Raw genomic sequence first — 72,089 nt, 5'->3', positions numbered from 1 at the left:
CTCTCTAAGCGCCTCTCTCAGTCTCTCTCAGTCTCACTCCTAGTATCCCTCAGCCTCGCTCAGTCTCTCTCAGTGTTTCCCTCAGTCTCCCTAAAAGTCTCTCTCTTTCGGTCTCTCAGTTTCACTCTCAGTCTCTCTCTCTCATTCTTTTTCTCTCTCTCGCTCTCATTCTCTCTCTAGCATCATTCTGATACCAGTAGCTGGTGTATGGTAGCCAACACACAGTATCTGATGTCAGTATCTGATGTCAGTGCAAGAGCAAAGTGACGCCATGCCTGGGCATATGACAGCAACACCTGTCACAAGGTCAATGCCTCGCCAATGCACAGGACTTTTATTTTAAATGGAGGGATAACCTCGCTTCCCCACTTCTGGCCATCCTTCCCCTTATCTCCTTTTTGTTGTTGGCGCATGTGGTGACGCAAAGGTCCTTGACATATGACATCACCGATAAGCGTTACCAAAGTCTTCTGTGATTGGTAGATTTGTTGTGTGTAACGGCTGCGTGCAAGGTAATGTACGCACACAGATCCCGCTCTCTCACCTGCTGCTTCCATCCAGTTCATGGGCATTCGATGTACTTATGGTTAGAGTGCCGTGGTTAAAATTCTTTAAAAAAAAAAGGATACGCTGCTAGCTTTTCCTCTAAGATACGGAATTCTGCAGTATTTTTATGGGTGGCTTGTCACCTTGGTAACCTTCCCTCTAACATAGGGGTTCGGCAGCACGTCACAAGTTCAAATCCTGACAGGGCTGACACAGCACTTCACCCTCCCGAGTTCGGAAACTGAACACCATGAATGGCAGTGCTAATTGTTGAAGGAGTAATCTTCATTTTTTATTCTTTGATGATCAACACTTCAGGGAAGTCTTTCACTTTCTCAGCCCCTGTTGTGGCCCGCTCCCGGTTCACTTTATGTCGGGATCACCCGACATGGACCTTGGAGCTGTGTCCACGCAGACGAGATACGGGGCCGATCTGCTCTGCTCTGCCCTTTAGCGAGTTCATTAGGACCCAGGTGGCTGCTTGTGTACCACGTGACGAGGCACGCTGGCAATACGTAAAATGCAGTGACTGGCTCGTGAGGTAAGCACGCGCCCCTGACATGGCCAGAATCTCTGCTTCACAAGTCGGGTCCCAAACAGGGTCGACACAGATCTTCCTGCGTCCAGTTTGAGACACTGTTGACAGTGAAATTTGCAGACCTGACTCTGTGTGTTCTTACAAGGTACGGGGGGCGGGGGCCAAGCTACGGAGGAAGCCCGGGGGCATTATACTATTTTACACTGGCGACGAGGACGCACCTGAGTGGGGAGGGAATTTCGGGTTCGAGCAATCGATTCCGGAGCCTTTTTCTCTGTGCTCACTTGTCGTGTCACCCGCGCGGTACACGTGCGGCCGCCATTTTGTCGACTATTATGGTAGCGTCACCTCACAGGGTGCTATAGCGCCGTACTGACAATTTTCGGAACCCTCACAGCTGTTTTCTACTAATGGCTGTGTCTACATTCATGATCATGGACATTTGTGAACAATTTTGAAGATTTGGTCTACTTGTGCAGCTATCTTCAGGAACATCCTGCTGTGGGGTATACATCTTTGTATGTTTGTGAATTTTATGGAACACTCAAAGCTCTGATCTGATACAGGCTGTGTTTCTATGGACGTTTTGCACCATTTTGGTTGCTTTTGGCACATTGGTTCACTTGGGCACCCAATTTTCAAGGACATCCTGCTGCGGGGTGGCCATTTTGGGTGTTGCTGTCCTCCTGGTGTTTTCCTCTGGGCTTAAACTGTATTCCCATCCTTGCCCAACTATGCTGGAGATCTGCATGAAAGCCTGTGTTGGTTCACTGACTTTCATCTGTGATCAATCTTTCTGGCGCCATAGCCCTGGTACACCCTGTTGAAGGTTACACACGCCTCGCAATGGACCTGTGCAGACAACTACGGTGTTTGTCGGACTTGCGGCCTCTGTCAATGTGAGAAGTGCCTGTGCGGTCTGCAGCTATAGGCAACAACAATGATGTTCAAGGGGTGGTGACACCACCTGCTCCTGGGGCGCTACCCTCTCTCAGACCTGTGCCTCGACAACAAGGCACGCTGGCACCCATGCCAGAATTTGACATGCCTGGGCCTCCATTGAAGCTAGGCCCCAAGTGGCTGCTGTAGGTTAAGAAGCTCGATATGTACTTTAGGGCCATCGTGGGACGGAGGATGATGCAAAGGTAGCTATCCTACTGTATGCTGCCAGTTCCGAGGTCCATCGGATATACGAATCACTAAACCCTCCGGCGGCCACGTACCAAGCTTCCAAGGATACCCTCAAAGAATACTTTCTTTTCTTAGCCAACCAGGACTTTGCCCGCTTTGTGATGTGTGGGGAGAAGCAGCAGGAGGATGAGTCACTGTACAGTTTCTGCAGGAGGCTGAGACACCTGGCAACCACATGCCAGTGGGAGAATGAGGAAGGCATGGTAAGAAATCAGCTCATTCAAGGTTGCAGTTCAAGCAAACTGCGTTGCCAAGTGCTCCGCGAGCCATGACTCACTCTGACGCAGATTCTGGGCATGGGAAGAGCATATGAGCTGGCAGACAGTCGTGGCTCAAGAATGGATGCAGCGGTTAAGACCGGTAGGAGTGAGGAGGCGTACGCCGTCAGGTGGAATGTAAACTCTATGCCGGTGCGGCCAAGATGGACTCAAAGGAAATTCGAGCCACTGCAGAAGGGCAAGGTTCCCCAACAATATCAGAAGTGTGGGTATGATCTTCTGCACTCCGGCGAATGCCCCGCGAAGACAAGGGTGTGGAAGAATGTGCCGGGCTGCCAACCCCGTGGCTGTCTCGAGGGGCCAGAGCAGAACGAACAGTGGGGGCCCACGCAAGTAGAAGGGCATGGCCGCTGTTGAGCAAAACCTCAAAGAGCTGGACATTGCGGAGGAGGGAGAAGAAGAAAAAGAAGAAGTATTCTTCATCTCGAACATTGATGCCGTCGTGAAGAAGAGCCGACAGCCCATGTGTGAGGTCGACATTTGTGAGACCCTGACCCCAGTCCTCATTGACACGGGCGTGTCAGTATGCGTGTATGCGTGATGGCCTTGCAACACTACGAGGCATTGCCAGGACCGCCAGCATTGGCTGAGTCCAAAGCCAAGATATACTAATTTGGGGGAAATCATACACCCCCTCTCCGTCAGTGAAGCATGCCAACTTATCCATCAAGGCCAAGTTCTTTGTGACTGATGTAAGCCAGCAGTCGCTGCTGAGCTGTGCAGCGTCTGAATCTCTGAATATAGTGCATTTCCGCTCTCTGTGTACCAGACGGACATCCATGGCCTCACCGAACTGGACTTTTTGAGGGTGTGGGCAAGCTCAAAGGAGATCTGATACGTCTGCATATCGATGAATCCATGAGGCCAAAGGCGCTCAAACACCGTTGCATTCCTTTTAATCTAAGGGCACAGGTGGAACAAAACCTTCATAATCTCATTGACCTGGACATCATTGAGAGGGTGGAGGGCCCTACCCCATGTGTGTCCCCAATGTGGTGGCAACAAAGCCCAAACAGCCTGGGGGCAAGCGCATCTGCGTGGACATGAGGTTGCCCAACATGGCCATCAAAAGGGAGCGACACCTGACACCAACGTTAGATGATGTGGTGGGGGAGTTGCAGGGTGCTAAGGTGTTCTCAAATCTACACCTAAGTTCAGGGTACCATTAGATTGAACTACATCCAGACTCCTGGTATATTACCACTTTCACCACTCCCAACGGTCTGTATCGATACAAGAGGCTGAATTTTGAAATATCCTCAGCTGCAGAAGTATTTCAAAATGTGATCAGGGGTGCTTTGGCCGGACTGGCCGGTGTGATCAATCTGAGTGATGACATCTTGGTATATGCCTCCACAGAACGAGAACATTTGGCCAGGCTGGAGAAGGCACTGGACAGGATTTGCGACCTCGGCCTAACCTTGCATCGTGAGAAATGAGAATTCTTGAAAAATAGTATTGAATTCTTTGGGTTAATTTTTCACGCTGAAGGGATCTCACCGGACCCCCAAAAGGTTAAGGACATTCAAGAGGCCAGAGCACTAGACAATCCGTCCAAGGTGCGCAGTTTTCTGGGGATGGTTAACTACTGCGGGAGGTACACCAAGAACCTTGCCTCCCTCTAAGAACCACTCCGGGCCCTGACCAAAAAGGACACTGCCTGGACATGGTCAGCAGTTGAGCAGAAGGCATTCAACACCATCAAGGCGGCGCTCACCAGGGAGGAGACAACAGTGTTCTTTGACCCCAAGAAGGAATCAGAACTGGTCGTGGATGCCAGCCTGGTGGTACTGGGGGGCAGTACTTCTTCATCCAGACCCTCAAGGGCAGATGCGGCCAATAGCTTATGCCAGTAAGGCTTTCACCGATACTGAGCAATGGTATTCCGAAATAGAGAGGGAAGCACTGGCCATTGTGTGGGGCTGCAAACACTTTCAGCTATACATACCGGGAAAGCCTGTGTTGGTTGTCACGGACCACAAGCCCCTGATTCCTATCATGACAGGGACATCGTCCAAGCCGCCTCAGACGATTGAGAGGTGGATGCTAACCCTCATGGAATATGGGGTGAAGCTGCAGTACAGACCTGGCACGAACAACCCAGCAGACTATCTGTCCCGCCATCCTACGGCCCGTGATGTACAGACAGGTCAGTCAGGAGGGGACTGTTGCGAGGCGGTTCGCCAGGTGTTCGAGGCAGCCATGCCCATCGCACTGACACTGGAGGAAGTGGCGGGTGCCCCGCAAGCCGATGAGTGTTTCCAGCTGGTTCAGTCCACCATGGGCCATGGGGACTGGAAGATGCTCCTCGCGGACCTGTCCCGAAGAGGGACGGAGGCACAGGGTGACTTATAGGCGCTGTGGCAAGTGCATCATGAACTATCAGCATCCGAAGAAGGGCTACTACTGAGCGGAAGGCGGATCGTGGTTCCGCGGGTGTTGGTGGACCGTGCAGTAGAGCTTGCTTATAGCGGCCACCAGGGTGCAGCCAAGACCAAAGCATGCCTAAAAGCCAAAGTCTAGTTCCGGAACATAGAAAGAAGGGTGGACAAACACATGCAACAGTGTGTCTGGTGTCAAGCAATTGCACCAGTATTTCGGGAGCCCTGCATCGAGTCGATGGACAGGAGCGACCAGCCCTGGGGGACGGTGCACGCAGACTTTCGGTCCACCGGCCAGGGTATGTACTTCTTGGTCATCATAGATCAGTGGTCCTGCCACCCGGAGGGGGAACAGGTCGAGTTCACATCCAGCAATCACACCATCCAGGCTCTGGAGAAAATCTCTGCCATCCACGGGTTTCTTCAAGAACTGTGTTCGGACTATGGTCCCCCGTTCCAAGGCCGCCGGTTTGCAGCATTCATGGAGGAATGCAGCGTCACCCACCAGAAGGTCACCCCTGGGTGGGCGTGAGCTTACGGTGAGGTGGGACGCTTTATGAGAACCCTCAACCAGGTATTTCGGATCACCAATGGTCAAAAGGGGGAACTGCTGAGAAATCTATACCAGTTCCTCCGAGTATATCGAGCCACACCCCACCATTCCACCGGGGTGGCTCCAGCTGAAGCCTTGTTCAGCCGGTGTCCACGGGGCCTACTGCCAGAGCTGGGAGGTCAGACACCTGCGGTCATTGATAACCAGGAAACGCTGGAGGCTAGGAGGGAGCACAATGAGCGTGAGAATGTACAGAGGAATCTCAGGCCGGTGAACATTGAAGTAGGGGACACTGTCCTCATTCGCACCCGTCATCCTGAGGGGAAGCTATCCTTCAACTACGAGCCCAAGCCCATGGCGTTGACCCACATCAAACGCTCCATGGTGATGGCGGCATACCAAAGCGGAACTGTTACAAGGAAATCTTGCTTCTTCAAGAAAGTGGACCTCAGAGCCCCGATGAGCATCCGGGTGGTGGGGAGTCCACTCATGTCTTCAGCGAGGCTCCAGGGTGGAAGATGACCCCGGGCACCCAGAGCCGCTGGAGCCTCCTCAGGAGATATGCAGAGAGGAGGGGTGATATCCCCGCCGGGAAGGACAACGATTCCCGTCCCATTTCAAGGACTATGTTCTGGACCCTGCAACCTAAGGTGCCAGAAAGTATGGCAAGGGCCCAGACCGGGCCTCCACCATGTTGTGTGTAGTGGTTATCACTGTGTGTCCCGTTGAGACTTCTTTGGTTATCTTACTGTTTGAGTTTATTTGTTTTTTATGAAAAAGGAGGGATGTTACATTGTTTATTGATTTGTGGATCTGGAACACATTGCCAGTGACACAGGGGGCCGATTTGCTCTGCTCTGCCCTTTAGTGAGTTCGTTAGGACCCAGGCGGCTGCTTGTGTACCACGTGATGAGGCACGCTGGCAATACGTAAAATGCAGTGACTGGCGCGTGAGGTAAGCAGGCGCCCTGACATGGCCAGAATCTCTGCTTCACAGGTCAGGTCCCAAACATGGTCCACACAGCCCTTCCTGCGTCCAGTTTGAGACACTGTTGACTGTTAAATTAGGAAACAATAACAGCTGCTTTACAGAAGAATCCTGAGGAATGTTGCATTAAACACCACATGAAAGCCAAAATCTGGAAGGCTGAGGTAGAAAGCGTGTTCATTGTGTAAGTTGATTTGAGCAACCAAAATGTTTCAGCAGAGAAAATGCAGTGCACAAACCTGTCATGTTAAGCAAGGATTATCAGGGAGTTTGTTACTTGCCACAATTAGCGACTGTTATGAAGTAACGGGCGCATGTGTGGGCCGCAACGAGGCCGTGCTTGCGCTATAGAATAAAGGGAGCCCATGCCGTGTGGGATGTATTGACCCACTCCGCTATGCTATGCAGCATCACCCTGCTAGTTCTGGGGAAAGAAACAGCAACAATGGTGGCAAAACCCTTGTGCGCTCCAAAAACCTACAAAAACCTACCAAAACCGTGTGCTTCAGCACACAAAAAGAGGGATGCACAACCTGCCACCCATTGTGCATGTGCAGTGGAATAGAGCACACCCTGCAGAAATGTGCCAGTGGGTCCCATGACCAGCAAACAGAGTGCAGAGAGAAAAGCAGCACTTTGCTAATGAAACCCAAAAATGTGCCTAAAATGACACTTGCTTTGTTGCCAAAAACTCCAAAATGCCTATAACACAACACTTTTCACAATCTTGCCTGGTGCTAAAATCCATGTATCAAATGAAACATGGTGAAACATACAAAGTCTGAAAACTGACAGCCTCTATGCCAAAATCTGGGTGCCTGAATGACAGCTGTCAGGGGAGTATTGAGGAAGCTTTAAAATGACCTAAAACTAAAAAGTCTGCTGAACTAGCCAACATAAACAGGATTGTTGCCAAAAAGGAATACAGATTTGATTTGTGTTTTTGATTCCACAGATTTCAAGGCCAAGAAAGAAATGTATTTGTATGTGATGCAACAAATGTGGCTTTTGCTAAGTTTAAAAGTTAATTAGCTTGGCCAAAGCTGCAAAGAACTGGAAAAGCAGGGGTTTCTCCCAGAAGGAGGGCCTTCCTCTCAGCCGAAACTCACAGGGAGGTGTTAATTGCAGTTTAGGACAGAATTCTGTCTACAGAGAGCAAAGGAACAATGACAAGGCTGATGTCCAGGAAACTAGAAGTGTGAAAAGGAGTCGTAAATGGCCTCTGGAAGGAACCAGCAAAGAGGGGGATGCCCTGGACTGCAGGGAGACAAAAAGAAGTGCAGCCAAGCAACCATCTGTTGCTAAACATGAAAAAGAACACATTTTTAAAAGACTAATAACTTGTTATTCAAAGTGGTGAAAAATATAAAAATGACAGAGTTGTTAATTTAATTTCTGGCTGCACATGTAAAGAGGCGGCAGAACTGTGTGGCATGTTCTGGACAAGAATGGCAAGATATGTGGTTTTATGCTAAATGTATCACTGTTAGAATTGTGAAAATGTACACGCATATCCCTATGTTAAACACGCACACCTGTGGAAATTGGCAGATAAATTGGAAATTGTGTTCATATCGAAAAGGGCAAAATTCTGTAGAAAGTGGAGACAAGATCCCACCACTGTGGGGTTTTGAGGAATAGCTGCTATGTAAAATACGGCATCTTTGTGTGTGATTTGTATAAAGGAGACCAATGTAGAAATGTACATTTAATATAAAAACAGATTTGGAAACCAGTGGCTAAAGGGAGGTCTCTGAGGATTGTATAGCAAATCATAAAACCTGACATCACCCAGCCTTGATCCAATCACTCAAATTGCAAGGCGGAGATGAGGTTTTGTCCAATCCCAGTTCACTGGGGCAAGTTTAGCTAAGCCGGCACACACACCCCCTTTGTGATGTAATTCTGTAGCATAAATAGAGACAGCAGACGACACATAGGGACTCACAGATCCAGCCACTTTCCTGATTCTGGCGAAGCACTCTGATCCAGCATCCTACATACAGCTTTACATATTGTTCCAGATCCGGATGCCAAATCTCTTGCCAGCAATACAGACTATTGATTTCCAGCAAGGCCCCAATCCTCAAATGTATTCTCCCCACTCAGTAAAGTGTTGTGTGGTGTGAGAAGGCCTTTTGAACCAGTATCCAGAAATTCTCTTGCTTGCCACCACTAGGCTTGCCTGAGGAACTCGCCATCCAGCTGCTCCAAATACTCACCGACTAGGAGAGCAGATCCTGTGCCGATACGGCGACCGGCCTAGAGGATCCAGTCCCATGCCTGATGTGCTGTCTTTCTTAGACCAGACCCAGTTTTGACCAGAGCTGACGGTCCCATTTAAAAACCTATCCTGTGAGTATAAACAGGAAGGACTTGGTCCCATAGCATATGTAATTTGCATAGTCTTATCCCTATCTCAGACACATTGGGCCTCATTCCGAGTCGGGCGGTAAGGGTTAACGGTCACCGGTAACGAGACCGGTGGCGTTAAACCCTTACCGCCCTCTTCCGAGTTCCCTTTGCGGGTTGGAACTTAACACCTGCTTTTTGCAGGCGTTAAAAAACCAACCCGCAAAGGGACCTTGGCGCTAATTACGGCACCGTAATTTACGGTGCCGTAATTAGCACCTTCCCCATTCCCATTGAGCCCTATAGGGCAAAAATGGGAATGGGGAAGGGCCTATGGTGAATGGGGAATTACCGACCCCGCCAACCTTGGAATGGGGCGGTAATTCCGCCATTCACCATGGCGGAGTCGGAATGATAACGGCGTCAACCAAGGCGCTAATAGCGCCTTGGTTAACGCCAGGGTCGGAATGAGGCCCATTCTATCTCTTATTCAAAACAGTATTGTTAGGAGTATGTTTGCCTTGTCTTATCCCTAGCTCAAACCTATCCTATCTTTCCTTCAGAACCTGTATTATTAGAACTATATTTGCGCTGACCCTTTTCTCATCTGAAGAAGTCGAGTTTCCTTATTGTGTGGGTCACCCTGATCCAGTGACTGTAAGATCCCTGTGTGGTATTCGCTTCTTCATAATCATCTCCTAGTGTAAGAAACCCCATTTGTTATTTTTAAAGTGCACTCCTGTTTTCCATTCTCACACCTACTTTATAAAAACGACCTTTACTAAAACCTCCATAACTCCCTCAGTGTTTGTGATGGAAACGAAAAAGCTATCCATAGAACCCAAAACCGCACTGCAAATAAGTGTGATTCTCCCGTTGTCGCGAATATCGTGCAATGAAAAGTTCGCCGTGATTTTAAAAATCTGAAAGGTTTACATTTGTAAAATAGCTCTAAACTGCTTCCGACTTGGACCTTAAGATTTCAATGGTTTTCTGCTGACCAAATCCTTGCTCGTGCTTGTATGCAACTATTCAAAGCAGCTCCCATTGGAATTTATAACAATTGCAGCATTTTGACCATATTTGGTGTTTTTCCCAGGCAATTCTAAAGACAATCTTGAAAGCCAGTCTGACAGCTGAAAGTCAATTCTGTTTTTCTCTTGTGTTTACTGGGGGAAGTGGGAATGATATTCTGTTTGATTTGTGCTATTCCTGAGTACCTGCTCTCTCCTCCCATCTCTTTACATTGCTTATTTGGGGGTGTTGCAGCAGGGTTGAGGGGTGTTGCAGGGGGAACTGCTAAGCACAGTGCTATCTGATCTGAACCCACACAAAAGTAATATTTTCTGCACTGCATTGGTTTTGCTCATTACTTGCCCCTTGTATATTAAAGATAATAGTCAGTGTTCTGTCACCCCATTGGTGACTGTTGTGTATCTATTGAAATATATTGTGATTAAATCTTAAATACATAAATAAACATTTACCTTTGCAAACCAGCCTGATTCCTGGTTCAGTGTGACTGGGGGGTGTGGTGGTTTCCAGGAGAAGGGTGTGATATGAGTGGTATATTGTTCAGAATATTGAACTTTTAGACAAAAATAAATAAGGATTTCAGTTGTGCACTACATGCTGGGCTTTGACTTGGGTGAGTGCCGGATTGAAATCACTTACAGCCGTCAGTTGCGGCCGGGACTCCGTAGCATGCAGACCTGTCTCTCTGTGTTCTTACAAGGTATGGGTGCGGGGGCCAAGCTACGGAGAAGACCCAAGGGCATTATACTATTTAACAGAGACAAGATAAATTAATGCAAACAGTCTTGGCAGTTACCCTACTGGAGAGGAGCTCCACAAGCAAGGAAATGTGTAGCACTGTACCCAGAACTAGACTCGCTTCCTGGGTTTAAAGGTTGCCAACAGAATTCTTAAGGGCCAAGAGTAGTTGTCAGGAAAAGTCGTGAACATCCTCTACAGAGAGTCAGTGGTTGAAGTGAGCAGGAATGGTTGGGAGCCGAGTTCCACTATTTTTTGTATTTTTTACTGTTAACAGTTCCACTACTTTTTGCAACCATTTTCATCATTCTGGAACTGTCTTTGTGAAGGTAAAGCACACGTCTCCACTTTACCAACCAATAGCAGTTACAGCTAAACTGAAATATGTTTCAACTCAATTGGCTGTCAAGCAGCATGGCTGCAACCCTTGAAAAATGGGTTGCACATTGCTCTCTGCCCGGGTCACATTGCCACTACTTTTTTTTGGGGTACACTTCCACCACTTCAGATAGTTGAGAGTTTGCCTCTACTCCAGTGTGTGCAGCTCACAGACCATAGAGGGGTGCAGGCAGAGTGGGAGGGTGCAGGAGGAGGACTAACTCAGAGGCACACACCTTGTCTTTGCTGTGTGTAACTGAAAGGACAGGTAAGGCCTTCAGGCAGAGGTCTGGTGTGTGTGTGTGTAGCGTGTGTGTGTGAGAGAGCGAAAAGGGCGAGGGTACCTGCCATTCATGTGTTGAATGGAGGATATGCCCTGTGTGTTTTAGTCTAAAACAGGAGGATCTGACCGGGTTGTTTGTCAGAGCGATCTGCCTTGTGTGCATTGGGGAAATCTATCATAAATGTGTCAGCGGGAGATCTGCTCGATTTGAGTGCAGGAAATTTGTGTGAATCCGATTCTGCCCTTTCTGTGTCAGGGCCTGAAAGATCCTGTCCTGACCGTGAGCATGTGCATGTGTGTGTCTGTGTGTGTGTCTGTCTGTCTGTCTGATCTCTGTTTTCTCTCCCTGTTGGCATATAAGGTTGTGCACCAGCAAACGCAGACAGGTCTGCCGTTTGTTTGTGCGTGCACATGTTTGTCTGTTGTGTGCGTGATAAATAAATGTATATTCTTTTACCAAGAAACCTTGAATAGTGTTTGTTTGAACTACTGTGATTGCAAGTGCTTTGTGTAACATCATGTACTGCTCACATCCCTCTTGAGATAAGTCTGGCTGCTCAGCCACTGATACCAAATAACTGTGTGGTACAGGCTTGTAACAAAGGTGAGATTATGCTTACACCTGTAGTCTTAAGTGTGTGTAGTGTTTCCAAAGGGTACTGCATGTAATTCTGCCTAACATCGGTCACCCACACAGCCTCATCCAGCATTGATGTCGAACACCTGGCTTTCCACCGCTAATAGATGCAGGTCAGGGAGAACTGAGAGTCACATCCTAATCTTTGAATCAGTGTTTGAAGAAGAACGGACCATACCATTAAATCGATGAAGAGTATTGGAGCTGCTCTCCACTATCCCAGACCTAACTTCTATATCATCGTTTGGCTTTAAGTTTGTTCATTTATTTGATCAGACCCATTTTGGAAAATGCGCTGTACACTTCCATTGACAAATGATTGAGAGCGTAGTGTTTAGAAATCAAGAGGATTTTTTTTGAAGGGTGTGGAATATTACAAACCGATCCGAGGGAGGGCCTTCTCAAGTGCCTTTCAACGTCCAACTATTACTGTAAGACGCTAATTTGATCAGGACCAAGGAAACAGCAACTCCGAAGAAGTTGGAAGTTCGAGTTGGGGCTGGCTTGCTACAACCCTTCCCACTTTAATGGGCAGGTGCCCTGTGTTAAGTGGCTTCACTTCAACACTACAGCTAAGTCAATGCCTAGTCTGGGATGCTGAGGGAAACCCTTATTAATATATTTTTAGGTCCAGTTCATGTACTCTGGATGACAACCCTTATATAACACGCCTCTCTTAGAATCCCCCTGACCCCACTGAGCCAAGAAATAGGTCTGTTTTTCAAATTTAAAAGGTTTATTTGAGAAATATAACAATATATATCTAACACACTTTTATAATAAATTAATATTGGATATCACACTTAAAATATGACAGTGATCAACAATGGATAATGTTCTACTGGTAAACTGATTTGGTTACTTAGGAGTAGTATAGAGGATGAGGTAGCTGAAATGCTTTATGGTTTCAGGGAAATGCAAGGTGGAATAAATGCAGTACAGAAAATAAACTGATATGGTTTCACAAGAGATAATATGTTCACTTTTCCCCTGGTGACAATTCACCTCCCCCTATATGCAATGCAAGGAGATGGAAGTAACACACACAGTCTTCAGGAATACAATCAAATACAATACAGAATTCAGTTCCCCCCCAGCAAGCTTAGAGGAAACAGGTAGAAGTTTGAAACACAGGCCCAAAATGCTTTTAAATGTGATGGCAATGGATGGGTAAATGTGCTAACTGATTTTAATTCCGTCTAGAGATTCAGGGTGAGTGAGAGATGTTTGTTGGTATTAGTTCAGGCTCACCTTAGCAATGTTCTATGAGTTATTACCAGGTTGCAAACGGATTATAACAAAGGAAAGAATGGAGCTGCTATTTTGACAAGTGGAGAAATTGAGTCAAAATCGCAAATCGCGGTAAATTTTGCGAGTGCGTAAATCGCGATTGCGGAAAAAGTATAGGGAAGTCGGTTCTAGGTTCGTTGGAAAGCCTAGAATCACAGCTTTAAAATGAAAGTTAAACCACGTTCCTAGGACAAACGGACAAACGGTTCCGGAGATACAGACGATTTTGTGAAGGTAGTTTTTCAGAAATGAATCACAGTTTCAGAATGACAGTTGACAGCTTTCAGCTTTAAAATGACAGGTGACAGTTGTGCAGCTTTAGAATGACAGATGACAGCTTTCTAGGAGGCAGTTCTAATTAAGTTAAAATAGTTTAGATTAGATTATTTTAACTAAGAGATTGGGTTCTGCACAGTTCTGGTGGATACTCACTCCTAATTTTGAAATGAATGGGCCTCGTCACGGATCTGGTCAACACGTCTAGCGGCGGTTCTCTGTGCTCGGCGGGTCAATCAGGCACCGGTTCTGCTCACTGCGATCCGGATCTCTGGTTCTGCTCACAGCGGTCTGGGTCTGGTCTGCGGTTCCGGCAAAAGTTCTTGGCAAAGAATTCAAACAGCTCGCCCGGCTGTTGAATAGTTTGGTTAGGTTTGCTGGATTCTGAAGGCCTGCTGAGAATACTTTTGCTTGCAGTGGGCCTACTAGGTTCAAAGTTCTGTAGTCTATGGGTCTCTGGTTATGGTCTCTGTCTGGATAGGATGTCGGCCGTCAAAATGCTCCGCAGGAATGGAAAATGAATATCTCTACCTGTCCCAGCAGTCTCTTTTTATGTGTTTTGGAAGTGGGTGTGTGCGTGGCATAACTGAGCCTGCCCCTCTCTACTTGTCATTGGCCCAATTCTCCCCTCTCCCATGATTGGGGGAAGGAAAGGGGTTGTCATCATGATGAGGTCTGTTTATGGGTCAGAGGATCCTCCCCTGGTCAATTTGCCCACAAATCTATATTTGATTCAAATACATATTTCCCAGATACACAATTTGTTGAAATTACATGTATACATTATATATTCCTTATGGTCCATGCTTGTCTGCCTCTGATCTTCCTGGGGACTTGCATTCAAAAATGACAACATTTTGTGCTTTTTGACTGGTTTACCAATATCGGACATTTACCAAAAATTAGACAAATGTGCACAAGGAGTATGGACATTAATTGATGAAGTGTCAGATTTTTAACATGCAGACATTTGGAGTGAGACCCTATTTTCCGCTAGCAACCCCCCAGAATACACCACAGGGTCCTAACGCCTCTTAAAACGTGCACAGAAAAATCACAAGAATAATGATATTATTTATATAATTTTGACCAGTCCGCACCATGAGTTATCTATCTTTTTAAAATGATGCCCTGGTCAAAAAGGGGTGTGGCTTCCCACATCACAGGGTGAATAACTGGTTTATCCACTTCCCCCAAGCTCAGCTGGCTCTCACAGGCACTGCCCCTCCCAGTTTCCCCCAAGAGGAAGCCACTTTACGACCCCCCCAATATAACATTTGCCTGAGTCCAGGACAAGGCTTTGTTCAACCTCCTGCAGGTGCCCCTCCCCTAATCTAATCAGAGAGGTGTCATCCCCTTTTGGTGGGGAAGCAGGAGGCAGCTAGGCCTGGGAAGAGTAGCTGAGCAGGTTTCTCCTGTCGGGGGTAGTTGTCAGGCAGAATTCAGCTAAATGTCACTATAGTTCCCAGTTTAAATCAAACTTACACGTTTTACATATACATTAAATAACGACTTCCTTCGAGTCATTTCAGAATATAGTTTTACATTGTATCCACCTCTTAGCAAGTCTTTCCTGGGCCTGGTTTGGGTTCCTCTGTTCAGTTTTACAAAAAAGTCTGGTGGTTTTAAAACGCCGGCTTTCTGATAGTGGTGAGTACCGGTATTGCATCCATTTTTGGGATCTGTCTTGAATTACTGCATTTCAATAGAGTGGTCTTTTGCTTGATAGTATAGGACCCTTGCTTAACATTGTTTTGATGGCATCCTTACAGTAGAGTGGTGATGTGGAACCCCCCACAAGAAGGTTGTATCTTTGGAGTGGTCTTGCGCCAACTGCGCAGTTCTCCTGGATTCTGGCGTGAATGTGGGCGGCGATAGCTCATCCCCACATCCACCCAGTCTATTGATTTAGTTTGTTCTGGGATAGAATAATGGGTGGCGACAGCTCATCCCCACATCTACCCAGTCTATTGATTCAACATGGGTCAAAACCCTTGACACCTGGTTTCTAAAGATATTTGTAAACTGGTAAACTGGAACTCCAGTGGCATTTTCTCATTTTTGAACAATGTAAAGAAGGAGTTTCTTGATGACTTTGATATAATACTGCTTCAAGAGACATGTCTGAGGAGTAACCCTACATCGGATGGGTTAACAATATATTGAACACTGTCCAAAAAGGGTTTAAGAGGCAGACCCATGGGTGGGCTCTTAACAGCTTTACCAATTTAAAAAAAATTTCCGTGAACTTCTAGGCTTTTTTGAAAACAATGGTTTGTGACAAGAATGACCCTGTTAAACAGTCTGTGATGCTAATTATCAACGTTTATTTCAACCCTTCAAGTATGGACGTTGATATGGTTATATATGACATTGATAACATTCTAATAACCTGGCTTTCCGATTATCTGACATGCTCTGTAATTCTGGCTGGGGATATAAATTGCAAATGCCTAATAGGTGAAGGTGGCAGGGGCAAACTAGATGATTCTGGTACCGCTCCACTCACCCATCTGCCTAGGATGGCACCTGTGGCAACATATGGTTGTCTAGATGGAACTTTATTCAAACCAACCAACTGTTTGGGGGTCTTTCTCTGGGGTTCCAACATGGGCAAATGCTTACACAAATTCTATTATACATTATATATTCGTAAAGAATTTAGAGGTGGAAGAGGTTGTAGAATTTAAGATAATAAAAACAACGTTGCGTGACCATGCAATGCTACAACTAGCCATCAGCCGGGCACCTCCGAGCAAACCAGTAGAGCGTGGGGGTGGATTGCTGGTGGTATCTGGTCAGGGCACTAAGTTGTCACAATATAGCCCCAACTTAGAAATGGTAAACTTTGACATTTCCGACTGGTGGAATAATCTGTCTACAGAAAGAAAGCTATTGCATTCAGCTCCAGGGAATTCCTCTGACATATTGCTGAGATTGAGAAAACAGGGGCACAAGAGAACACAGGTGCAATGTAAGATGTATATTTCAGGGAAAGACCGTGGATTTGACGGGGAGATTCAACGGTGAAAGAGTCAAATGAGGAATGACGTGAGGCATTTAATTAAATGCCCGTCGTCAAAATCTTGGGAGGACAAAGAAAAGAAGAAAAAAAAGCTAAAACAACAGTTTAGAACCTGGGCACAACAGACCAGGAGGAGTCTCTCCCTCATGGGCAATCTGGAGCTGGCAGGTAAACCTGCACTCGGATTCTATGTGATGGCTCAACTGTCAGATCTAAATCCCTATATAAGGGAATGTAAACGATGATGCGACAGGACGAGGGAAGACCTAGAGCTGACAGGCACAGAGCCGAAGCAGTACTGAAGGAAATGATTAAAATCTGGGATGGGATTATGGACATACAATATTTGGGCAGATTGAAGCATTTCTTCCTTCATATTATGGAACCTAAGGGTTATTTGGCGATATTTCTGTCTTCAAAAATGAGATTCTAGTACCTAAGGTTCAGACTACAATGCCTCCCTGCGTTGGAAAATATTGGCCCAAAGCTGGGTGTTTCAAAGGGTATGAGGACCTGCACAATGTCTAACATGGGGCTCGCAGAAAATATATTCCATCGTGTAATGAGCTGCCCAACTTTCTTAGATCTGAGAATTAAATGTTTTGAAAGAATTGTACATTCAACATGGCAGATTCTAATTCAGGATCTATGGCACGGGCTCATGATCACCCCACAAATGTCACTCATTGTAGCTTTGGTTAGAATGTTAACGGGGATTTGGTTCTGAATTGGCTCAAGTATCAGAAGAACAAGCTATGCGAGATTGGGCTTTGATGGAGGGCATTTAAGTGAGTATGCTGAATGTTTAGCAATGATAATCTTATACTTTGAATTGAAGATACATGTTCTATATGTTTTACGTTGTTCCACTTGAGTTATGGCGCTAACATTGTCTGAGGACAATTTTGTGTGAATTATATCAATTGGAATCTGCTTTCTTTTTTGCTTTCATGCCTTTTATTGTTATATTCGTTAATTTGTGTGTAAATTTACTTTTGTACTGAAAAACACGAACAAAAAATAAATAAATAAAAACAAAATGTTGCATGGGGATTTTTTGGTTGAGGTTGGCTAGTGTGCATTTGTTGCAGTAGTGTGTTTTGTTAGGATGTGCATTCATGGGTGGTTAGGTGCAGGTTTCAGGTGTTGGGGCTAAGTGTAGCCGGCATTAAGTGTCAGAGGGATGTGAGACTATAACAAGAGAAAGAGCCCTTGTATTTTCTGCCCTTAGCTGAGAATGCTCAGGATAGACTCCATGCATGAGGTGCAGGTGAAAGAAGCAAAGGCGGAAGACCTTCGCCACAACATCCACCGAGGCCAAACTCTAATGACAAGATGGTGGCCCGAGGGGAAGGCAGGAACCCCTCAGCCATCTCCAAATCTAATACACCCCACCAATCAGAATATAGTGGCGTTTTCTTTGGCAACATGTCGTTTTTGATCCCCTGGACATATACATGACTGTATCTAGCAGTTAGTGGCTTTGCATGGCCTTATGAAGTGTTGATTAAATGCACCTGGGCATATGTGTCTGCTCCTGAGCACTGGAACCTCCACCTGGGTGTATGTGGCTGCACCTGAGCACTGCAACCTCCACCTGGGTGTATGTGGCAGCACCAGAGCACTGGAACCTCCACCTGGGTGTATGTGGCTGCACCTGAGCACTGGAACCTCCACCTGGGTGTATGTGGCTGCACCTGAGCACCTCCACCTGGGTGTATGTGGCTGCACCTGAGCACTGGAACCTCCACCTGGGTGTATGTGGCTGCTCCTGAGCACTGGAACCTCCACCTGGGTGTATGTGGCTGCACCTGAGCACTGGAACCTCCACCTGGGTGTATGTGGCAGCACCTGAGCACTGGAACCTCCACCTGGGTGTATGTGGCAGCACCTGAGCACTGGAACCTCCACCTGGGTGTATGTCGCTGCACCTGAGCACCTCCACCTGGGTGTATGTGGCTGCACCTGAGCACCTCCACCTGGGTGTATGTGGCTGCTCCTGAGCACTGGAACCTCCACCTGGGTGTATGTGGCTGCACCTGAGCACTGGAACCTCCACCTGGGTGTATGTGGTTGCACCTGAGCACTGGAACCTCCACCTGGGTGTATGTTTGTTTGTTTGTTTGTTTATTTATTTGTATAGCGCTCCAGACCCAGAGGTATATGGGCGCTTAAACATCAGGTTACAGGCATAGGTAAGAACATTTGTACAGTTGTGCAGCATAAGTATAGTTACAAAATCACAAAATCAGTTATGAAAGCAGTTATAGTAGAATTAATGACATACATGCATACAGTGCTAGTTAATTGTTAAGTAACCAGGTGATGATCTTAGTTCTGAAAGGTTGAAATGTAGGGGTAGATTTGATGTCCAATGGAATGGTGTTCCATAATTGTGAGGCTAGAACTGGGAAGCTGGATCCACCGGCTCTTTTGAGGGAGTATTTGGGCACTGTCAGTTGTAGTGTATTAGAGGATCTGGTGGTTCTAATATTCTGTCTTAAGATGAATTTATCGGTTAGATAAGGTGGGGCCAGGTGGTTAAGAGCTTTGTAGGTGAGGCAGATAGTTTTTAGGTCTATTTTTTGTTGGATGGAGAGCCATTTGCACGTGATTCTTGTGGCTGAGATATGTTCTCTTCTGGGAATGTTAAGGGCGGCACGGAGTGCATTGTTTTGTAGAACTTGCAGTTTATTGACGACCGTTTTATTGGCACCTACATACAGGCTGTTGCAATAATCCAATTTGGATTGTATAAGTGCTCTGGCTAGAGTAAGGCAATTGTTGGGGGATATCAAAGGTCTGCAGGCTCTGATTAGTTTCCCAGTGTAGGCAGTGGCTGAGGCGGTCATATTAACTTGTTTGGCGAGGTTGGTGTTAGTGTCGAGATAGAAACCAAGAGTTTTTACACTTTTGGCAGTGGGAATGGTGTTGCCGTCAATGATGAAACTAGAGTAGCTCGGGCTGAGATTACGGATAGTGTTGGGTGAGCCGACAAGGAGCAGTTCAGTCTTGTCATCGTTCAGGCAGAGGCCATGTGTGGCCATCCATGCCTGAACGATGGAGAAGACTTCGCCGATCCTGTTGGCGTCCGCGTTGTAGTTGCCTGATAAAGTGAGGAGTATCTGGGTGTCATCTGCGTAGTTGGTGTAGGTGACACCCAGATGGTCCAGTTTATCGAATAAGGGCTTTGTAAATATATTATACAAAGTGGGTGAAACACACGATCCTTGTGGGACACCGCAGGTAATGGGAATAGGGTCGGCTGCCGCTATGGGTGAGAAGACTCGCATGGTCCTATTGTCCAGGAAGGATTGGATCCAAGTGACCGCCGAGTGGGAGAAGTGTACTGCCGATGATAAGTGGTTGCACAAGATTTTGTGGTCAACCAGGTCAAAGGCAGCGGAGAGGTCGAGGAGAAGCAGGATGGCAGCCCTCCCTTTATCTTTGATTTCGTCTATCTGGCTCTTGAGATCAACAAGGGCCGTTTCCGTCCCATGTTGGGGACGAAAGCCAGATTGGCGAGTACCTAGTAATAGGTTAGTTTCAAGGTAATCCTGAATTTGTAAATAGGCCACTCTGTCAAGAATCTTTAGTAAAAATGGGACAGTGGTAATGGGTCTATAATTAGTTGGTATGTCTGGGTCGAGGGTCTGTTTTTTTAGCAAGGGTAGGACCCAGGATTGTTTCAGATTACTTGGGACCATGTTGTTGGAAAAAGACGAGTTTATTAATTTGGTGATGAAGGGGGAGAGATCCCTGGCAGCATCCTTGATAATCTGTGCGGGGCAACTGTCCCCCTTGCAGTTCGAGGGTTTCAAGGATGCTATGATTTTTTGTACTTCAGGTGTGGTAACCTTTTTGAAGGTGAAGCCTGAGCTAGTGGTGGTGAGTGGGGGATGGGTGGGTCTGGAGGTGGGGTCATGAGTGAGCTGTTGCCGTTTGTTTCCAATTTTAGTTTGGAGCATTGAGATTTTGTTGGCAAGGGCGTTCTGAATCCCTGTGCACCAAGGTTTATCCTTTGTGCAGGTATCTTCGGGAGGGGTGGGGTTTTCTAATTCCTTTAAGATGTTAAAGAGCTCTTTTGTGCTAGAGCCTGCCTGTGAAATCCTGGAATTAAGAGATTCTTTCTTAGCACGTGTGATCTCATTTTTGTAGTGGGTGGAGATGTTGGTGAGGTTAGTTCTGTTGTCTGCTGAAGGCACCGATTTCCATAGTGATTCAAGGTTGCTTTTTTGTAGTCGGAGAAGTTTGAGCTCTGGGGTGTACCATGTATTCAGGTGCGCTTTAGGTTTCCCTTTACGCATTTTTAGTGGGGCAATGGTGTCGATAGCTTTAGCCATAGAGTCATTATAGGCGTTGACCATCGAGTTTAAGTCAGTTGTGGTTGGTAGGGCGTTCAAAATGGGGGTCACCAGAGGCATTAAGGCTTCAGCTGTGATATTGCTCTTTTTCCTGGTTAGGCAGGCCGGAGCAATAATAGGCTTTTTGTGCACTAGGTTGTTGATATTAATGTCAAGGGGGAGGAGGTAGTGATCCGTCCAGATGAGCTGAACAGGGTCCTTTAGGGTAATGTTGCAATTGAGGGCGGTAACCCAGTCAAGGATTCTGCCTTTCGAGTGGGTGGGTTTGGAGCAGAGTTGAAGGAGGCCATGCTCCTCTAATGCCGTGGCCAGGGCAATGGCAGGGGTGTCAAGAGGGTCATTAAACCCGAGATTGAAATCTCCCAGTATAATCACTGTATATATGTGGCTGCACCTGAGCACTGGAACCTCCACCTGGGTGTATGTGGCTGCACTTGAGCACTGGAACCTCCACCTGGGTGTATGTGGCTGCACCTGAGCACTGGAACCTCCACCTGGGTGTATGTGGCTGCACCTGAGCACTGGAACCTCCACCCGGGTGTATGTGGCAGTACCTGAGCACTGGAACCTCCACCTGGGTGTATGTGGCTGCACCTGAGCACTGGAACCTCCACCTGGGTGTATGTGGCTGCACCTGAGCACTGGAACCTCCACCTGGGTGTCCACCTGGGTGTATGTGGCTGCTCCTGAGCACTGGAACCTCCACCTGGGTGTATGTGGCAGCACCTGAGCATTGGAACCTCCACCTGGGTGTATGTGTCTGCACCTGGGCATCTGATGGCAACGTCTGGGGATACGAAGCTGTACCTGGGTGTGCAGCTGTGGTTGAACCTATGGGTGAGTACCTTGCAAATGATGTAGGTGAGGTGCATTCAATGCTTTGTCCCCTCTACCTGGGCATATGGGGGCGCATACCCCCAGCGCAACTTGATCATGTGGGAACAGGGTGACATCCTGCAACATGGGATCAATATCCTAGTCGGGCGACTCAGCCTTTCATCCTCCTGAGGTTGATAAATGGTGTGGGTATTAATAGGGACCCCAATTAGTACAGCCCACCGAAGCTGGGAAGGTCACCTTGAAGCAGTAAATACATCCATTATTATTATATGCAAGTACACGTGGGCTAATGATTGTTACAAATGGGTATATGCGGCTGTGTTCTGCCTATTGGCTTTGTCAGTGCTTATGTGTTTATTGGCCAATTTAGAAATAAATATCCTTTAAATCATTTGTATGTCTTCTTTACCTATTAAATGCTATGGACTGTCTTTTTCTTTGGATGCTTTGTAGAATAATAGCAGAGACAAAAACATGGATAAATAAATAAAGCAGTGAACAAAATAAAGGTAAATTCAATTGCAGATCACTGACCATGAAATAAATAAAGCCCCCCCACCCCGTATTAAATCACCACCCAGCCCCCTTAGGGTGTCTCTTTTAGCTGACTTTTTTAGGTTTTCCCGATCCCATTTGGCTTTGCCCCTACTTGTTTGTCTATGGACTCATTTGAGCATGCGCTGTATGATCTGAAAGTGCTCACCAAACAGGGTTACTGTACCACGGTCGAAGGGACCCGCTTGATGGAATAAACCAACCTCGACTGGTACGAACCAAGGGGCTGCTCACGAGCGGCCGGACGTCGTTCTGTGGCGGAGGTCCAATGCCCTGCAGCAGAAGATCGGAACACCAGAAACGTTACGTGAATCCTAGCCAGAGGTCAGGGATTGGGCGCCTCTATATTTTGATATGTTTATATTTGTTTCTATTTTTTGTAGAAGCTAAGAACTTGTTTCATAGTTCCAGATAGTTCGTTGGTCCTGTTGCCAGAAAAGCCCCCCTTGCACAGTGGGGTGGGAAACTTATCTAGGCATGTTGTCTAGGTTGGGATATCCCAGACGTCTGGAAGGACCTAATGTAAGTGAGTCACCTATGGTTCACATGTATACATAGTTCGTAATTTTGCTTTGGCAGAGCACATAGAATTTTACACAGTAGTTGAATGATTTTTCATAAAAAAGAAGTTTTGTATTATTCAGAGACATAGGATTTCCTAAGATGTCCAATGCGTTTCGTTCCTGAGGACCATCTTCAGGGATCAAGTTCTGCCTATATGGTCTTCACTTTTAACTTCTATGTGGGCTTCATTTCCTTATTGCCAGGCTATGGAGGTCTGCTTCTTGGACCTATAGTCCTAGTCGGGGCTCTTAATGTAATCTGGTCTCTCCCTTTCAGCCTGATTCTTGTCCTTGTGACCTTGTTTTATCTTGGAAACGCCTACTGGGGACACCAGAACTGCTGGGAAATTGATGTGCGAGCCTGGTTTCTCCGGTAACGCCAACACGTTGCCTAACTGCTGCAACACTGCACGCCAGAAGCATGCTAAATTGCAAACTAGGATAGCAGAATGAAAAAACCACTGAGGACCCCAGTCGTCAGAGTGATCCTCGTGCATTGATTGTGATAAGCGGGGCAGTGTCCTAAGGGCGTGCATCCGGAGGGAGTCAAAGATAGTGCTCATTTGCCAATTCTCAGAAAATGGCACGACCAAATGTGAGAATGTGGGTGAATGGGTTGTCTATTGGGAGAACCCATTCACCCACATATAGCAGCCTCTAGACTTCTGAAGAAGAATCCAGCTTTTTTGGTCCCCTTTTATAATGCTTCACCATCCACCCCCTCTGTCAAATATTGTCTATGCAATTTGAAACAATGCATGCTTCTCTGAGGACAGGTTGTGGGTTTCTGCACTAATGCATACCTTAAAATAATATATTTAAAAGCAAAGTTAGCATGTCCTCCTTGAAGTCAGCAAGCAGGTATTCTGCTGTCAAGCCATGTATCAGTAGCACATCCTTCCTTGGGGATCCCCAGTCTCTTCTTCCAAAGCACTGCCAGGGAATTGTGATTGGCATGAAGTGACTTTAGTCGTGACACCTCATGACATGTTCAGTTGTCCCTTCTTTACTAGTGACTGCTTTCCAAAGCTTTTTACTGGTAAAGCATTGGTGAGGGCACTGGTTAAGACATCAGACTGAAAGGTCACCAGCAACCTACAGCTCCCACGCACACCTTCCTTTTCAGGGAACGCGTTAGGGAAGATGGCAGCCATCCGGCTAGACCCGACCCATGAGGATAGCGGTTTTATTGGCATCACCCAGGGTGACGGACCTCTACTTGCTTGACAAAACCGCTCAATTTTTATCTGATTTCATGAGGAACAGTTGAATGGATTTTGCAGGAGGGGTCAGGTCTGACAACCGTGTCAGTTTCCTAGTCTGCTCTGTGCCTAAGAAGTGGTGTTAGTGGTTACCCAATCTCTGCTCGGGATGCCTAGACTAAAAAATCCCTTATCTATGTATAGATGAGTTACCCCCAGCCATGAATGAAGGTGGACTATCATCATGATGTTGGGTTGTCCAACTCCAGGCCTCGAGGGCCAGATCCATGTTGGGTTTTCAAGATACCCCTCATTAATATTCAAATGATACATTTGCTTACAATGATTCTCAATGTATGCACATTTTTCCTCATGAATATTAATGAGGGGTTTCCTGAAAACCCGTCAGGATTCCGGCACTGGAGGCACGGAGTTGGACAACTCTTATTTTGTGGGGTTCTTGTGCACTGGATAGTGGTGTGTTTTATTGTTCACTAGAAGTACATCACAACAGTGCAGCATGGTATGCCATGCTTCGTTTGCGATACCTGCCCCACAATGGCTAACACAGGGTTCTGCATAGTCTCATTCTCTTTTGAATTTGCACGAAAGGCCCAACGTAGATCTCACTGGTGGTGGGTCGTGGAATTACCAGGAGGCTGATGGCATTACCAGGAGGCTGATGGAATTACCAGGAGGCTGATGGCATTACCAGGAGGCTGATGGAATTACCAGGAGGCTGATGGCAACCCAATCTAATGTCATCATTTACACCTTTGCTGGATAATGGCAGGACCCACAGCTTCAGTACTGCGCTGGTTGCGGGTCTGCAGCACTGGAGAGGTTAGCTGGGGGATGGGAGCGGGGTTCTTTGGTGTGACCAACATTTGCTCACCATCTTGCAGGCATAAAGACAGTGATGGTGGGCTCACGTCTTGAGACGACGACGCAAGGAATCAGCTGATCCTATCGTTTAGATCCGGTTAGTTGACTGCTACGTGAAGACATTGTGAGCCTTTTTACATGATTGTAATTGGTTATTTATAACGCGCTTAATACCCAGAGGTTTCTAAGCGCGGACCCGGGGATCGAAACTGCGTTTCTCTGCGTTGTCTTGCTTCCAAGGCGAGCACGTGGCCCCTGAGTTATCCTCCCGAGCCCCTATGTCACGGAACTTCAAAGTGTGGCGGTGAAAGCATGTTCGATTGTTACTGCCATCTTTTACGATCCCCAGAATTTGATTTTATTCGGAGAATGCAGGAGATTGACCAGGTCCGCCTGCTCTTCCCGCTCTAGCTGCCCAATCCGTCTGTTTTCTCCCCTCACTTTGTGTGTTCATGCCGGCGTAAAACCAGTGCATCCTGTTGGATTCCGCCTGACTTTTTCACCTGGTAAAAGCAGTCGGGGTCCATAGAAATCCATTGTAAATGTCTCCTGCAATCGATAGTTGCTGAAGGCATTTGCTGTTTCCAATCACGTAGGGGAAAGGTAACGTCTTTTCCACTCAGTGGTGGAAAGCATTAGAATTGCACTGAGAAGACCCTTCTGCAGAGAAGTGCAAGTGGAGCAAGGCCCCGATATGCGATTTCCACTTTTGAGGAACATGGCCGTCTCATGGCTCCAGAAGCGTCAAACTGGAGGGGTGCGGGGCCCTTGGCACAGAGCTAAAATCTTTGTCAATACTCTGGCGCGCGAAACCAGTGCAAAAGTCCCAGGGCTGCCTTCAGCTGACGAGCGATTAGGCACGTCATCTGGGCGGGGCCCATCAGTATTTGCGCTCGGTCCGAGGTTTGCATTTAAACTGTACGAAGTGTCCCACTCGTGATGAAATTCCTCCAATTCTCCTGCCTTTGGCCTTTCAAGGAAAACTGGAACGCACAAAAACATTCTTTAAATGAAGGCTATAAATAGCTACAGATCAGGTGTTGTGGCAAGGAAGGAACCCACCTGCTATAGAAAGGAGAAGGTTCCAAGGAACAAAAAGAAGAGCCCTGTACCGTACACGAGCTTCATGGGAAAGCAGCCTACAGGATCACCAGAAACCAGGTGCAAGCCCACCCTCGCCTGACCGCCCGCGTCATGGAGGAATTGGCCAATAACAAACAAAGGCAGTAGCTCAGCCTGTTCTTGGAATACTATTCCATTTCTAATATGCCTTGGCCCCCCTCTCCCATACCAGGTCTTTGGGCCAGCGCAATGACGTCGCGCAGCCTGTGTACAGGGGATAAAGCGTGAGCAGCTCACATTTCTGGGGTGGGTCTTGAATGGCATGATCTGGTAATTGAGGGTTTCAGGTGCCGTTGTGCCTCAGCTCAGCCAACCACAGTAATCCTGTGACCATAAATATGGGGGATCGAGGCAATGTTTCTTCAGAGGAACAGTAGGGTTTCATCGTCGCGTCTTTTCCAAAGACCTCCTCTGGCCTGGACCGTTACGTGGCGTAATCGACATAATGAAGCTACTCATCTTGGCTGTGCTGGTGGCCACCGACCTGGTGAAGGAGATGGCTGCACGTAAGTTTCCAATTGGTCCATTGGGTGTCTGGCAGAATTTACAGAAGGAAAAGGCAAGTTAGAAGCTTTGAGGCGAGAGAGGAAAAGGTAGCATGAGGACCCCTTAGAGGTGGAGAGGAAATATAAAATGTAGAAACACAGTAGTAGAACATCGCTGAGGATAGGGGATATGTTGGGCCAAGATGGCAGGACTGTCAGAGTGGGTGGGAATAACAATAATGTGGAAAGTACCTGGGCATTTAGAGCAGGTTGGGGAGGTAGGAGGAGAAAGGAAGGAGGACATAGAAAAGAAAGGAAGGGGAAAAGGAGCAGTGGGAAGGAACTGTGAAGGGGTTTCGGGAAAGGTTGGGGAGAGCACAGAAGTGGGGAACTGGGGAAATGGCAGTTAAGTGTGGTGCAAGGCAATAAGGGCAAAGGAGAAAGATGGGGTATTAGAGAAGAGATGGTTGATGCATGCTGAGAAAAGGGGACAATGGCTGAAGGAGGGCAGAATGGTAGGGCAAGAAGAGTCGAAAGACTAGGGTAGTAGCAGATATCACACGGGGCATTGGTTCTACTCACCTCACTCTCCTTGTGCTGCTTTCCAGAATCTGCCCCACCATCAGGGAGCCCACCATCCTGGATGCCACCTCCACCACTTGGAAGCCCACCATCCAGGATGCCACCCGGCTTCGCAGAACTTCTGTCGGCCAAGAACTGTTCACTCAATGCAGACTGTGCTGCCGGGCAGTGCTGCGCCAGGCTCCACTGTGGACCGAAGTGCCTCCCACTTGTTTCTGGTGAGTACAGCCTCAGAGGGTGACCCTCTGGGGGCCTCATGAATTGTGATTCCCTTAGAAATAATTGGACCCCCTACACAAAATGTCTATGCATGATATGATATGTTAAGGTATTTATAAGGCGCCTATACACAAGTATTTCAAAGCACGAAATGCATGCATGGTTCTTTATGTGGTGAGGTGTCACATCAACACAAGTGCCTTAAGTGGCCTGAGTCCGACCCCCTTATAGGCCCCCAAATGGACCTGAACCCTCTCGGTCTTCATCATAGAGGCATGTGGAGGCAGTGCAATTCAGGACAAACTCGCCAGCAGAGTGGGTACCAGACATTGGTCCCGCACCAGCCTTAACAAATGCCAGTCGGTCCTCTCTCGGCCGATTTGCCGCTATGGCCTTGCGGTTTCCGATGACGGATGAGAATTCAATGCATAAGAGTAGACGGTCAATCTTAAGATAAGTGTGGATGGATTTACCACTTCTAGTCTTAGGGGGTCATTACGAGTTTGGAGGTAGCCATGGCGCTATAAGCTCCAAACCCAGGTCCGGTCTCACTGAATGGGTACTTACCGGGACATTCCGACCTATGCGGACCCAGTAAGTCCCCATTCAGTAAACCATTCCCCATTCCCATTTGAGCGCCCATAGGGCTCAATGGGAATGGGCAAGGCGCTAATAACGGGCCCGCAAACTGCGTGCCCTTTATTAGCTCCGAGGTCCCTTAATGAGTCCCGCAAAAAACAGCTGGTCAGACTAGCCGTTCCTGCTGGGATCCACTATGGGACCTCGGAATAGGGCGGTAGGGGTTTACCGGCACCGGCATCCTTACCAGTGCCGGTAAACCCTTACCGCCCAACTCGTAATGAGCCCCTTAGTGTTTCTGAACTACATAATGCCCGCACTTACTGGAATCTCAATGCTAGCCTTTTCTCAATGATTTATTGAAGCAGTCTGCAACCTTTGGTTCTTCAGATGTTTTGATTTGATTCTGATCGATTCAACACGCTACAGAAAGAGGTAACGGCATCTAAGCGCAGATGTTACCTGTCAAGAATAGACCAATGAATGCACTTAAAGTCAGCGAACAGAACAGATTCCGTTTTGGCCTACAACTCCCATCAGCCCTAGCCAGCCTATCAGTTGTGCGAGATCCTGGGAGTTGTAGTATAACATATCTAAGGAGCCACACACCAAGCCGAGGTCTGCTGTCCTGAACTGTCATGAGAAATCCAGGCCTCTTCTCGCTTTCTTTGCACTTCCCTGTGCGTATCCAGCATGGGGCACTCTTACAGCAGCACAATCAGACCCCACTTCACATTCATACCCCACTTTCCAGGGGACCTGGCACTGCAACTGCAGCACAGCCTTCTGCAGTTTCCCAATATTCTTCTGAACCATAAAGGTAGTGCAGCCAGAGGGCTGGCCCCAGCATGGCCAGTGTAGGGGAATGGCTCAATCCTTTGTAAGAGCAGATAATGTAGGGTGGCACGGGTCAGCATGGAAGCAATGGCAGTACCCTACATTCATGTCATCGGGGAGGAAGGATAGCTCGGGGACAACGTGTTTGTCTTGGAAGCAAGGCAACGCAGCGCAGTCTAATCCCGATCCTGAACCGCTCGTTGGTGTTAAGCGCGTTATAAAAGAACAATTATTATTATAATTCTCATTATCCTTGGGGAGTGAAGGTGGGGGAAGCTTTATGCATAGGGTGCTGGAATTCCAACGTCAACATGAGATGCAAACTACACATTTCTGCATTTTGCACCCAGTACTCTCTAAATGTCTTCTAGATGCGCCCAACATTAATGCCATGGATGTGTAATGGCGCCAGTTCCCCAGGGGAGTTACACGAAGCCCCCCCGGGCAGCTGTTTGTCTTAAGCTCTTCAGGCTCCTCTCGGCTACTTCTGGAGCTGGATAACAACCCACCTCCCAGCAATTTCGAGCATGTAATTTATAAAGCGTATATGCACTATATAACAGCTCTGTCATACATAACCTATGTTCTATGTTGGGACTCATTAACATACCAATTGAATGTGGTGTCACCAGAAATTAGCATATCATGGTGCCCTATCAGAAATGGGGGGACTTCTGAAAAAAGTGGGGGGACTCCGACCACCCGCGTGTACCCTCGACTTCAGCCTCAGTCTACTGGGCTTCCAAGAAAGTGCTCCCCTGTGAGGACTGCATAAACAGCATTACAATCTACTGTAAACGTCCCATCATGGAGGCCAAAACCGCATATTACTCATCAACGCTCTCGCCATGCGAGCTGCCGTAAAGTGCTCTCTGCTGCAGTCAAGCATTGCTCAAACCCCCGCCTAACCTGGTAATCTTGGAGCCGTAAAGTGCTCTCCATAGCTCTCAACTCACACGCTTTTAGCGGGTGTCACCCGCCTTGTAAACAGCCGATTCACCCGACAAGCCTCCAGCACGCCCATTCATTTCAATGGGCCTCTCACCCGCCAAAAATAAAATCGGGTGTTTTCACCCGCCTTTGCGATACAAACGGTTGAGAGCTATGTCTCTCTGCTGCAGTCAAACATTGCTCAAACCCCCGCCTAACCTGGTAATCTTGGAGCCGTAAAGTGCTCTCTGCTGCAGTCAAGCATTGCTCAAACCCCCGCCTAACCTGGTAATCTTGGAGCCGTAAAGTGCTCTCTGCTGCAGTCAAACATTGCTCAAACCCCCGCCTAACCTGGTAATCTTGGAGCCGTAAAGTGCTCTCTGCTGCAGTCAAACATTGCTCGAACCCCTGCCTAACCTGGTAATCTTGGAGTTTCCAGAAAAATGCAATGCTGGTAATAACTTTTCATCCACAAGACAGATAACATACATCAAGTGGTCGATCACATCAAATCGGTCGCCCCCGTCTGCTCTCGATCTCACAGCGCATAACATAAACCGTGACCACCTGCACTCCTCCTCCCCCTGCGGATCTCGCTGGCACCCTCACCATTGATATTGATATTGATATTTTATTTCTATCGCGCTCATACACGAGTGTTTCAGAGCGCGACAACGATCTTACTAGGCCCTGTGACATTGAGGACGTGCAAGTGAATGGGGGAGCAGGAGGGGAAAAGTGCATGGAAGGGGGGAGAAAAGGAGAGTGCGGAGGGGGGAGAAATTTGTTTTAAGAAATAATACATTAAAAAATAAAAAGGCAACAAACAACGGTAGTGCAGCCAGCAAGTGGCACATGCTGGGTTTACCATCTGTTTACAAGGATGATGCCATGTCAAAACTGGCATTGCAGCCTGTTTTTTTAATGTTATTATTACATCACCTTTGATACAATAAAGCCCATACATTAAATCAATTTAACAGACTCAAATGCATAGTACAAAATTAAAAGATATAGGGCCTCATTCCGAGTACGGCGCTAACCAATGGTGCTATTAACGCCTTGGTTGACGCCGTACCCGGACCGGCAGCGCCTTGGTGGATGGCGGAATCACCGCCCCATTCCAAGGTTGGCCGGGCGGTAATTCCCCATTCACCAAGGCTCTTCCCCATTCCCAAATGAGCCCCCATAGGGCTCAATGGGAATGGGGAAGATGCAAATAAGGGTGACCGTTCATTACGGTCACCGTTATTGGCTTGGAGGCCCCTTTGCGCCCTTGACTTTAACACCTGCTCAAAGCAGGCGTTAAGGGCGAGGGCGCAGAGGGAACTCGGAGTATGGCGGTAAGGGATTACCGCCACCGGTCTCGTTACCGGTGGCCGCTATCCCTTACCGCCATACTCGGAATGAGGCCCATAGGGTCTAATTACGAGTCCGGCGGTAGCCGTGCCGGAGAAACCGGCAGGTTGCAGCCAGACCCGGAGTGAATTTCCGCCTCCGGACTTCCCGGATTTACCAGGGCATTACAGCCCCGCTGATCCGGTAATTCCGGAGGCAGAATAACGTTACTCCCCATTCCCATGGAGTCCCATAGGACTCCATGGGGATGGGGACCATGGAATCACTGGCACCCTAACTAGCAGTGCCAGTGTTTCCATTCCCGTCTGCATACCTGGCGGGAGTGACACCACCCACCTGCAGAACTCTTATTCTGCTGGTCCGGAAACAACGGTGGCGGCGGGTATGCTCTCTGGAGGGAATGCAGGGGCTGGCAATATCTTCTTTACTGGGGGACTTGCAAAGAGCACCCACTGCCCTTGGGGGCTAACGGCCAGCTCCTTTCCCATTAAAGTAGCCCTTCTGCGGTTCTGACCGATATTTCTTAGTAAATTTGCTTTAAGATGCCTTCTGTTTTCAAGAATATCCTTGGAGGAGAGGCGCTTTATCGGTTCGTTAAAGGTCCTTCAGATGCCGTCTTTTATGCTTCTTCCATATATGTCTCATATATTTCACACATCTCTGATAAATATGAATTCCCATGTATATTCATTTCTTATAATAAAAATCTTTTAAACATAACAAAGGGCCTTCAGGTTTTGGTCATTGTGAAAGGCCCAGCTTTCTTTAAAATGCACTATTCTGACCATATAGACCAGCACATTGTTGATGGGGGACCCTCTGCCACACAGCAGCCTCTTGTAAAGTGATCTTTACATTCTATATAGTTGTAAACAATGTTCCGCATCCAATGCCTATTCCTAAATCTTCTTTGCCCAGGCGCCACTGGCATAGGGCATTTCGTAGGGTCATGATTATGCCACCAGGTAGTAACGTCATGGGATCCAAGTTAACAGACCACAGCATAACGAGGGCCTTTCAGGAGGATCCTTGGGACGGTACCACCCGGTTCAGCCCCTTTCAGGAGGAACCTTGGGACGGTACCACCCGGTACATCCCCTTTCAGGAGGATCCTTTGGACGTTACCACCCAGTTCAGCCCCTTTCAGAAGGATCCTTGGGACGTTCCCACCCAGTTCATCCCCTTTCAGGAGGATCCTTGGGACGTTACCACCCAGTTCATCCCCTTTTAGGAGGATCCTTGGGACGTTACCACCCAGTTCAGCCCCTTTCAGAAGGATCATTGGGACGTTACCACCCAGTTCATCCCCTTTCAGGAGGATCCTTGGGACGTTACCACCTGGTTCATCCCCTTTCAGGAGGATCCTTGGGACGTTACCACCTGGTTCAGCCCCGGGGAGCCCAGGAGTATTGCTCTGAGCATCCCAGGCTAAATGTCCCAGGCTGCTAATAGAATATTTTTTGTTTGAATATGGTCATCATGGAAACGGAAGCAAGGCTGCGAGCGGAGCTCCTCTTCCATTTCCATGACACCCTGGGGGGGCATGAGAGAAGCAGTGGTTGCCTGGTAAGTACAAATGGGGCGGGGTAACTGGGGAGAGGGAGAGTAAGATGGAGGACGGACACGAGCAGCTTTGAGCTTGTTCAGACCGCACGTATACCATAAGATTCAGACCTGATTGGCTGGCAGACCCCCCAAAGGTGCTAATATATCATATCCGGTTTTTAAATAGAGCTGAATGGCAATGTTCCCCCTCTTTTAAAGCTCTTATTATTATCATCCAATTAGTGGTACTGAAGGGGGAGTCAACCCTGCCACTGGCTTCGAACATGTGAGCTATCCACCCGTGCTACCACTAGGAAAGGAAAGTTCCGTTGCTGTATGGGTGGGAATGCTGATCTATGCCCTGCCATGTTCTAAGAAAAATTCTAGCCACGTGGGTTTTTTTATATGAGAAATGTTGTCCATTTGTAAATAAATCCATCCAAGCCTCCTACAGAGGGTATTCTTGCAAACTGCCTTCTGTCATGGATGTACGTGCTTCCCGCTCCTATCCCCACCTGCGAGGCCAAGAACCTTGGTGTCACCTTTGATTCCACACTCTCCTTCTCCGCCCACATCGCTGATGTATCAAAAAAGACAAACTTCCTACTGCACCTCTTCAGAGGTATTCTTCCTTACCTCTCATTCCCCTAGAAGCTTACTGTCTCCCAAGCTCTGGTTTTCTCTAAGTTGGACTATTGCAACAGCCTCTTTCTTAATCCACCTGCCTCTACTCTCCGCACTTTACAATGTATCCAGAACAGGACTGCGAGACTTGTCCTTGCCTCAAGCCCTGGGATCGTAACTCTCCAGCTCTGAAATCTCTCCATTGGCTCCCAGTGGATGCAAGGATTAAATTCAACACCCTCTGCATTGTCCACAAGGCTTTCTGTGGCCTGGATCCAACATACCTTCAGCAATCCCTCTGCAAATACCTCCCATCTCAAGCACTCCGCTCCTCCACCACTAACTCCCTCAGGGTCAGTCGTTTCTCAAAGAAACGAGCTGGGGGTAGATCTCTGTCTTCGGCTCGGGCCTCCCTCTGGCACAGCCTCCCTGCCACTCTAAAACTTGAGGAGAACCATCTCCGGTTCCAGAAACACCTCAAAACCTTCCTCTTTGCTTCTGCCTTCTCCCCTCCTCTCCCCTGCTGATTCTACTCTCCCTCGGCACTATGCACCTGGCCACCTTCTGCCCTCCGGGCCCAGGCACCTGCTCATCTTGCCACCCTCACGCACTGCCTCCAGGCCACCACTTTCACTGGGGTCTGTATCTGTACCCATACAGCCCTCCCCTTTTCTTCATGCACTTTCAGACCTACCCGGCCTGCTGCCATTAAGCCAGTACTTGCCACTTGCTGGCTGCATTCCCATTGTTGTTACCTTTTTATTTATTACTGTACCATTATTTTTCTTTTTTTCCTCCTCTCTCCGCACTCTCCTTTTGTTCCCCCTTCCATGCTCTTCTCCCCCTCCCCCTCTACCCTGCACGTGCGCGTTCTCAATGTCACTGGGCCTAGTAAGATCGTTATTTTTGTTCTCGCCTGTTCCCCTTCCCTTGCCTTGTCACGCTCTGAAACACTTCTGTATGAGCACGATAGAAATAAAATATCAATATCAAACCCCAAAGTGAGTAAGAGATCCCTGGAGATGAGTGCCAACTTCAAAGATCTTTGTGCAATTTGCAGTCACAAATATGAACCCCAAGAAGAAAACAAGGGCCAACCGTGACAATGGTCCTAGCTCATGGGAATAAAGAGGCAAGGGTGGCTGAGCAGCGAGACCCCACCCTTGAAGACAGGTCGGAGCTGCCGCGTGGTGGATGGCCTTCATGCGAGCTATGGGTAAGTCTGGATTTCCTGCTAGTTGGGTGTTCGTACCGTAAAGGTGCGCGATATCAGAGTCAGGTGTTGGTTCTGAGTTCAGAGCCAGGTGGGAAGGGCTGAATCTAGAGAAGGAGAAATAATTGGTGCATCCTATCTGGGTTTTCTTAGAAATGTGGGACTTGATGGAGAGATTGCAAGCAAGGGCGAGCAAGATCGACTTTGCCTAAGGTAGAGCTATGCAAATTTCCTTGAGCCCGCTGTGTACTTGGCTGAGTGTTGCATCCTGTCTGATGTGTTGTGTGAGAGCTGCAGAGTGCTGCCGGTGTATGACATGGTGTGTGATGTCCCGCTGAATACCGCAAGAGCATGACCTCTGTGAATGCACTGCCTGCTTCATTTACAGCCAAGCTTCTGAGGGGGATGTGTTGATGGACATCATCCTTTGTGCACTTACTTACTTGCAATATTCTTCATCGCGTCAACAGAAAGAGCATGCATAAAGCACCCCTTTGCCTTCGACCGGTGTGGCTACTGGGAGCTCAAGTACTGTGGCCTTTGAGTGGTGGAGTTCCAGAGGAGCATGAGTTCACTCTTGATGGGATGCAGTGTTGAGGAAGCATTGGCCATCCAGGCGTGGGGTGGTGGGAGTCCATGTTTCAATCACTGGATATCATTTGTAGATTTGAGGATATGGTACAGCTGTGTGTCATCTGCGCATTGGCAGATGCTGACGTTGGGGTTGGAGAGGAGAGCTCATAGTGACTCCATGTAAAGCCCAAGGATGATAGCGAAGACTGTAGAGCCAGTGGATGGGCCAACCGTGGGCTCTTAAGGTTCCTATCTAAACCAAAGGGTATCAGTCTGAATGAACCCTTCTAGGGTTAAGACTGAACCCTTGCAGGCTCACTGTTGTGATCTGTGGTGCTGAAGGTGGTCGAGAGGTCAAGAAGGAACAATAGGCAGCCATCTTTCTTATCTATGATGGGAAATTCTGGAGGGTGTTTATGTATCTACTGAATTTTGGATGGAAGCCACTCTGGTTGCCTAGTTTGATGTTATGTCTGGAAATATATTTTCAATCAGTAGGCAGGGCCTCCGCTTCGCCGGTTCGTTTGCAGTCGTTGTGAAATATTGAATGATATGTATTCAACTGGATTATGGTTTGTTGCCAAAGTACACTCTTGTGCAATTCAATAGGATTTTCAGAAAGCAGAATAGAGTTCTGGAGCTTTTGAAGAGTGGTTTAAGAACTTCCCACTGTAAGTCATGCAACGCTTGCTTGCACAGGTAGACCTGATTGCTGGCCAAATGAGGAAGGCATATCACATAGGCAGAAAGCAATATTTTCCCAGAAAGGAAGCCCTATATTGGCCCTATCAAGAAAGCCATACTGCCCCAAGAAAGGGCATTGCACTTCCTAACAATGGACCTATCCTGCACCAATGAGAACACACTACTGCTCCAGAAAGCAACATGGCAGCTGCAGAACCAACCCTGGAAGCGCTCTTGAAGCAGTTATTAACAAAATCAGCCAAAGAATATGGTAGAGCCAACAACAGCAGTAGACTAGATGGTCTCCTTAGAATAATAGAGAATTATCTTCTGTAGACCATGGAAAGGACTCAGGGAAGCTGGAGACCAAGGCGCCACCATAGAATGTAAAAGCAAAGTCAGCCAAAGAGCGTGGGAAAAACTAATGGGACAAGGAGACCAAACAGTCACCAAAGACTGAGAGTAGGCGATCAACAGTACAGCATCCTGTGGTTGTAGGGAAGCTGGAGACCAGGATGCCACCATAGAATGACTCCGGCCACCAGGAGACGAGGCAGCCGCCATAGAATGAGAATAGAAGGTCAGCAGTAGCGCATGCTGAGGGAAGCTGAAGACCAAGGCCCAGCATAGAATGACTCAGGACACCAAGATACCCAGCGGTCGCCGTAGAGTGAGAGTAGAAGATCAGCAGTAGAGCATGATGAGGGCTGGGGGAAGCTGCAGACCAAGACGCCACTGTAGAAAGGAAACGCAACGTCAGCCACAGAGCATGGCAATAACTCAGGCACCATGGGAACAGGTGGTCACCATAGAGTGAGTGAGAAGATTAGCAGTAGAGCATGGTGAGGGCTGGGGGAAGCTGGAGACCAAGACACCACCATAGAAAGGAAACGCAACACCAGCCACAGAGCATGGCAATAACTCAGGCACCATGGGAACAGGTGGTCACCATAGAGTGAGTGAGGAGATTAGCAGTAGAGCATGATGAGGGCTGGGGGAATCTGGAGACCCATATGCAACCATAGAAAGGAAACGCAACTCCAGCCACAGAGCATGGCAAGAACTCGGGCACCATGGGAACAGGTGGTCACCATAGAATGAGTGAGAGGATCAGCAGTAGAGCATGATGAGGGCTGGGGGAAGCTGCAGACCAAGACGCCACTGTAGAAAGGAAACGCAACGTCAGCCACAGAGCATGGCAATAACTCAGGCACCATGGGAACAGGTGGTCACCATAGAGTGAGTGAGAAGATTAGCAGTAGAGCATGGTGAGGGCTGGGGGAAGCTGGAGACCAAGACACCACCATAGAAAGGAAACGCAACTCCAGCCACAGAGCATGGCAAGAACTCGGGCACCATGGGAACAGGCAGTCACCATAGAATGAGTGAGGAGATTAACTGTAGAGCATGGTGAGTGCTGAGGGAAGCTGGAGACCAATATGCCACCATTGAAAGGAAACGCAATGTCAGCTACAGAGCATGGAAATAACTCGGACACCATGGAAACAGGTGGTCACCATAGAGTGAGTGAGAAGATTAGCAGTACAGAAGTGAACAATGAAAGACCATCAGAAGATCTGTGGCTCACTGTGGGACAAGAGAGAGGAATCTAGACAATTACCAGAACAAGGTGGCATCAGGAAGCCAGAGACCACTTCCGAATGAGAGAAAAAGGTGAGTCGCAGATTACCAGAGAGCAGGAGGGCACTTTTTGTTAGAACGATACGGAATGATGGGGCCAAGGGACACCACCTTTTTTATTTTTTTTATTTCTTTATTGGTTTAATAATATGAAATAACAGAACCAATATCATTGGCAACAGGTCAAGCATATCAGAAATATAAATCCCAACTCCCCCCCGCCCTCCCCTCCCCCATCCCCCCAAGACCACGGTTAGTTCACTGTTCCTCTCGAGTCCGTGCCCCAGTCCGGGCCACCTTCTCCGTCTAGCACACTATCATCCAACTCAGGGTGGAGCAGGGGTACTGTCAGGGCCACCCAACGGTGCAGCTCCTCGCTGGAGTCTAGTCTCTGAACTTGGATCGCTGTCTTCCAAGCCGCGGTTTCAGCTGTTATCCACTTCATAAGATCTCCCCAGCATAGGGGCATAAGCAGCCCTCTATAGCTTTTCCACCCCATGGCTATGCGCCTTTTAGCAGTTATGTATATAAGGTCTCTGAGCTTATTTAGAAGCTTATTCTTCCTGTTACACCTATATCTGCCCAGGATACAGGCCGTGGGCTCATCCACCTCAACTTTGATGTCTGCGCCAGCCACTCTTTCCTTTACTTGCGACCAGAACTCCCTAATCACTGGGCAACACCAGAACATGTGAGTCATTCCAGCCCTGGGCTCACTGCATTTGGGGCATAATTGGGTTTCAGCACCTGTGAATCTTGATATGACTTCTGGCGTGAGGTACGCTCTATTGGTGATATACAGCTGGATGAGCTGCAAGCAGGCGTTTCTGGAGAGTTTCTTATGGTAGTGGGTTATATCACCCCAGTCTTTGTCTTCAAAAACAAGGCCCAGTTCTGTTTCCCATTTGTTCCTGTAATTGAGGTTGTCCCTGGTCGTGCCCCACAGTAGGGCCTCGTAGATACGTGAGGTTTCATGGCCCCCCTCAGCGGAGTTCAGTATCGTTTCGATGCATTCATTTTCCTCAGTCTGGTCGGCAGTGACCGGCCATCTATTGTTCAAGGCCTGTACAACTACCCTGTGCAAGAGGAACTGCCCTGCCGGGAGGCCTGTGGCCTTGCAGAGTTCCGGGAAAGTTAAGATTTCCTTTTCTTGGATCAGTTCCCCTAGTTTGGCCACCCCGAAGGGCTCCTACTGTGTGCGTGTTTCAAGTTGCCCCCAGGAGTGATTAGTCATAAGTGCTGCAATGGGGATCTGTAGGGAATACAGATCTTCTGACCCAACCAGTTTACAGGTCCTTTTCCAAAGCCGGATCCCGAGCTTGATGACGTACCGGCAGTGGCTCAGGGCACCCTCTCTGGCCCACAGTATGTCTCTTAATAACAGTCGGGGGAGGGCCGGTTGGAGGAGGCGAGTGTCCGTCGTGCTCTCATCGGCCATCCATTGCGTGACATGTCTCAGCTGGCTAGCAAGAAAGTAGAGTTCGAAATTGGGGATCTTCAATCCGCCCCTCTCGTATGGTCTCTGGAGAGTCTCCAATGCCACCCTGTGCCTACCTCCCTGCCAGAGGAAGCCCCTACAGAGTTTGTTGAGGTCTTTAAAGAACGAGGGGGGGTGTTGAAGGGGACGTTGGTGAAGTTATGTAATAGGCGGGGAAGGGCGACCATCTTAAGGAGACCAGCCCTCCCGGCCATTGAAAGCGGGAGCCGCCCCCAGAATTCCATGGATTTAGTGAGAGAGTCTTTGGCTTTTACAGTATTATGGATGTGTTCTGTGCAGGGGTTACGATGTATGGTTATCCCCAAATATTTGAAAGATGTCACCTGCCATTCGAGATCTAGAGGGGCGAGAGATCCGCATTCATCACTGTGTAGTGCTGCTAGGGGGTAAAGGCAAGATTTGCTTCTATTAATCTGGATCCCGGTGTGCTTGTGGAAGCAGTCCAGGGTTTCTAAGATGTAGGGCAGGAGGTGCTCAGGGTCTTGGAGGTACAAAAGGGTGTCATCAGCGTACATAGAGACGAGGTGGGTCACCCCGTCTATCTTAATGCCCCCCTCCCCGTATTCTTGTCTCAGGTAAGCTGCCACCGGTTCCGCTGCAATAATGTATAACATGGGGGACAGTGGGCAACCTTGGCGGGTGCCTCTGTGTAGGGACCATTATGCGGAATAGGTTTTGTTGGTGCGTACTGTCGCAGTGGGGTTAGCATAAACTAACTGGGTCCATTTTAGAAATACAGGGCCTATCCGCATTTTGGCCATGGTAGCATATAACCATTCCCACCTCACGGAGTCAAAAGCTTTGATGGCATCTAGTGAAGCCACTGCAAGTTTCTGTGGCCTTCCATCGGTGCTGTAAATGACATGATGTAACCGGCGCAGGTTCTCCGTAATGGAACGCCCTGGGACATAACCAGTTTGATCTTGATGGATCAACAGTGGGATTACTGTATGAACCACAATCTGCCCCGTCCTTCCCAGGTTTCAGCAAGGGTATTATCACGGCCTCACTGAGGGAGTCCGGGAGGATGCCACGCTCGAAGGCTTCGTTAAAGACTTGGGCTAATATAGGGGCGAGCATCTCCTCATAGGTCTTGTAAAACTCCCCCGGGAGGCCATCCAAGCCCGGGGCTTTCCCAGCTGGTAGCGATCTAATTACCACCCTGACCTCGTCGGGAGTGACGGGCTCGTCTAGGGTCTCAGCCATATGTGAGTCTAATTTAGGCAGGTCGATGACGTCAAGGGCGTCTACGATCCCGGTGTCAGAGGGGGGCGGGGCCTCGGAGTACAGGTTACGGTAGAAGTCAGAAAAAAACAAATTAATTTCTTGTTGGGTATGCACGGCGGTGCCGTCTGGTGTGAGTATGTGGCAAATGGGTGGCCTGGGGGTCTCCCTTTTATAGAGCCAGGCCAAGAGTTTCCCTGGCTTGTCCCCCAGGGCATGGATTCTCTCTGTGTGCTTGGCGTAGCTCAGTTTACCGAGGGATTCCCAATGAGTTAGGCATGTTTGTCTGAGTTCGGTAATTTTTTGTGATTAATCAGGGGTTGGGTCAGCCCTGCCTTCAAGCTTACTCAGGTCCCTCTCTGCATGCTCTAGCAAGGTTGTAATGGATCTCTGGGCACCCCCAACAGCTGTGATCATCTCGCCCCTCATGACCACCTTGTATGCTTCCCAGGTTGTGCTCATATATTTAACGCTATGCAAGTTATTTTGCCAATATTCCTCAGTACTATCCCTTATGCGTTCTCGGAATGCAGTATCAAGTAAGGCCTCAGCCCTCAGCCTCCATGTGGGTACAGAGGGTTTAGGCGGGAACACCTCCCAGGTGACCATCAGGGGAGTGTGGTCAGACAGCACCCTGGGCAAGTAGCGCGCATCAACAAATATAGACTGTTGTTTTAGGCTGAGAAAAATGTAGTCCAGCCTGGTGTGTACGACGTGTGGTGGGGAATAGAAGGAATACTCGCGTTGCTCCGGGTGTTGGTCCCTCCAAAGATCACTTAGTTGCAACTGTTGGACTAGTTTGGAAAGAATTTTGGCCGGAGGGGAGGGACGATCGTGTTTGTTGTCGGATCTATCCAGTAAAGGGTCAAGGGTACAGTTATGGTCGCCCCCCATATCATGATTCTATCCATATATGTGCTAAGGCGCGTATAAAGGGAGTGGAAGAAGGTATTCGCGTCATGGTTGGGTGCGTAAGTGCTGACTAGGCATAACTCTTTGCCCTCGATGGAGCCACACACTACCACCATCCTCCCCTCGTTGTCTGTTTTAGTGCTAGTAAGACTGAAAGGGACAGTCGGGGCAATCCAGATCAGAACCCCTCTGGCAAGGAGGAGTAAGCAGAACCCACTAAGGTACCATGCGAAGTTTTGGCCAGGGCTTCCAGTTTCTTTGCAGTTAAGTGAGTCTCTTGTAGCATGGCGATTCCGACCTTGCATCTCTTCAAGTAGGTTTGGACACCCCGTTGTTTAACAAAGCTGTTCAGGCCTCTGACGTTCCAAGTGACGACCTTTATTGTGTCAGCCATAGGTGTTATGTGGATTGTTGTATGTGGTAGGTGGAGCTCGAGGTCTTGTTAGTGCTGCATTGCGTATGGATGGATCCCGTGGTCTTGGCATTTCCCAGTGTATGTTCCCAACATTGGAACTAACGCCCCTTTCCCCTCCCCCCTTTAACTGTAAACTCCCCCAACATAAAACTGGCCCAGCGAGGTTGCCCTCGTTATGACAGTCCCGTTTCTGCTCCGTTGGACCAAACATGGTCTCCTGGTGCCATACGGGCAGGTAAACATACCCTAAAGGGAAACTAACAATAAACTTGAAGTTCACAACTAACAAAACTAGTCTAGCGGGGCTGCCCCCGTTCTGATTATCCCGTTTCCGCTCCATTCGACCTAAGGTCTCCTGGTGCCCTACAGGCGGGTTAACTACCCAAAGAGATTCAGGGGTGCCGGGCAACCGCTTCGCTAGTATCTGTTACCGGGCAGCACTTATTCGATCAGCTTCGAGTCACTCAATGATGCCGCAATCGGCAAGTTCTGGTTGCTTCCTTTTTCTTATCATAGAGTGGTGTTAGTTGTTTTTTTTTGGGAGGTGCCATTTCCTTTTGTTTTGCGTTGCCTTCCCTCTATGTCTGGGATCTGCTCAATATCCATCCATTCGTTTGCCTCTGCAGGTATATCGAATATGTGTGTTTTATTATTTAGGATGACCTTCAATCTCGCCGGGTACAGTAGCATGTATCGCAAGCCCGCTTCTTTGAGTCTCGTCTTGATGTGGGAGTATTGGGATCTGCTTCTTTGTACCAGGAGGGTATAGTCCGAGTAAATGGCGATTTTTGCAGAGTCTCTTTCTATGCGGCCACCCGATCTTGAATGGGCTAGAATCGTCTCCCTATCTTTATAATTGAGGACTTTGGAAATTATTGGCCTTGGTGGATTTCCTGGTGGTGGGCGTTTGGTGAGGGATCGATGCGCCCTTTCAATGGTGAACCCCTGTGATAACTTCCCAGCTCCGACTAATTGCAGTAGCAAATTCTCCACGTAGTTAGTGGGGTAGTTTCCTTCGATTCCCTCCGGCAGTCCAATAATTCTAATGTTGTTACGGCGTGCACGCCCCTCCGCCTCATCTGCTCTATCGTCGAGGTTCTTTACTTTTTGGGTCAAGGCGTCTACCTCTCTCAAGAGGTGGGTTTTGGCCTCTGTGTTTTCCAGTGCCTCCGTTCTGCCAGCGATAGCGCGCACGTCTTGTCTAAGCAGATTTAAGTCAATAGCCACGGCATCTATTTTGCTCTCCATAGTTTTTTGAAGTGCCATGATGGCTTCTAGGAACTGCGAGTTTGCAGGTTCAGCAGGCACTTCCCCGGCCGTGGTGGAGGTCGTGTTTGTGTCGTCTGGTTTGGAGGCACCTGTGGCTGCGAAGGTCTCCATAGTTGTCTGCATGTGTTTGCCTCTGGCAGTTTTTACGGACATCCCCTTACTCACTGGCAAGCTTGCCGTGCCCAACTTCAGCTGTGCGAATAGCGCCAGTGGCTGCTTCGGGCTGTATAGCTATTATACGATTATGAGCTCTGTTTCTTAGCTTACGTAGCCGTACTGTTGTGGTGTTCGCTAGCTCCGCCCCGCAGGGTTCCGTGATGTGGCCCCATTCTATCCCTGGTGGGGTGCCGGTCTAATGGTGCCCAGGGGGGATCCCCTAGGTGTGTCGGGCAAACTGGTCGTGTGTTGGCCACTATCTTGATCTGTCACTCCGTGTGCCAGTCCACTCAGTGCCCCAGGCCCCGGGCGTGTTTCATGCGTTTGTGCCCTCCGCCTCAGCCAGCTTCGCCGGGAGCTGTCTCGCGTGGATTGTTAAGGTAGGTCCCTCATTGCCTGTGGGCTAGGCTCGCGTTGTTCTGCGGGTGCCGCAGCAAGGTCGGCAAGGGGCGCCGCACACCGCAATGGATGCTAGGTATCAATGCTTCCCTATATGTGGGATATGAATGTTATATTCACTTAATTTGTACTTAGCCACAGTACACATTGGGTCTGTATAATGTATCTGCATACCTTGTTAATGATATTTGATGAGAGATGAAGCCCTCTGACAAGGTGGGGGGTGCTCCTATGTCTGTATGATGGCCCAATCCTTACATGCGTTCCTTCAATCGGCTCACTTTAAATGTTGGATTTCATCCCCGAGTGCTACAGTTGAATCGCGGGTGGTGTGGGCTTTTGATGTCTCCCCCCTACTGACGTGATATTGTTAAGTGTTTGGCTTGGTGCTGACAAATGTTGGGGCTTTTCACCCCCTCCTGGTCTCCTTTTGGGCCAGTTGCAGCCTGCTTAGCGAGGTGCTGTGGACACCGCCCGCCGCACTGGGCTTTGTTTGCGTGGGGCCCCCTCGATGCACAGTCTCCCAAGCAGAGGCTGTGTGGAGGATCAGGTGGGGGCTGCGCCGCCCGGTACTGTGTTGGGCTAGCCTTCCAGCCCCCACCTCCCACTCCTTACCTCTCGTTTGATGTCGCACGACGGCTCCGGGCCTCGGCTCTCCTTGGTGTGCAGCCGCCGTCCTCGCTCCCCGCTCGTGCTGCAGGTCCCGCACCGTAGGGCCCCCGGATGCAGGTCCCGATTCTCCTCCGCAGGACGCGGCGCAGTGTGCTCGTCAGCCAGGCAGGGCTAGCAGCACAGCTCCCGTTGTCCTCGCCAGGATCTGTTACAGCTGGGGCAAGCCTCTTCGCTAGTGCTGCGTTTCGGTGCTGGGCGCGGGGCTCAGTCCTCAGGCGAACAACAGGCGGCCGCCATTTTCCGGCTCGCTCCTTCTCCGTGCGCAACGGTGTTTCTCCTCATGGGGGCACGGAGGGGTCCGAAACTGCAGTCGGTAGGTCACTCGGTAGCTCCGGGTTCGTGGGTTGTTTATGCTGTTTCACCATGGCTAGGTTGCAGATATACGGCAGAACGATGGTCACATCAGCGGAGCTGTATCAAAGTCCGGCTTTCTTACATGGAGGTTGGCCACGCCCCCCCCAAGGGACACCACCTTAATACTACTGTTAACCCTGAACTCTCAGAGGCCCTGGTCCTCCTGAGGTTATATGAGTAAGACATTAAGAGGTACTCTGGTGGATTGGGTGTTTAGTGGTAAATGCTTTGCCAAGAAAACCTCTTGGCATTAGTAGATTCATCATCCAAGGTTTTAATGTCATGTGCTTCTGTTCCCCTCCCACTCTAGATCCCACTGCTCCGAAAGGCAGTGCCCCGGTATGTGTAGAAGATGTTTTGCGGAAACTGAATGCTTCAGGCAACTTACCTGGATTCCCAGGAACACCAGAAGGCTTCCCCAACCTCAACTCCTTCCGGAACTGCTCTACGGATGTGACCTGTGATAGGCAACAGAAGTGCTGCGAGACCCCCTATGGTGTCAAATGCATCCCATCCATCTCCTGTGAGTACATATCAATCTCCTTTGAGTAGAGACCTGTCTCCAGAAGATTCACACCCATCTCACGAACGCCCCCATCTCCTCTGAGCACACATCAGGTTTCTTTGTGTACTCATGTATAACCTCCAAGGACTCACCCATCTCCTGTGAAAACGAACCCAACTCGTACCTAGCTATAGCCATAGCTTGTAAGTACACAGGCATTACTGGTGAGTACACACCCATCCCCTGGGAGTGCACACACTAACTCCCACCAACGACCCTCCGCGCATGCATTCAGGATTGCCACCAATCAATTGCCATCGACAGAACTCTCCATCATCCATTTGATCTCATCCACCTCCATTCCTCTATTTCCTGACCATATCTCAAGTTATTCCAGCCTCTACCACTCAATTTGTCCTTCTTCTCACTCAACTGTCCTTTGCGTCCTTCCTCCCTGGCCACTCCATATCTCATCTGATAGTTTGCCGTCCATCCCTGCATTCCTACCATACCTATTCCAGCAGACCCTCCCATACAGCAACCTTTTCTACCTATCCTTACTGCCTTTGTCTTACTTATAACATACTCAAGCTCATGCCCTCACCCTTACTATACTTAACTCATGCCCCAATTAGTTACCATATGTTCCTCATGCACCAATTATTTACCATGCTTTCCTCATGCCCCAATCCTTTACCAGCGTTTACTCATGCCCCAACTCTTTACCATACTTAACTCTTGCCCCAACTTTTTACCATCCCTTACTCATGGCCCATTGCTCTACCATACTTCACTCATGCCCCAATGATTTACCATACTTTATTCATGGCTCGATACTTTACCATACTTTACTCATGCCTCAATTCTCTACCATAATTCACTTGTGGCTCAACTCTCTACCATACTTTACTCATGCCCCAACTTTTGACCCATACTTTAAACATGCCCCAATGTGTTACTATACTTAACTCATGGCTCAATTATTTAACATACAACACTCATGGCCCAATTCTTTACCATACTTTACACGTATCCCAACTCTTTACCATCCGTTACTCATGCCCCAATTCTTTACCATGCTTTACTCACGTCCCAATTATCTACCATAATTTACTTATGGCCCAATTCTTCACCATACTTTAACCATGCCCAAATGTTTTACCATACTTTACTCATGCCCCAATTCTTTACCATAATTCACTTGTGGCTCAACTCTTTACCATACTTTACTCATGCCCCAACTCTTGACCCTACTTTACCCATGCACCAATTATCTAACATAATTATTCATGCTCAATTCTTTACCATACTTGACTGATGCCCCAATTATTTACCATACTTTACTCATGCCCCAATTTGTGACTACACTTTACTCATGCCCTAATTCTTTACCATACTTTACTCATGCCCCAATTATTTACCATACTTTACTCATGCCCCAATTTGTGACTACACTTTACTCATGCCCTAATTCTTTACCATACTTTACTCCTGCCCTAATTCTTTACCATACTTTACTCATGCCCCAAGTATTTACCATACTTAACTCATACCACAATTTGTGACTATACTTTACTCATGCCCTGATTCTTTACCATACTTTACTCATGCCCCAAATATTTACCATACTTTACTCATACCACAATTTGTGGCTATACTTTACTCATGCCCTAATTCTTTACCATACTTTACTCATGCCCCAATTATTTACCATACTTTACTCATACCACAATTTGTGACTATACTTTACTCATGCCCTGATTCTTTACCATACTTTACTCATGCCCCAATTATTTACCATACTTTACTCATACCACAATTTGTGGCTATACTTTACTCATGCCCCAATTATTTACCATACTTTACTCATGCCCCAATTATTTACCATACTTTACTCATGCCCCAATTATTTACCATACTTTACTCATACCACAATTTGTGGCTATACTTTACTCATGCCCCAATTATTTACCATACTTTACTCATGCCCCAATTATTTACCATACTTTACTCATGCCCCAATTATTTACCATACTTTACTCATGCCCCAATTATTTACCATACTTTACTCATGCCCCAAATATTTACCATACTTTACTCATACCACAATTTGTGGCTATACTTTACTCATGCCCTAATTCTTTACCATACTTTACTCATGCCCCAATTATTTACCATACTTTACTCATACCACAATTTGTGACTATACTTTACTCATGCCCTGATTCTTTACCATACTTTACTCATGCCCCAATTATTTACCATACTTTACTCATACCACAATTTGTGGCTATACTTTACTCATGCCCCAATTATTTACCATACTTTACTCATACCACAATTTGTGACTATACTTTACTCATGCTTATAGTGTGTGCGATACTTGGAAACAGCAAGCATACCCACTGTGACGCACTCCCCTTCTTTACAGATATCTCACCTTCAGAAGGCAACGTGTCACTGTGTCCCATGGAATTCGTCATGAAGCTATTCGCCCCCAAGAACCAGACTGGGAACCCAATGATGCCGGGGAATGGAGAGCACCCGGCACCCCATGGTAAGAGCAATCAGTCAGTAGCCAACGCAGGCCAGTGGCCAGGAGCCAAATCAGCTGTGTGGAGGAGGGCCCTCCGCGGGGGCTGATTTGCGACAAAGTGCCACGTGCACAAGATCATATAGGATAGGTGGGGAGTGGTGATGAAGCAGGCAGGACCTCATGTGGGCGATGTCTGGGAGTTCTTGGATGCGACAATGGAGCACATTACTTTTTTTAGTTCCTCTTTTTTACTGGTAAGTGTATTCGACACAGCTCTTGTCTACCCTGACCATGCGTGAGAAGGCCATCCAGTTCTGCTTTTTTTCTTTGAATTCTGGGTCTTGTCGTTTTTTCTTTCAAAGTTGAAATTTAGGAAAACTACAAACCCCAGAATCCCAAGCAAGGGCTGGGGTGGCCTTCTCATACATGGCAACGGGAAACCCGAGAACTCTGAATTGAATGTTTTGAGACGTGACACTTTGGCTAGAAACTGCCCTGTCACCTCATCAAGTGTTACTGAAAATCGTATCATTTAGGGATTGTCCAAGCTGCTCATTACACCTGCAAATGATAATGACAGGATAGGATTCAAGGGTTATGGTTTATGGCCAGGAAAAAATACAATTAACTTTGAATGACCCCTGAAGAGTAATTAAAACATGACTGGCTGTTCTGGTGGTTTAAAAATGTGTTTTTTTTCTTCCCTTTTACCCCATCACATTTGCACTAGGAGTTAACAGAAAATACCCTTCCTCTTCAAAACTAAACGGTTTATGTAAGATTCTGGCCCTCATACGAGGTTGGCAGAATGGGTTTACCAGTAAACCCATTCTGCCCTATTACGAGGTCTCCTTGCGGGACCCGCAATGGGCGCCTGGTAAAACCAGGCGTCCTTACCTGGTCCCACGAGGAGACCAGGGAGCTAACAACGGGCCCGTTATAAACGGGCCCGTTGTTAGCTCCTTCCCCATTCCCATTGAGCCCTATGGGGGCTCGAATGGGGATGGACCGGGTCCGGATTCCTCGGATGAGGAATTGCCGGGTCCGCCAAGGTTGGGATGGCCCAGTAAGTCCTCATCTGAGGAACCTGGGCCCGGTATGCGGTAAGGAGGCAGCCATGCCGCTAAATGCGCGATGGTTACCTCCAACCTCGTAATGAGGGCCTGGGCCTCATTACGAGGTGGGCGCAAAGGGATACTGGGCACCGTTAAGGACATTGGTGCCGGTAATCCCTTTGCACCTTATTCCGAGGTCCCTTAGTGGGTCCCTTCAACGGGGCCCGTTAAGGGACTTCAGAGCTAATAATGGTACCACAATTGCAGTACCGTTATTAGCGCCTTCCCATTGAGCCCTATGGGGGCTGAAATGGGAATGGGGAATGGCTTTTTTAATAGGGACTTACCGGTCTCGCAAAGGTTGGAATAGACCGGTAAGTCCCCATTGAACGAGGGCGGACTCGGTACTGGTATTGGAGGTAGTCATAGCGCTAATAGCACCATGACTACCTCCAACCTCCTAATGAGGCCCTTTGGCCACTGACATTGATGAAAACTCCCAGCTTTCGCAGTGCTCTAAGGCATCACACTGGCTCATACTGTCCCAACAAACTAGCCCACTACTAGCCTGCTGGGGCAGCCATGATGGCATTGCCCTATTGCCATTTAGGCCAGTCCGAGTCTAGCCACCAAGCACAAACATCTTTTGCCAAAGGTTAGAGCAGCAATGTACAACCTGTGGCTCTCCAGCTGTTATAGACTACGACTCCCATGCTGCCTCACCATTGACTATGAGGAATAGGGCTGATGGGATTTGAAGTCCAAACTATCAGGCGAGCCAAAGGTTGTAGACCGCTGGGTTAGAGAATGTTTCTATTGGTCAGTTCACACATATTGGGAAGAAAGGGTCCTTTAAAGGTATTCTTAAAGCATGTATTTCACTTTTCTCTGAGGCAAGAACTATTGCTCAAAAGGGGCACTGCCACGAATGAGCCAAGGGACAGTCCAGCCTGTGATGTGAACATACAGTTTGAGGGGTCACTTCACACTTGGTGCTAGCCAGGAATTGGCAAGTCCAAATCCCGATACGGCCGACTCACCCCTTCAGCCTTCTGAGGTTGATAAATTGAGTACCATTAAAATAGAATAGGATGCAATCTTTCAGTACAGCGCTTAGAAACTGGTGGAATCCTGCGTGAAGCGCTTAAAAAACATGAATGTGATACAAGAAGTCAAATCTACCATCACAAATCAATGGTCTTTCAAACAGTGTGTGAAGGAGGCTGTTTAAAGTGGACACTCAACTGACAGTGTGTTATGTGCTGATTTGCCCAGGATCACACAGTTTGGTCGGGTGTGAAGCTGGGATCTGAGCCCAGGTTTCTTGGTGACACAGTTAACCATTTAAACTGTCGGTTGCATGCCCCCCATCCAGCGTTTAGTTTTACACCAAGTGCAAACTTTTCTGAATCAATTAAGAGACAACTTTCTAGACACATACACTTAGATTCCACGCCCCTCAAGTGTGTCAAGAGCCCAGCAGAGAATGAAGGAAGAGCTGCAGAAATACTAGGCCACAGATATGATTTATTTGTATTCTTACATAGCGCTACTCGCCCTTGGGTCGCATCTGTGCTCTAATCCATTGTTAGCCGGTTCGGATTTAACGGTGCCGGTAAAACCGTACCGCCACTGTGTCCAGACCGGCTAACTACGAGTTCTGCGGCCGGTGGTGTTACACCCGGCGGGTCTGTCCTGGTGGCTGTAACGCCACCGGCCGCAGAGAGACGTGGAAACCTGGGTGCCATTACCGCATGGTGCCGGTGTTTCCACGGCCCCCATTCCCATGGAGTAAGTCCATGGGAATGGGGAGTTACGGAAAGCTGGCTCTGGCTGTTGTGCCCCGGTAATTCAGGCAATCCCAGAGCCGGTAATTAATTCCAAGTCTGGCAGCAACCTGCTGGTTTTTCCGGCTCAGTTACCGCCAGACTTGGAATGAGACCCAATGTATATGCATAATCTGTGAGCTCCACTGAGTTACCGTTAATTAGTATTAAGCAAGTTTATTTATTTATTTATTGTGCATTTGTAAGGCGCTTATATATCAAGTAAATTGTGTTTCAAAGCGCCCACAGGGCAGCAGGGAGTGGACATAGGAATGAAAGGCAATCATAATAACAATGAAGAAAGAGAGAGGCGGTCCTACTAGGCCTTTTGAGTATTCAGAGCGTGCAAGTGCAGAGAGAGGGAGAGGGAATGAGATAGGGGAGGGTAAGTGCTAGGAGTGCCACGAAGGAAAGTGCTAGGGAATAAGTTGCAAGCAGCTGTAAGTGCCTGGCAGATTTCACTTGGTACGAGTGGTCAACTGGCACGAACAATAAGTGCAAGCCTGTCAGAAAGCACAGGCCAGTTCGAGCCAAATGGCAAGTGCTAGGGGTGGTCGTAGGCTGGAGGCTATTGGGGTGGGAGGCCAGGATCCTGAGGGCCACTTAAGATCTGGATGGAGTGTATTTGGTGAGAACCAGTTGTAGACAGCGTGGTACCTGGCCCTAGACAGCCTTATGAATGATGCAATTTGATCTTTGCAGCAACCAGGAGCCAATGGAGAGATTTTATGGCTGGAGAGATGTGGTTCTTGGGCTTGAGGCCAAGGATAAGTCTTTCAGCCCTATTCTGGATAAGCTGGAGGGGAAGTTGAGAGGAAGAGGGTAGATTGAGGACGAGGTTGTTGCAGTAGTGCAGCCTAGAGAGAACCAGAGCTCTGGAGACATTGAGCTTCGTGGCGGAAAGTGTGGAAAAGAAGGATGCATCTGAGAAGGTAGAGTTGGAAATGGGCCTTCGTGACAAGGTCCAGGACGTGAGGAATGAAGGAAAGAGGGGAGTCGAAGATGACTCCAAGGTTTCTCGCTTCAGATGAAGGATAAGGGGGAGAGCCCAAAGAGGATGGCCAGAGTGAGGGGAAGAAAGAGGGAGCAGGAGTCCCAATGGGTTGGATCTCAATTTTGCTGGCATTGAGGCAGAGATCATTGGAGGTACACCAGGACTGGATGGCAGATAGGCAGTCAGGAAGGATGGAGGAAGTAAGGAGAGGATCAGAGGGCAGTTTGAAGAAGAGTTCTGTGTCATCTGCATGACACTAGAAGTAAGAGGAAGAAGTGGAAATCAGGTGTGCCAGTGCAGCAAGATAGATGTTGAAGAGCCACAGAGAAATGTTGGGGCCCTGGGGAATGCCATAGGTGGAGACAGAGGTGCGAGAGGAGAAAGAGCCCAGGATAACCTGAGAGGGACTGTCATTGAGGAAGCAGGTCAGCCAATTCAGTGCCCGCTACGAGATACCCAGGGTATCATGGAGCTATTTTATGACGGCGAGTGGCTGACCGTGTCGAATACAGAGGAGAGATCAAGTAGAATAAGAACAGCTGGAGAGTTAGAATCGAGGGATGCAAGCAGTTCTTTGCGGGTGTTCAATAGAGCTGTTTCCGTGCCTCTGGATGCTCGGAATCTAGATTGATGGTCATGTAGGCAATTGGCAAACTCAGTGTGCTGGGTCAGTTTGGGGGAGACTAGCTTCTCCAGAGTTTCCCAAGGAAGATAGTGATCGAGATGGGGCGGTAGTTAGCTGGACATGAAAGGTTGGTGGAAGGTTTTTTCAGTAGGGGCGCACAAGAGAGCGCTTGAGGGAAGAGAGTAAAGAACCAGTAGCAAAGGAGTGATTGCAAAAATTTGCAACTGCAGGCACAAGAGATAAGATTTTGTCCTTATTGGTTCAGGAAGAACAGAGGGGCACCTGTTTGGATGAGACCTTCATAGAGCAGACAACTCCAGTTACCTCATTGGATGTGATACGAGAGGAGGAACAGAGAAAGGCAGAGGGGGGATGGGAGGCCATAGGTGGTGGGAGGATGGGGGAAGGGGAGGTAAAGGGAAGAGAGAGTGATCAGGATGTCCTGAATTTTAGCAGTGAAATGTGTCGTCAATGCATTGCAGAGGGCTTGGGTGGAAAAAGGGGAGGTGGAGACTTCGGAAGGGTTAGCTCGTTCCTTGCAGATTTTAAAGAGTTCAGCCGTGTTGTTGGATGTCCCAGCGATGTGAGTCTGGTTGTGGGCCCTTTTCTTGCATCGAATGGAGAGTCGGTAATGCCTTTGGAGCAGGCAACAGGCTAGTTTGTCAGAGGGCGAGCCTGTGGTCTTCCACTTCCATCACATAGCTCTGCACTTAAGTTTCCTGGCTCCAAGTTCAGAATCATACCCGTTGTTACACTTAGAGGCATGTTTTCAGCAGATCCTCATGACTGGGGCAAGAATGGGGCAAGAATGCCGAGAGTGTTATTGATGGAGGTTACTGAGAGCGGAGTCGGAGGTAGAGTGGAGCTGAAGGTGGATGCGAAGGCAGCAGCTGACACTCATTTTATCACGCACATATCTGTGAACAAGGTTCGCAGAGTTGGAGGAGTTGGGGGAGGTGTGATCAGCCGACAGAGGACCAAGGTGAGAGGAGAGGCAGGAGTGGTCTGACCAGGAGAGTGGGGTGGTGAGTGGAGAATAGAGCAAAAGATCAGTGTGGATCAAGGCATCGAGAGTGTGCCCAGCCAAGTGGGTAGGACCAGAGGAGGGAATGGAGAGGGAGAGAGAAATGCAGAGAAATGCAGAGAAATGCAGGGGGAAGGAAGTTGATGAGGGACAGCAAGCGCAGGTCGAAGAAGAGAAGGTTGGGTTTAGGACCCTGAGCCATGATAGTGCCACTGGATAGACATTAATGATACACCTGGATGATGAGAAACCCACCAAGAGCACTTCCCATCTAGTGCCACCATTAATGGGTGAAGATGTGAGAGTAGTGAGAGTAGAGATAAGATGAGGAGTCCAATGATCTGGAGAGGGGACAGAAAAGAGGATGTCAGTGAGAATCTGTCTGGAAGTTGCACTGACGTAGGTGTCTGCATTGGGTAGGCCAGGATTAGTGGTCAGGATGTCTGTTTTAAATGTTTTCCTTCCAGACCTCATGAGAGGGGGGTGAGAGGCGATAGTATAGCAGTTAGAATAGATAGGGGAGAGGGTGAGTGCCATAGGGGTGGCAGAGAGGTAAGGATGGAAGATATTGGAGAGACTGCACAGCAGGAACACAAACTCACCGGGCGGCCTAGTAGCCATGAAAGCGAGAAAAACAGATGCAATAGAAACACTGGCGTACCAGAGATGGGGGTGAATTGAATTACCAAATAAGCACAGACATGCATTGCCAAATGCCACCTTGACCGCAGGGCCTGTTTTAAAAGGATGTTTTCAGAAGGTAGTTCTGATCCGTTGCAGCTTTAGAATACTGATCTCCAGGCAATGGTACCAGAGTTAGCAAAGAAAGGGGACAGAAGGGCCCGGCTGCAGGGCTCATCCGGGAAAGGATGACCAGATTTTGAAGACAAAAAGGCAAGAAAGCCATCAACATAAAAGAGGGACTCCCTCCTCGCCTTCGTCAGTACCCACCTTTAACCCGATCCACCTCACCTCCCATACCAAAGTATCTGCCTATAAATTGTGAGGGTTTGTCTGTGGATGTAAGAATGTTAGTTACAAAAGGAGCTGGTGCTCTGCTTGGCATTCCATGCCTTTCTATATGCACTCTTTTTTAGAGAAGGAATTGGGCCAGAACAAGATGGAGCTGTGCTCCGGCAAAAACAGCTTTGACGGAGCGGCGTTCCATGTAAACACGAGGCCCAAACCCTTCCCCCAAGTTGAGGAAGTTCTCTGCCCCTGATGTTTTTCACGTAATATTTCGATGGAAGGTATGTCTTCATTTCTGAGTATTTTTATATATAGGTCCCGGTATTTCCAGTTCCTCAATGATTCCAAGGATTGCAAGGCTAGTTCATTGCGAATTTACGGCATTGGGTATGTCGAGGGTAGAGCAAGAATCTTGCGCCATACAATTCCTTCCAATTGTTCCCAGATATTGCGTGGAATGTTCAGCATGGCTTCACTACCATATATTAGAATGGCCGAAATGTTCTGTCTGTAGTAGGTGATAATGGGTTGTGGTGAACATTTTCCGTATTTTATGTGCAATAATAAACCTGGACGCGCCAGGGATAGGGCTTTGGATTTTAAGAGAAGTTGCCATTCTTTTTCAGTTTCTGATTGATACATTTTTATCCCTAGATAGTTTATTGATTTAACATTCTCCAATTCTTTTCCTTCCAGGAATATCGTCAGGGGTTTGGATTGTGCTCGTCCATTTCGATGATAGTTTAGAGACAATACTTGCGATTTCTTTATGTTTATTTTTAGATTATTCATTTTTATATACGCTTCCAGCGATTGGAGTCTTCTCTGGAGGCCAACTTGGCTTTTATCCAAAATAACCAAGCTGTCAGCATAAATCCTGTATGGCAACTGTACTCCGTTTATTTTTGGCGGGTTTGTTATAATATTTTGTTGATTCTCTGCAATGTCCGATGTATAAAGGTTAAAAATCGTTGCTGCCAAGGTGCATCCCACTTTAGGCCGTTCCAACTTTGAATTTCCTTTGACAGGATTCCTTGTTGAGTTAGTCTAATTTCAATCAAAGTGTTGGAATAAAGTGCCTTAATCGGTTCCAGTATATCAGATGGGCAATTCCAAGCTGTCAATTTTGCCCATAGTTTTGTTCTATTTACAGCATCGAATGCTAACTGTAAATTGATAAAGGCTGCATGTGTGTTAGATTTATCTTTTATCGCTTCAGATTTCAAGATGTTTAAAAGAGATTAATATTTGTTCCAACATTTTTAACAAAACCTGTTTGTCTTGGGTTTTGTCTTCTATTTCCTTTGGCCCAGATTGTTAACCTTCTCAACAGTAATGTCACAAAGACTTTCCCCAAAGTCGGTACTGGGTGGTAGTTGTTTGGGAGTTTTCTATCACTGTGCTTGTAAGTCGGAATTAATATTGCAGTATTCCATGTAGCAGGGGTAGCTTTGTTGTTCCCAATAATCGTGAAGAATTGCATGCAAAAGGTGGCCCGTATTCCGGGATTTTATCTCAGTATGGCATTGCTTAGACCGTCAGGACCTGAGGCACGTGAGTTGTTTAGCTTTTTAATGAGCGTGAACATTTCTTGATGGCTCCAATCGACTTTCCAGATGTCGTTTTTATCAGGTGAATTTTGTTTTTTTTTTGATGATCTTGTTAATTTTTCTTGTACAATATTGAAAAATAATTTATCCAATGAGATTCCACAACATCGATTATAAGACGTTATGCTTGATTCTGATTTTGATTCAGCAGCTTCCAAAGATCACTACTATTTTTGTTCTTCATTGCTGCCAATATTTCTTCCGCATCAGCCTGTATCAAGTTGATCTTTATCATTTTTATCCAGTTCTTATATCATCGGATTAGGAGTTTCATGGTTTTATATTATCTCCAGACTCTATTTTTTCAATCTATTTATATTAGCTTTTAATTCCTTTTTGTTCTTTAGAATTTGATGATTGAACACATGTGTGTGTTTATTTTTAGCAGTGGGTTTCTTACAATTTGTTGGTTTGAATGGGATTAGAAGCCATTCATACTGGAGTTTTTCCATTTCACGCTGAGGGTTATCTCAGAATATTTGTGGTAGGTCTTTAAGAAGGTCGTCCGAGATTCGCAGTCTATTACATCCCATGTTGATTTCTAACCTGGGGGTAGGCGCTTTCTTTGGGTGTTCCAACTCAAAGGTCCATTCGATTGTAATTTTATGATGGTCGCTATGTATTGAGGTTCTTATTATTTGTTGTCTTCAACATATCTGTGATACCATCCGATGTGTTGTGCAATGGCAAGTGTCCACACTGGGAGGGAATTTAAGGGGGCGCAGTGAGCAAGTCATGGACGCCAGTTGAAAGGGATATATAGGGAAGCAAACATCTCTGGGATGCAGGTCCAGACAGCCTTGTCTTAGTCTCACCTGTTATTACAATACACAGTGTGAAAAACAGAGGAGTTGCTCCCCCATTTTACAGCTGCTGCAGACTCCAGCTGGCTAGGCAGCTACTAGGCAGCTACTGGTGCCAGGTCTAGCAAAGATATGGGCTTGCACTAATGTCGGGACCGTTGGGACTCGGGCTAGCTGGCCTTCTGGTTGTAGCCCCTGAGATTCTATCTGGGGCCAAAACCAAAAGACCCGGGGCTATAGCTCCCTCAGCCCCCCCCCCCAGCAACGCCACTGGGTGCCACCCAGTTAACCACGCTTTGCTTACCTCACTGTTCAGCCCCCCCCTAGCAACGCCACTGGGTGCCGTCCTAGTTAACCATGCTTTGGTTACCTCACTGTTCTGCTCTGTGACTATATCCCACTTTCCAAGCCTGGAGAGAGTGGCTGGGGTGGGGGAGTGCCTGGGGGCCAGGGAGAGCAGGGAGAGAATTTTTAGGGACAATGCTAGCAGGACACAAACTCGCAACGTCTTCTGTGTGGCGTGTTGTGAGGTGTGTGTGTGTGGGGAGGAGTGTGTGTGAGGTGTGGCGTGTTGTGAGGTGTGTGTGTGTGGGGAGGAGTGTGTGTGTGGTGTGTGGTGTGTGGGTGTGGGTGTGGGTGTGTGTGTGTGTGTGTGTGTGTGTGTGTGTGTGTGTGTGTGTGTGTGTGTGTGTGTGTGTGTGTGTGTGTGTGTGTGTGTGTGTGTGTGTGTGTGTGTGTGTGTGTGTGTGTGTGTGTGTGTGTGTGTGTGTGTGTGTGTGTGTGTGTGTGTACTCTACTTAGCATATGCAGGCACTTGCATTAAATCAATATCTTCCATGCAAGGAATAAGGTCAGATGACTGAGACCTGAGTCAACAAAATGGGTACCCGCCCTAGACAGTGGGAGAGCCTGGGCATATAACACTTGCCACTAGCATTAGAAGGGAGATGATGAAGTCACCTGGCAGACAGAACGCGCAGCTGTGCATGGATGCAATAGATTTGATTCGATTAGGGATTTATAGTGCACACATCCTTTCGGAATCAAGCAGTAAATTGCATCTGGGCGCAGATGTTAAGATCCTTTGCTCACACTGAGGCACAGAACCCAAATGATCACTGCAACAGGTATGGTTTGTATTTTGCCTGACCTATGGTTGCAGTACATTGCATATAGGATCGCCAAAGCAGTGCACAGGCTTAGTAGCTGCCGGTTTGATGGCACATTATAGCATATATTACTAATACCTGGGCATGCTATACCCCTGCCTGATCATAAGACCAATAACTTGCATATCAGGGCAATTCTTGCACATTGGAGGGTCCCACCTGTTTACTATGGCGTTTGTTTGCTTGCACTTAGGTGCCTGGGTATATGTTGTCTATGAGTGCGTGAATAACAAACCATGCCAAAAGCTACTTGTAAACACCTTTAGATCTGTGTGGCACCTAAAATCACAGTGCTGCACCATGGCAGGACTACCTCCGCCTTTTATCCTGCGAGCTTGATAAAATGAGGACTATTAAATTGGACTAGTATAGTGCTAAGGTGCTGGAGGAATCTAAGATGAGACAGCATATAAACTAACTGATATTGTGGCTCGTTCTCTGCCAGACAGCACCTCCCCCTGGTTCTCGCCACATCCCGCTACTGCATCTCAAATTCATGTCATTGCGCTGCTGCCACACACCACTATGCACAACACAGATACGCTTTCATGTATTAAAACAAAGCCCAAACTATGCTCTTTATTGTTCCTCCCCATCTCCCCCTGTATTCTTTGCAATCTCTACCTGCATTCCCTTTGTAATTTATTGTGTTGGGCTTTTCCCCAGGTCTGTTCCCACACCATCATTTTCTGACATTGTATATCACCAAAACTAACTCTTTCCATTGCAGTGGCTTTTTCAAGCTCATTCCTGTCCTCCCAAGCTTTCCTTCGTCCATCCTTTTCCCCAGTCAGTCCCTAACCTCCTTAGTCTGCCGCTCTCACTTCTCTCTCCAGGCCTCTGGCATTCCTGCTATCTTCAACTTTCTCCTTCTTGATCCTCACTCACTATCTCTGCATTACTTGCCTTTTTTCCTCTCTTTTGTGTCTCTCCCATCCATAGCGTCTTTCTTTATTTGCCACCTTCCCCTTTCTCTTGTTTTAGTTCAAGGGCCAATCCAAAGACCTCAGCTTCTAATTCACTTACAGTTTCCTTCAAATGTAGGTTAGGTTAGTTGAGTTTTTTATAAATGCAAAGAGTGGAAGAGTTCTGATCTACTTCCATGTCACATTGCCTTAGAGGGACTTGAAACAGAGTCATTTCTAACACCGAGATGTATCTTTACAGATATGATTTCATATGTTCTAACCTGCCGGGCTTTCAGTGTGTCTAGACACATTCTTCACTCTAATTTGTGGGTGGCAAATGAAATAACTTACAGCTTTTTCTATGATACTGACTTGATGCTCAATAATTAAGGGCAGCATCAATATGATTCCCTAAAGCTGTGAACATAATGCAGAGCCTATTTCCTCCTCTCTGGAGTCTCCCCTCCCCTGCTCCCTCTACCAATCCCAGCTGCTCTCCTAATCCACTAGCCTCCTTGTCAGCCTCTGGGTCCGCCCTCTTTGTACAGTGCTCTTTTGCTCCCAGCTAGGTTTTCACTTTATGCATCCCATTCATACATACTTTCATACACATACATAGAGCATTTTTGAATCCGCTGCATTGTAGCATGTTTTCAATGCTGTGATCACTGTGTAGTATAAGAACACATTGTGCAGGGAAAAGAGGACCCAGTCCATACGGCCACTCAGCCTTGCCTCTCCCTGATGTTCTATGGCATTACTTCTATGGCAATGTTGAGCCACGCTCAGAAGATGTGGGTGTTGGTGGAGACATGTTCACTGAGAAGCAGCCCCTGAAGATGTCATAACCCCCTCCCCCAGCCATAAAACAGTAGGGCTTGTTCTCACCTGAAAAAGCCAGGCAGAATCAGTGGGCAGCTAACGCCATGTTTTCTGTGTTCCCTAAACACCCCCTATCATTGGATCCCCACCAGGTGCCCACCCCCCACCCCACATGGATGACGCTGAGGAGATAAATACACTGATCAAAGACATAGCAATCCAGATCAAGAGGCTCCTCCCCGACAGGAAGAACTCAGTGGACGCCATCTCTGCCAAGATCCAAGATAAGGTCAAAGAAGCCTTCATGCACCTTGCGGAGAAGGTAGAAGCTGGGAAGGGCATCCTGAAGGCTGTCCAGAAGCTCCTCAAAGGTAACCAAATCCCTAAACCAAAGGTGATTGAGATCCTGTCCGCTGCACAGAAAGCCAGCCCAGGGGGCAAGGGTGACATCCCCTGGAATATCGTACAGAAGAGTGACAGCATCGCCGACGGACTGAAAAAGGTTCAGCCGAAGCCACCCCAGAAACCCAAGGCTCCTTAATGACTCTTATCAATGCTGGTAAGAATATTGTATGTGCTTAATCCTTCTTTATTTGTATTTATTGGTTATATGTAATGCAGACTACACAACAAACATTGTGTTTCATGGCGCATCAAGAGAAGAGGGGGAGGGATGAGGAAGAAGGTATACATCAAAAACAAAAACCTTCTTAAAAGGTCTTGAAACTTTCGGAACGTGCAAGTGCTTTAGCTTGAGAGTAGTGGGGGGAGGGGAAGTGCAGGAAGGGGAGAAGGGAAGAAAGCAAGCGAAAGAGTTCAGACTAGGCCGTGAGATGATTTGGGACAAGCAAGTGCTGAAATATGAAGAACAGGGGACCGGGGGGGGGGGGGGGGGGGGGGGAGAGGGAGTGCAGGAGGGGAAGAATGTGATAGGTACAATAAAACGAGCAAAAAAGTGCAGGATCAAGTAGGTAAACTGCATTGAGGAAAAACCAGACATGCCATTATGACAAGCGGGTATGAGTGAATGCAGACTGGAAAAGCCTTGCCTCATGGAATGAGGGGCTACATCAGGTATGCAGACAGGCACGCCTCATGCACAGGCAGGCCAGCTCCCACACCTACCGACACGACGAGCCAAGTCTAGGCCGGGTAGGCCGGGTTGGACTTATCGCTCAAGCTCTCGTGGGCCCGTGGCTTCTGTCCCCTACCACTCGAATACTCAGCCATTCACAAACTGCGCCAACTCCCTCCCATTCCAACTGTATCCTTTTACCCGTCTGTTTTCCCCTGTCAGGAAGCAGAGGTGACTGTGATGGCACACTGACCTTGAGTGCATGATGCCCAGGGGCTATTGGGAAACTAGGCCTAATTTAGAAATCCAGATGTATCAAGTGCTTCACTGCAATGAGGAGAGGCTGTCAGCTAAGCACATGCTATCTTTGACGGTGCTTGAAGGAACCGTGCATGATTTGGACGCCTCATATACTCTTTGGCCAGTTGTCCCAGAGGTGCCCCTAGCCATCAACCCATAACCAATATATTTGCAGGTGACAAGCAAGGCTTGCCATCCCCATGCTACCCTAATTGAGTGCTACTACCATTAGGCAAATTCAATGAGGTGGACGCTGTGGCGTTAGCATTGCACAGGGCGCCAGCTAGCCGTGCGGTATTAGCCACCTCCAGCCGGGGTCCACAATGAGACAGGGTGCACCTTAGACAAATGCATGTGAGCTTTCTGAGGGCATGCAATGGCCCAGGCCTGCCAGACACATATCATTAATGGAAAACAAAGAGATTATCGCTCCTCGCCTAAGATGGAGGCGGTGCCTCCACACCCTACTCTTGCAGTTTCCTTATTATAAGGAATATAGAAGTCCATCATGGATGCACCCAAAGGTGAATGATACGCTGAACATCTAATGCCTCTTCAAATAGAGAGTGTTACTTCTTACCAGTATCACCATCAAGACCTAAAATGGTGGTCCAACAGTTGCACGTAGAATTGATAAATAGACACTTCATCACTTCATCTCTGCCAGGGAATGGAAGGCCCGACCTTTGACCCTTAGAGCTGATCCTTCACACCTTGCATTTCGCAAAAGCCCTCAAAACATGCAGGTTTGTTTAAACCAAGAACTCTAGGGTAAATCTGCGATCCTTACAAAGTACGTAACTGTGTAACTAAGCCGCAATCTCCTGTAACAGGGCTGCAATGCCCCCGGGCTGCCTGTGCGCTTTATACATGTAAAAATAAATAAATAAATAACATCTCAAGCGGGCCTGGCCCGAGGCTCATTTTCCCATACCCAAGTTGGGGCCCCTTGCCAGCCTTGACATTGTCACCTTTGCATTGTAACAGTGCTGTAGTGACCCGGCCTTCGCTTGTTACTGCAGTATACCTAAAAGGGGGAGCTCCAAGCATGAAGGGTTCCCCACTGGCATCACAAAGGCGCCAAGAGAATGTCGCATCACCCAACATGAAGCGATAATGAATAATCGCAAATTAGTTAGAAGTGTCACAGTACATCAGACTCCGCAGAATGCAGTCCATAAGCACTGGTATAGGCCTTTCACATTTCTCTGAGACGACAGCTCAGTCAAAGCAATGACAATATGGAGAGGCCAGTCGGAATCGCAAGTTATCGCCCTTTACTTATCCACTCTCACCCGCGGATCTGGCACGTGAATGTGTTGAGGACCAATAACGAGCAATAACGACTGGAATCATGGCCAATAATGCTAGAGTGGAATAACCATCCAATGCCCTTGTGATGACAGTCTTAATTGCCCTGCGTGTTCAGTCAGGTGATGACCTACTCTCCCTTTCATGGGCCGACGAATCACGCCTATTGCCAGTCACTTTAGAGTTCCTTCGACCATTGTTGGCATGGACCTAGTGGTGGCATGCCATTGGCCCAGCCATAGACCTCCCAACCTTGCGGGCCAGCCCTCGTGGTTATGGAATGGCAGATCTCCAAAAACAGAAACCTTTCGTCTCATGACCACTTCTGGAAAGTCTGGCCCTTCCAGGCTATGACTGACTTCTACACAATCTGGAAACTTGCTTGCTCGACAAGATGCAAGGAGCTGCCTGTTCTCAAACCAGAGATCAGGGGTGGCTACCAGCCCCCCTTCCCCCCAGAGGTTTGGGGTGGAGGGGGCGACCGATATCTACTCTGAAATAAAGCAGGCAAAAGCAGAGTCCAGCGAAACATAAGGGGTGTCATGTTCTATGTGGGGTACAGTGAAAAGCATGCGTAAAAGATGCATACATGACCTTTACTTTACTCACATTTTCATTCATTTGTGGGGGCACGGAACTGAATGACCATTTCCACCACTACCACCTGCTCCACCACACAGATGTACAATATTTGCGCCACCATCGCATTTTCAGGTCGGCGCAAAAGTGGCAAGTTCTTCTGGAGTCCACCAGGGTTTTACACCATCAAAGAACAAACAGGCAGATTCCATAGCCATGAAGTGCAACTAAATTTATGCGTAAATGGCAGGCGGCCTTCACTCCATTCGCTTTATGGAGAGCAAAAACAAAGACGCACTGGGAATTACGTCTGCATTTACACCTCTCCTTTGCATTTCGCGGTGCAAATGACTAAAATTGCACGGAAGCGACCTGTTTGCACTTTTTCTTTTGTAATTGGAATAGGTTATTTATAACGCGCTTGATACCCAGAGGTTTCAAAGCGCAGAGCCGGGGATCGAACCCGTGTTGTTCTGTGTCGTCTTGCTTCCAAGGCGAGCGTGCTGCCCCTGACTTAACAATAAACGCGAGAGCTGCCTGCAGGGAAGTTTTAGCATGTTTGTAACTGGAGCGCCAGAGTATTTGCTTGGGTGGCTTGTAACTGGAGCGCCAGAGTGTTAGCTTGGGTGGCGTGGGCGGCATGAGATTGGGTGGTAAGAGGCAGGAACAGGAACACAAGGGCGCATCCGGTAAATGCAGCAGCAACTGAGCTGTCATACTGTATCCTCTCGTTGAACAGCGCCTTGTTGTTTCCCAGCTAGTTTTGCGCTATATAAAACTCAATGCATGCATACACATTTGTGAGCAAACAAACAAGAAAAGGTACAATTGAGTATTTTATATTTTTTTTATTTAAAAAAAAATTATGTATTTTATGTAGCTCTACACCCCCAAACAATTAGTATGTTCAATGTTTTTCCAGTAGCTGCAATCTAATTCATAGAAATTCAGTATTTCGACTTTAGGTAGAATGGGCTAACCTTTAGTTTGCTGCACAACATGATGACATGGTACCACCGGGGAGGTTGGGAGGGGCTGGATGCGTACCATATCGAAGCTCCCTACGCATGCTCTGCGGCTACAGAACGAGGGTACATGTCGCCCATGAGATGTGAATTCATAGACAATATGCAGACGAACACAAAATATGTGGGTTCAGAATTTGGCGGTAAGGGGGCAACGGCGCTTAGGCTCGCGCAGTGCTGCTCGTTGATGGAACACAGCGGGATAACGGAATCTTCTCCCTCGTTTTTCCACAGGAAGTTAACTCAGGATGTGCGGATGGGACATGGCAGCACGGCAGCGGAGTCGGAAGACCCTGAACCTTGACCGTTGCTAAATCCCTTTGTCTACTCAATTGGATCCAGACAGCAATGTCATTTCCACCGCTATTTATAATAAAATCCTCTGTATTCAATTCTCTTGGTGGGTTTGACATGATTTTGAAATTTCATACTCTAATGATTAGGCATGAATTGAATGATTTGCAAGTGGGTGGAACGGTTCCATGTGACTTCATCGTGTAGATTTGCTCGCCGCCAAATCCATTGAATCCTTGTTTTTCTTTCTAACCATTTTGCTTCAAATATATGCAGGAGTGACTGCCCCGCAGTACCCCCTTGAACGCCCTCCTTATTTATTACCATTACACCCCCCCACACATATATTTGAGGCAAAATTCGACCCAGAAAACGCAAACGATTTGGCTGCAACCAAATCTTTAGCGATGGAACCTCCCGTTACCGGGTGGAACGTATGAAATTACGAGAAGCCTACCCTGCCTTACATCAACAGACTTTCTGCCAATAACGAGGAATTCCAGCACCATGGAGCCACCCATCTGTCCCAACCTTTCCACTCCTTTCTCCAAAATGTTAGATTTTTTTGTCTGGAAACTTCATCATTTAAAAATGTCTGCCAAATTTTAGCCAATGATCTAACATTTCTGATTAAAAATCCAGATGTGGGATCTGAAAAAGTGGATCATCCATGGGGTAGAAAAATGGACAATGGTGTTTCCATCCTACTGGGCCATCTGTGTAATTGAGCAATTCTGCCCCAATCTATCCCGGGATGTCGCGTGACATCTAAGTCATTGCAGAAAGAGACACGACTGTGTCATTAACTGAGAAGCCAGGGATTCGTGTGCTGGTTAGGCAGCTCGACATCTCAACAGGTGCAACTGAACCGTGGAGGAAAAAACTATGTTGACCGTGGTAACACAGAGCCGTCCAAGTGCCCATTGCTTCAGTTGAGCCATTCTTGATGATTTAATGCCAGAAAAGTCAAAAGTCACAAAGAATCAGGAGCCAGGGGGAGAGTTATTTCAGAAGATTCCTTAAACTTGCTGATTTCCTTCAGATTCCTCACAAGATCTCTCTGAATGAACTCTCCCCTCCCTCAACCTACACTCCCAAATTGGATCCTTATAGATCGGATTGGCTGGTTTGTCCTCCCTTTGATCTCAGAAATGTTCATTCCACCTTAATTAACTCTTAGCTATCATTTAGAAGAAGTCAATTTACTCCCAAAGGGTTTAGCATGGAGACCATTCAGACGTCCCAAGACATGGATTGCTGGCCCATCGTTTTATTCACATAATCTATAAACTCCTCACACTCGAAAATATAACTGAATATCGGAATATCTGGCTCCTTGGGGCCAATTCTCATCATAGGTTGCCGCCCGCTCACGGCTTCAATTTTCTCACATGTTACGTTGTATGCCGCAAGGGGAGTTAAGCTAGCGGATTTCCCTGTGCGGTCTGTCGGAACATTATAAAATCTGTTTAGTTGTGATAATTAGTTATGCCTAGGGATTTATTACAAGAATAGGACATATCAATATAACGGTATCAGGTAATAATGTCCCTATATATATATATATATATGGTCGCCATACATAATGTCGCTGGGAAACGTTATTGGCAACATTATATAGGTGACCATATATATAGGGACAGGGGGTGTAGGGGTTGCGAGGTGTGTTACCTGCTCCCGTTGGAAAAAAAAGGTTTTAGCGGTTGCGGGGGCGTCACCCGCATGTCCCCTGTAATAATGTCTGCAGAAAATGACCTGTTTTTCTGCGAATTTTTTGTATGGTGACATTTTTGCGGGGACATTATCACATGGAACCAATATAACACAAGCATTGCTGCTGCACGGCATCTGTGTCATGGTGACAGAATATGTGAAATGAAAACAAGCGCTTGAAATTGACATGCAACACTGTTTATCAAGATGCGAGCAGAAGAGGCATCAAGAAGCAGGCAGCAATAGCGATTGAACAGGAAGGCACCTGATGTCTAACTAGCCCAAGAGGGTGGGGACTGGGCTGCAGGTCTCAAATGGCAACACAGCAACTATTATTCAAAGCGCAGGAGACCTGAAGATTTGATTTTTATTGGAAGGTGGAGTTCGAATGTTCCGAAGTCAAGTCATGTCAGTGGCCGAACTCTGTCCCTAGTCAAGTACTTTCATGAGACTTTCCCCCGCCTCCAAGGACCTGGAGAAGATTGCTATTGTTAGCCTAGACCCTTTGAATCTGTTTTTCAAAGACATGATCCTTGCAGGAAAAGGGGGAGTGGGTTAGGTTTGGCTTCTAGAGCGATGGTGAGGGGATTGCATTTTTTCTTTGTTCAAAAGCACAAAACACATATAATACATTTCAGACTTGGCAGTGTTAAATTGGGTGCTGTCCAATTGTTTTATTAACCTGCTGCACGGTATGCGAGCTGAAATGAAACTTTGGGCAACCATATGGATTTGGTGATATGGGCAAAAGAGGCAGTAGAATAGAGGTCACTACGTTACAGCTACTTTGCCATCACTTTCCTTTACCACCAAATCTCCAGCATATAGCTTGAAGTATCTCCTTCATTTTACCATCATAAAGGGGCAGATTTACCGCAGGTGGAATTACTGCCACGGTAAATCGGCCAAATCCTCGTTGCACTCTGACACGCTCCAAAAATGGAGATGAACACAGCTGTACCGTCACTCTTCCTGCGGTAAATCTGCTCAGCTGAGTGATGGTAGCGGTAACTGTGTTTGGCGGTATTTCTGGAGGAATACCACAGGAATGCCAGCAAACTCGTAATGAGGCCCTTGGCACCCGTAGGGCAATGCTCAATAGTTCCACTTGGTGAGGGAATCGGCACGCATGTACCACAGGGGGCTTTAGCTGGCTCTTGAAGACAGCAAGCCTAAGTTGCAGCAAGGGGTGTAAGGCTTTTTGAAACGAGGAAGATGTTACTCGCACTGCAGACACAAAGACTATGCCGACCACTACACACATTATAGTATAGAGAAGCACAGAAGAACACGTTCCATGTAATAATGACACCTGGAAAAAGTCGCCAAGTATTGTGATTAACGGGCCCGTTGTTAGCATCCTCCCTATTCCCATTGAACCCTATGGGGGCTCAAATGCGAATGGGGATGTACCGGGTCCGGGTTCCAGGTATAGGGTATTACCGAGCGCTCCAAGGTCGGAATGCCCCGGTATTTCCCCATTCCAGGAACCCAGACCCGGTACCCGGTATGTGGGTAGCCATGCCGCTAAAAGTGGCATGGCTACCGCCATTCTCGTAATGAGGCTCAATGATTTTAGGTTTGCCAGAATTAGCTTTGAGATTGTTCTTTAGACAGAATTGCAAGAATAAATCCATTTTAATTTGCAAGCCCGACGGAGTCTTGTCAAAGAAAATTAGATCATCTGTGAATGCGAGCCAGTGGAGCCTTAATCTACCAAATCCAACGGATGGGATTTTCTTGTTTTTCCAGATTTCGTCCAGATCACTTAAATATAGATTGAAGAGAGTAGAGGCCAAGCATCCCTGTTTGATGCCCGCAACAGATGTAATAGCTCTAGTTAGTGCCCCCTCTTGAGTTAACCGAATTTGGTATGTAGTTTCGTGATGTAAAGAGGCCATCAGCTGTACCAATCTAGTCCGAATGCCAAGTCTCAATAATTTGTTCCATAGAACTTGGGAAATGACACTATCGAATGCCGAGGTCATATCGAGAGATGCTAGATAGATGAGCCCCATGTGTTGTGTTTTACAGTTTCCAAAAGATGTGCCAACATTTTAGCATTCAATGGAGTTCCCATCCTATTACAAAAACCAACTTGGAAGCGAGAGAAGATGTTGGATTGCAGCATGAATTCCTCGAGCTCCTTCAAGATTAAGTGTGCGAATCCCACTCACTCCGACCACTGTCTGCCACAAACCAGTAATCCGCATCCAAGGCCTGCTAGTGAAAAAACACCCCCCCCCGCTCCTGTTTCTAATCAAATATGCTGAAACATAGCACTCAAATGGTGTCTTGTAAGACCCTTTGCATTCCAAACACATTGTACATGCAGGACTACCTCTTGTATTTTTTTATGAACAAAAAGTACAACCAATTCTAACATATGGAGCAGAAACTCTCCTCAACCTTCGAGGGGGACATTACAAGGCCTATTCTGGAGACGTGCCCTAAAATAACCAAGTAGGGTTCCTATCCCTTCAATTAGATATGAGTTGGGCCTACAATCTCTGGAGTCCATAACGCTGTGGAAAACGCTGTCATTGTACAGAAAATGCATAATGACACCTCATCCATACCCCGTTAACATCATTAGCTCTCCTCACAATGCAACCAAGGAGCTTCTGCTGAGAAATTGCAATATGAAATGCATAGGGTGGCTAGACCATATAGGAACCACAGCTGTCCCACCGACACAGAATCCAAACATGATTAAAAAGTAAATCGAAGAACAAGATTGGATAAACACGCAACTAGCGAGAGCTAAATACTTCTTAACCAACCGACTCAGCCTTGAAAGACGTTCCATCAATTCCTTACCAAAGTATCTGACCAAGTTCCCCTCAAAACACTACCGTAAGCTATTTCTAAGATTTAAATTGAACAAACTACCGACGCGTGAAGTTCTTGATAAACTTGAGCGGAAGGACAAATAACAACCCAGGGTCCAAATTCTGTGAGGGAAAAGAAGTGATCGAACCACTCTACCATCTAATGGTGCAGTGCCCTAAACTTACTAACTTAAGGCCGCTCCACCTGGGAAATCACATGAACCAGACTAGGACATTGACCTCACAGGAATGGTGGTACCTACTCGTAATAGGAGAGAACACGAGCATGATCCTCGCAGCAATGAAATCCATAGAATGGGTGCTACCCAATCCTCGCCCCAACACAAACGACACCCAAACACAGAAATAAGGCAACACGGACGCGTAGACTCTGTTCTGGCTTTTTTTAAAGGTTTATGATAAACCAATAATAAAAAATAAAAACAAAAAAAAAGATATGGCATATGAGGAGGGGCACACACCTTGTCGGTGTTGTTGGGTTATTTGCCCACCCATTGACTGCCCATGGTCATGCTAAACCCTATGGCCATTCCCACCGAGTTCCTGGCCTTCCCCGCATAAAACACTGCCTCGTGGTCATTCTTTGAGCTAGCTTTAATCAAGCCATACCACAAAACATTGCACTGGAAAGGCCTAACAGTATTTTTCAAAGCAGTCTTCTGAGGGTTAATTACTTAATTGGAGTTGTAAAGGTGCTACTGGTGTAATACAAATGTTTCAACCGGGTCTGCCTTCAGCCACTCGATTTATAAGCACTATGCCTCTCCTTCACTGAAGTCATATTAAAAAACAAGCATTTGCAAAGCCAACAATTTTGGCTTGTGTATACATATTGTGCACTTGCCAGACACTGCTCTAAAATGCCTAGGTACTTGCACTATTTTGCACCTGCTACCATCAATGGCCACTTAATACCACTATGACTGTGCCTGGCAAGGGCCTTTCCCGTGCCGACACAAAATCCCAAAATATTGGCTTGTTTTCGTGTAAAGTTCATTTCCAGGGAACATAACCAGAGCTTCTTATACCCATTAACTTGAGTCCATAAAATAATGTTAGATGTGAAGGGTTAACATGCTGCAGGAACAAGGTCAGTGCAGTCATTACCCCCACATCATAGTAGTAGTGGAGGTGACCGTGCCTGCCCTGTGGCCCCCAATAGCATCACAGAGAGGGACACCACATCACCAGCAGGTCCAGCACCCAGGTGACAGGTCATTGCATGGCTTTTTAAAACACGCCAAATCCTAGGGGTTGCCAATGCTGCCCCCGGGTGTCGCGAGTAGCATCAGAGAGATGGCGACTGCAACGTCAGGCTCGCCCGCCAGGAAGTGCTGGAACGGGGACCTCGTGACCGTCTCGTGGAACCGGTTTGCCCTGCAGCTGGGGCCTGGCTCTCTCAATATCACTCGTCTGGTAAATGCCTTTGGTGTTGGGCGCGCGTGTGGGTATCAATGGCAAGAATGCGGCCCCCTCGCGCGCGACTCCTTCCTATTGTACTTTTTGATGCTCATTTTCTGCTAGCAGGCAGGAGTTCTTTGAGAACTCGAAGAGTAAGAACCAAAGCCTACCCAGAGCTCGGATATCAGCGTCCATGGCCTGCAGACTGCAGTCAAATGGTAAAAGCTGCCTGTTGCGTCCTCACAAAGAGTGAAGCTCGCCCCTCCGGGCCTGACCTACCTCAGTGAGTGACCTCAGGCATCTCTGCGATCATGAAGCTACTTCTTGGCACTAGGCTTGGTGAATGTCTATAGCCTGAGTGGCAGATGAGAAGAGGGGGGTCGCTGGGCCTCGGGACAGCATATCTGCATTGCTCAATATATGTATAGTAGGGACTTTTGCCTCTCAGAGGATGAATGCTGAGGAAATAAGGTGAGAAGGAAGCAAAGAGGGGAAGCCAGAGAGCAAGGAAAGTGGGGTGTTATAGGGAGTGTTATGGGTTAACTCAGGGCCTAGAGCGGCCGACCCCCCACCCATCCCTCGCTAGGCCCATTCTCTCCTCAGAAGTACCTGCTCTTGGCTGGACATTTCAGATTTTGGTGAAACTTGGTTTTGGCACATAATCTGTCGCAAAGCGCCTCCCTTGGGCAAAAGCCAATGGTACAGAGAGGTGAGCAAAGAGCTGGGCTAATCCACAGGCTAAACCTACTTGGCTCTGGGTTTCGGTTGGTGGATGGGTTTAGGCGCCCATTTGTTTATAGAAGGTGTAAGACTCGCCTTTTAAAAGGATTCTATCTCCTCCTGGCTCCTAGTCATACTGAGCTCAATCAAGGCTATCCTGTGGGTGAGTTTACATGTTGGCCACTTTTATTTCGGATAACCTTAGGGAGCAACTGGGGATCTGGCCTGAGAAGGCAAATATTAGCGAGTGCATCCCCTAGAGCTTGAGAATTCCTGTATCCCCCCAAGTCAACGCAGCCCTTAGTCCCAAGGACATTACACTGCATTTTATGTAGACGGTAGTGGATAAACGGGGGCTGGGGGTGGCTTAGGGGTATGGAGAGCCGCGCCCGATAAAAGGGCCACAATGTTGCTGGCAATGGAATGTCACAGCACTACCAGGGAAGTACTGGCAACAGTCCAGCCATCCTGGGGGGCATTTCCCCCTTGCCCCTTCTCATCCCGCCCAAGCACTACTTCCCTCCAGTAACTCTATCATACATGCCAACTCTCCCGATTTAGGCGGGAGACTCTCGATTTTTTGTTTAAAAAGATTGCTATTATTATCTTACTCCCGCCTGAAATATGAAAACCCCAATGTGATCCTATGGGGAAATTCTTTTCTCCCGCTTTAGGGAGCAGAATCTCCCTCCTAAGTGGTCGAGAATGTTGGCATGTATGCTCCATAGCTGGGAACTTTGCTCCTAAAGGTATGCCAAAATACATGGGAATATTGCACAAAAGCTTCCAGGGTGTGTACATGTCAGGAGAAATAAAATTAGAAAAGAAGAGTAACAGTCGTATGGATGAAGGATTTCAGAGTCCTGATCTAAATGACAGTTTACTCGTTTTAGATGTAACCTATTGATGCTACAACACCCCTTCGCTCTAGGGACACACTTGTGCTTACATCCTTTCCTGTATCAGGACCCTGTCTGTGGTGCACTGTAATCTTTTTTTCTTTTATCAAAATCCCATCGTAGTTTCTGTAAAAACAATTGTGTCAATTCTTACGTCTTATGGGTTTACTCAAAGCTACCCTGAACTCTTCTACCATCATTTGTTACCTTATAGAGATGCGGCAGGAGCCTTGCACAGTTTGTTGTTGGCAGCTCTGAGAATTAGAATGCAATGAATTATATTGATAAATGTTATTGTCATTGTACCCGTTGTAGTTATTTCATATGTATTTATGGTTTTATTACCAAAACAGCGGGAATGGGTTTTGGGAAGCAAACTATTTGATTGTCAAGGCATCTGGCAAAGATTCCGGCACTCAGTGACCGGAGCGCCCACCCACCCCACCTCAAGACTGCTAAATTACCCACCTGCACAACCCCACGCCTGCTACCCACTCACTCATCCTACCCCTTGCCTGCATACTCCATGGTAGCCTACATGCCTTCCCTAACCCACACCTGTCTATCCAGCCACCCCTGACTACGCATGCCTCCAGACTCACCATACCCACGCCACCCACACTGACCCGCACATGCCTACACGTCCACCCACCCTCCCCCATGAATGGCAATCACCACTGTACCACCCTGCCCCACACCTGCACTGTACCCTGCCTGCTCACTCACCCTACCAATATTCACATACCCAGCGACACTACCCGATGCCTGCCTACCCACCCTACTCCACCCCAAATTACTCTATCCCAGACCTGACCGCAAACCCTACTGCATACATTCCAATCTGCCCACCCAAACCCACTCCTACCTTCCCACTCACCCTACCC

General features: G+C 47.6%; 1 protein-coding gene across 1 annotated transcript; it reads left to right on the top strand.

Moving 5' to 3' along the window:
• Positions 1-26,376: 26,376 nt before the first annotated feature.
• Positions 26,377-63,718, top strand: LOC138580142 (uncharacterized). The gene is made up of 6 exons (XM_069650459.1): positions 26,377-26,526; positions 27,114-27,305; positions 44,501-44,713; positions 47,127-47,252; positions 59,189-59,595; positions 63,561-63,718. Exons 1-5 carry the CDS (start codon positions 26,466-26,468, stop codon positions 59,575-59,577), a joined length of 981 nt encoding a protein of 326 aa, XP_069506560.1. The 5' UTR covers positions 26,377-26,465; the 3' UTR covers positions 59,578-59,595; positions 63,561-63,718.
• Positions 63,719-72,089: the final 8,371 nt, after the last annotated feature.

The sequence above is a fragment of the Ambystoma mexicanum genome, chromosome 3p (assembly GCF_040938575.1).
Source record: "Ambystoma mexicanum isolate Mex_15411 chromosome 3p, UKY_AmexF1_1, whole genome shotgun sequence".
In the NCBI taxonomy this organism is placed as follows: Eukaryota; Metazoa; Chordata; class Amphibia; order Caudata; family Ambystomatidae; genus Ambystoma; species Ambystoma mexicanum.
The sequence above is the reverse complement of the archived record's forward strand: the minus strand, read 5'-3'. Positions and strand labels throughout refer to the sequence as shown.

Coding starts and splice junctions, on each gene's coding strand:
- LOC138580142 (XM_069650459.1), top strand. CDS start 26,466: ATGAAGCTACTCATCTTGGCTGTGCTGGTGGCCACCGACCTGGTGAAG. Junction 27,306..44,500: donor GTGCCTCCCACTTGTTTCTG/GTGAGTACAGCC, acceptor CTCCCACTCTAG/ATCCCACTGCTCCGAAAGGC. Junction 44,714..47,126: donor ATGCATCCCATCCATCTCCT/GTGAGTACATAT, acceptor CCTTCTTTACAG/ATATCTCACCTTCAGAAGGC.